Raw genomic sequence first — 71,850 nt, 5'->3', positions numbered from 1 at the left:
GCCACCCCTGGGGACGTTTGGTGTCTCAAACCGTGATGCGCCGCCTCCTTCAAACTGCTCTCGCCTTAACTTCCTCACTAGGGTGTTTTTGTGGCATTATTGTTCCCATCTCAATTTAGTCTTCACTTGCTAGTCTTCCTTTTTTAAAAGCAGGATGTAAAATCACATAAAGACTCTTTGCGGCTTGCATTCATTATCCTTCATTTTTAAAATTGTGGCAGCTCCCACTGTCTCCTCTGTAAGCATCTGTCAGTGGCACCATTGGAAAATCCCTTTTCCCCCGCCTTTGTAACTGAGCTGTGTGTATCCATTCTGGGTGGAAACTTCTTTATGTTTAGCTCCTCAGGAGTGATTGCTTTCTTTTTCCCATGGACATTAAGGCAAAGTCCTTCTATCATTCTTAAACTTGATTTATTTATTTTTTCCTTCTGCTTCTTGGGCTTATCTGCTTCACTGTATTTCATCTCCTCTCTGCTTGGCAATTTTTTTAGGAAGAGTAATGAACATCAGAGACAATTGTGTGGCTCTATAGACAGAGCAATTTAACTTTTTAAAATAAAATAAACAAACCAAAACCCAAACCCAACAACAACAAGAGCCCTTTGGGGGGGCTGTGGTATGTCCTTGCCACAAAACTCCAATCTTGTCCCGCACCTTCCAGTGCTTCCCCTACAGATCCATGGCTGACAAATTTCAGTGGAATTGAATGGGCCTTGATTGTATGGATTTATACCATTTATTACTCCCTTTGGCTCCAAAGGTTTCCCCAGGCAGGATAACCTGTGAGCAGCTCTTCCTCCACCAAGCACCCTGACTGTGGAACAATAATCACTGAAGTACAAAACTTTCACTGCAAGCTCCGTGATCAATGATACGAGTGGAGAGGTGAAGAAAACCTAAACAAAACCACTTCAAAAAAGAAGAGAATGACCAAAGAAGCTACCTTTTTGTACATAATTTATAGCTAATTTTCTTTTGTGTGTGAGTCTGAAGGTTTTTGGACTGCTCTGAGTGGTGGTGCCCAGTGCTGGGCAGTGCCCAGGAGCATTCCCAGCAGCAGTGTGCCTGCTGGCCGATGTGGCGGTGAGTCATCCTACAAAGACTTGAAATGAAAACCAAAAATCACCCAGGAGTCAGGCTGTGGGAGGAGGACCTCAGGCAGAGGGAGAAGAACCCTCACCCTGGTCCTACAGAGGTATGGGGGGTGCTCAGGTCTTCCATTTATAAAATGATAGAATATTTTGGGTGGGAAGAGATCTTTAAAGGTCATCTAGTACAACCCCCTGCCGTGAGCAGGAACATCTTCAACCAGCCCAGGTTCCTCCAAGCCCCCTCCAACCTGGCCATGAACCCCTCCAGGGATGGGGCAGCCACAGCTTCTCGGGGCAACCTGGGCCAGGCTCTCACCACCCTCACAGCAAACAAGTTCTTCCCCACATCTCAGCTCCATCTCCCCTCTTTCAGTGTCAAACCCTTCTCCCTCCTCCTATGGCTGCCCTGCCTGATCCAGAGTCCCTCCCCATCTCTCCTGGAGCCCCTTGAGGGACTGGAAGGGGCTCCAAGGTCTCCCTGGAGCCTTCTCTTCTCCAGGTTGAACCCCCCCAACTCTCTCAGCCTACCCTCCCAGCAGAGGGGCTCCAGCCCTCCCCACATCTCCGTGGCCTCCTCTGGCCCCGCTCCAACAGCTCCATGTCCTTCTGCTGTTGGTGGCTCCAGAGCTGGAGGGTCTCCCCAGAGTGGAGCAGAGGGGCAGAATCCCCCCCTGGCCCTGCTGGCCACACTGCTGGGATGCAGCCCAGGGTGGGGGGGCTTCTCTGGGCATTTCAGCTGAGGATGAGGAGTTTGGCTGGAGGGGAGCTGGTGCCCCCAGACCTCTTGCTCACAATTGCCCTACTGCCCCAGCCCTTCTCCCCTATGTCCAGCCCCGACCCCCCTCTCTCCAGCTGTCCCCCACAGCCTGGGGGTGCTGCCCATCGTGTGCTGGGGGCTGCAAGGAGAGCAGAGGATGGAGCAAAGGGAAATGCTGCTGTTTTCCACCCCCACTAGTGGCTGTGCCGGGGGGGGGGCTGCACCCACGGGGAGCCCCCAGCACCGTCCCCTCCCCGGGCAGCGACCGCTCGGCTCCCGCTTAAACGGCTTTTCATCCCCGCTTTCATCTCCCGGGTTATTTTCCCGAGGCCCGGTGTTAAGTTTCCCGATTTTGAAGCTGGGAGAACAAAGGCAGATTCCCTTTCCCTCCCAGTTTCTCGCTGGCAGCAGCGGGGTCGCTCCTCGCACCAGAAGGTTTTTGCTGCGGCTCTGTTTCACGCCCGAGGCTTAAATGTTCTGGGCCGGCTGCTGTGATGTGTGGTCTCACTAATGTTTCTAATGTAATATTTATAATAACCTGTGCAGCAAAGAGAGCCCACGGACCCCAGCAGCTGCTGTTTCCCTTTCGTTTTTCCCGTCTGCTTGCTTCTGGCAGGGCCGAAAATGGGGAGAAGCGGGAGATGTGCCAGGGATGCTCCGTCTGGCTGTTCACAACACGGGCTCGCTCTCTGTGCTGATCTGTTCGCTGCAGCCTCCCTAATAGTCTTTTTATGGAATTATTATGCATTGGCAAATAACCTAACCTGATGAATGCTGGTATTTAGAAGGGCAGAAATTCAAGCTAAATCTGTTTCAGGAACCAAATCTGTCTCCACACAATGTCAGGTCTGCCCCGATAATGCGGTTTTGTATGTTATTTAGGTGATGCTCAGCCCTCTGGAGCGCGGCGTGCCCTCCGGCAGCGCTGCTCGGATCAGTGCTGTCTCTCTCTAGGTACAGCAACACCATTTGTCAGGCACGCACGGACAAAATCGGGCTTCCTCTGCTCAATATGCAGTTTGCACTGGTAGTTAATGACTGAAAATAAAACTTGTACCGCTGACCTCATGGACCCAACTCTGTCTCTGCACCGCAGCCAGGATTCAGTCGTGTAGCTGCAATTTCAAGAGAGCTGCCATTGAAACAGCAACAATAAAATGGATGAACGACGATGCTAAAAAGAAAATGTATCAAATGTGATCTGCATTCTAAATATTTCACGCAATTAAACAAGAAAGGCTTTTCGGGGACCTCAGCTCCTTTCAGTCCGCAATTCTAGGGGATGTTCTCCGTGCCCAGGGATGGGAAGAGGAGGAATTTAGTTTTGCACATCAAATTTGGTTATGAGACCTGTTCTTCTGAGTCAGGAGGAAAGTGAAGTGCAGTTTGTGTCACCTGGACACCTCAGGTACCTGCAGTGGGCAATGCTCGGCTGCATCTGCATCTCTTCCACTGTCCCTTAGGTTTTCATGGAGGTCTCTTGCTCACAGCCACCAGCTTCCCCAAGTGCCAGCCACCACCTCGGTCCCTTTGTGCTGCAGCAGCTCAAATCCATCCCTTTTCATCCCCTTTCAACTTTGAATGGCCGAGGTGTGTGCACTAGCCGGGTGGCTGGTGCTTTTCCCTGGTCCTGCAGATGTGGCTTCAAAAACTGAGCTTCCTTCCTTCCCACAAGGTGGGTCTCAGGGCTCTTGGGTGCTCCAGTCCTGGCTGAGCACAGGCTGAGGTGCCAGCATGGTGCTCCAGAGGTGAGGTGGGGTGAGCCTGGAGGTGACCTTAGGGACTGGGAAAGCTGCAGCAGGTGGCTGGGGCTGGGAGAGGAGCAGACCTGGGAGCCCCCATGGCCAACTGCTGCTCAATTTGCAGTTCTCAACCCCCTCACCCCAATTCCGGCAGAACAAGCGAACCCATAAGTGAAAAGCAAAATGGGAGCTTGAGCCTAAGATGTGTGTCAGGGTAATCAGAACACTCATGTGTCTGGCTGTCACGCTTCTGGGAAAAAACCCTGTTTCTTGCAAAAACCTGTGCTACAAGTGATGGTGAGAAAGGAACTTTTAAAGCTTGTATTTGTATTAAGTAATGGCTCCATTTTATGATTCCTTTATTGTTTCCCTTTCAGCCAAAATGGGCTTTTATAGGGGAAACCCCTTGTTTGATAGTCTTAGAGAGCGTTAAAATAGTTTCCTTCTTCGAGGGCAGAAGAAAAGCTGGTTGATATGCTGATTACTAAATCTGATCCTATCTCCTCGAGGACTGAACAAGACAAATATATTCATGGAAGGGAAAGAAAAAAGGAGAGCAAGGTTAAAGGCGGCTTCCATTAGTCCCTGTGTGAATCAGAGCCATGGCACACTCCAGCTCCATCCCTGTTCCTGAGGAGGCCACCAGACAGGATGCTGAGGGAGAACATCCATGGCTGCCCCTGACTTTGCAGGGAGGGAGTCAGAAATGGTTATTTAATGGATAAATAATACCTTGTTTTACCCTTGCTGACACATCTGAAATCAGGCCCCAGCATCACTGAGAATTTAGCATCTAAATCCGAGTGGAGCCATTGGCATCCAGTCAGATTTTCTGCTTGAGAGGAACGGGTTTAACAGATGTTTATGCAAATCAGTGGAAATCAGAATTAAAAAGTGATTAAGTGACTTCGGAGCAGAGCTGGTTTTGAAGGTGTTTACTGTGACCCTCGGGGCTGGGTTATGGTGTGGGGAGAGCTCCCTGTCCCGAATTGGCGATACTCCTGGGGCCTGGGGGCTGCTGGTGGAGGGGCTGTGGGTCCCTGCCCCACAGCTGGGGACAGGGCGGGTGTGGGGCGGCTGCTCCCACCGCCCTTTCCTGGCAGCATCCCTGGCACGGCCCCTGAAATCCCTGCCGCTGCACTCAGCGTCTCGGAGCAGATGGATAGCTCATCCACAGGAGTATAATTAAAAATCAAGGGTTAGCAGCAAATTTCTAAACTTCAGATGGTCTCGTCCTTTGAATAATGTTACAAAAAAAAAAACAACCCCAAAACCCCTACAAGACAAAAAAAAAAAAAAAACCAACCCCCAAACCCCTACAATGTACACTTGATATGGTATTTTCCTCCTAGAAAGAGCCACTTAGAAATATTTAAACAGTGGCTTGTTAAAGCAGCTATAAATAATACATTAGTGTTGCAGAAATGTCTGTTAAAGTTACTTTATTTACTGGTGGTTTACTTTCTTCCTGAGACAGGGATATTTTTTTTCTTAACTCTTTAATTCCCGAAATGCTGTTGTTTGGACTATAACGTGTCAGGTATATAATGTAAGCTATAACGTAGATCAAGCTGTAACTCAGCAAAAGTGTGTCCTGAGGCTTCTTGGATAGTACACGCAATGCTTTTTCCCTTAATTATCTTGTCAAGATAATTCCCTTTAATTACCTCGCCATAATAAATTCAATAGGTGAATTAATACAGGATAGTCACTGTGCAACACTGGTAATTTCAGCAGTTTTGGATTTTCTGTCAGAGTTTTTTGCTGACAAATCAGAATCCCTTTGCCTCCTCAAAGAGCTGCTCAGTGTTAATAGTGCCCTATTTTTTCCAATGTCCCATATTTCTCCCCGACAAAGGAAGAAGGCAGGGAAGAGGGAAGCTTGTGATGAGTGTCATAGCTGTGATTTGGCTCTGTCAGGGCTGTGGGAAAGAAAACTTCGTGGTGGTTAAATGCACCAGAGAAGTTCTGCAAATTTTTGTTGCAATACTTTGCTATTGCTATTTGTTATAAAGGTTTTTTTGGAGGTGTTTTCAGGGGATTAAAAAACCACATCAGGATAGTTCTCTTCTGTATAAAGATTTAAAAGATTTAACATACACAGAGAGCAACTCAAGTTTAACAAAACAGAGCGCTCTGACAGCCCTTGTTTGTTGTGCTGGTGGCACAGCAGGAGCTTTAATTTGGTCTTTTCTTCCCAGTGGGGTTTGGAGTGAGAGAGAGGGAGAGACTGAAGCTGGAGGGGGGGTGGAAATGCCTTTTCCCCCCTTCCCCCACCCTGCTGGTGGGGCCGGGCTGGATGGGGCAGCCAACGCTGGGGTCCAGCCACAGGAAGCTCCCGCAGAGCTGGGGCTTAAATCCCCTTCTCCTTCAGATTAGGCAGAGCCAAAGCATCTTGCAGTGATCCTAATTCTCTGGGACAGGGGAAAAAAGACCTGTCTCTCTCTGATCTCGTTAGCTGAAAAGCGAATCTCAGCCTCGTTAGCTGGTGCTGCAGTGCAGTGTGTGCTCGCCCATCAATCAGGAGGCTGCAGCCCAGCAGAGCTGGGGAAGCCTTTAAATACAGCCAGTCTGCAGAAGGCCCCAACACGGCCTGAATCAATAATTTTAGTCTTTTTTTTTGTGCTTTTTTTTTAATAAACTGGCTGATTTAGGCACTGTCTCTCACACAAATTGTTGGTGCAAGCTATCATGGTCCTCCCTAATAGCCCGAGGGGTATTTATGGTGGCCGTTTGAAGCACTGATGGAGGAGCTATCGGTTCTTCACGCGCTGCCTGTGGCCTTTTTGCTGCATCCTTTGCCTTATCGTGCTCTGTAAGTCTCCCCAGCTACACAGCTGCCTTGGTGATACCGTTCTCCAAAGCTGATAAAGCTTAGAGGGTAATGAAGTGCCCTGGTGTCTGCCAGAAGGGAAAAGAGGCCTAAAACCCTTGCAGAACATCTCACTGCTTAAACAGATTTACTTCATTCCAGTAAGTAAAGCCCTGCTCTTCTCTAAGACCGATTTTTGTTTCACTCCTGAGCTGTGGTCAGCTCTCTCCTGAGCTGCTCTGTCCTGCTGGAGGGTTCAGAGAGTAATTACCCCCCTTTGCCTTTGCTTTTACCAAAATGTGGGGTTTTGGTGCTTTGTTCCTGCAGCAAACTCTTGCTCTGAATTCCAGACGGGGCATTAAAAATTCATGGCTCGTGGCATTCTGTTGTAAAGCTGATAGTTATAATGACATTTATTCTGAGACAGCCCAGCTCTCTGGACGTGCAGGCAAAGAAAAAACTGGGAAAAACTAAATGGCTGGTGAAACATCAGTTTGAACCACGTGAAGAAAAAGTAAGGCTTGTTTACGACAAACAGCTAGATAAAGTTTTGCATTGTTTTTACGTGATTAGCCTGTGAAAGAACTCTGTTTTATTTTGGTTTCTAGTTGAAGATGCCCCTGCTGTTTTAGGGGGTTGGAGTAGGTGGCCTTTAAAGGTCCCTTCCACCCAAACTGTTCTGTGATTCTGTGTTTGTTGCTGCAAGATTTCCACCTCCTAAAACTGGTGTGACATCTCAAGCTGTGCCTTTTGCTCTGCCTTTGCTTGCTGTCTTATTAACTTATTTTTGCTAAACTGTTATGCTTCCACATGCCAGCATTTCAGAGGGGACTTTATTGTCCGAGGGGTTTGGAGCAGAGATGTGAGGATGGGTGAGGGGCTGGAAAGCACCTTGCAGGGAAGGGTTTCCCAGGGCTCATTTGAACCAGTTATCGTGGGAAAGAGGGTGACTGAGTGAGAATCACTCGGGCAACGACTCTACAGAACCTTCTGTATTGGATTTGAAGTAGGAACACATCTGTACCTTCAGACTTTCTTCCTATCTTTCTCTGGCACCAGATTTTGTGGCACTCACCCTTTGGAGCACCCCAGGCGTGTTCCCCTCAGTTCTTGAAACGATTGATAGTCTGTGACTAGAGAGCAGTAAAGAAGAAACCTGGTCGTGCTTCTCTCAGAGGCAGCAGGTTGGGCCGTGCAGAGCTGAAGCTCTGAAGAGCTTTGCAGGCTGTGGTAGGGAGATAAACGGTGGGGACGTCAGGGATGGCTGTGCTCCCCCAGGCAGCCTCTGTGCCTGGAGCTTCCCTGCCTGCTGGCCCCTCCTCGCCTGCGACCGGTGTTAATGGGCACCAGTTACTCCAGTCTGAGGTATTTCTACTTTGGTGAAATGTTGGGAGAGAAAAAATAAAAATATGAAGTGTCTGTATTCTAGTTCAGCCCCCAAAGTGCAGACACGTTCTCTTTCTGGCTCGTCTCAAGTCAGGGTATCACAGACGCATTTATCCTCTTCTAGATGAGAATGTTACAGAAATATTGTCAACATGTGTGTGTGGTTTCACAGCTCTCTTAGACGATGTGAATGCACACAGCAACCCGATGAAACAGCAAAAAGCTGAGGAGGAATCTCAAGCAGCTTTCCTTAATTTCTGAGTCCTGTGAGGGTGTAGCAGAATTTGCTTCTTAGTTTGGTATTGATCGCAGCTGGGAATTCCTGAGGGGCCCTGTCCTTCCCTCCTAGGGCTCATGTCACCAGCTCTAGCAACAGCATTGCTTGGCATTAATTATTTGTGTTACAGAATTACAGTCATGCAACCATTTTTCAGTTTTTATTGTAGTTTGTGCAGGTTGAAAGGGAGAAGCAAGGGAGGAGGAGGATGTTTTCTGCACCCCTGGGTGACGGGGAGGGGACACCCAGGGACGCAGTGGGTCTGTCAGGCTTGGGTCCTGCAGCATCTCTGCAAACCAGGCAGTTTATGTTTAAGGTGAAGTACTCGGGTGTGCCAAGGCACATTATTTCATTAGGACACTTGTGTGTGGACGTGCACTATTCCTTGTGTGTGCACATATTCCCCGGGAGCCCATCCACCTGCCGGCAGGGACAGCCACAGGGACACTTAGAGTGTTGGGCATCTTCTGTCCCTGGGGGCAGTCAAACCAAACCGTGTTTCTCCATCCCCGCACCCCGGGTAATCTTGCTGCAGAGGGTGTGCTCGGGCCTGTATGTGTTTACAGTGTGTCCTGTGTTGCTTGACTCCAATCGCTTCTGCAATCTTGAAAAATAAGCTGTTATTATCGAGCCACCAATCTGGTGGTTTGGGGGTCTTTTTCTTTCCATTTTCATGACTTTGGAAAGTTGTTATATGCTTTTTGCACCCATACGTGAAATGCATATAATACTTACCTGTCTAACAACATTGTGAGGCTTTTATTTCTATAAAGAGGTCATTTGAATACCTCAGGATCAAGATACAACTCAGTCCTAAATGCAGTGTTGTATTTCCTCCTTTGGGTAGTTCTGCAGCCCTGTTATTTCTTCCAGTAAAGTGAGGGTGAGACGGGTGCAGCAGAAAGCAGTGGTCTGTGCCCTGTCCTTCTCCTGTCTCTGAACGCAGACCTCGGAGCCATCAGGAGAAAGATCAATTCCTGTCTTCATCTATTTCCACCTCTATCAATTAGAGGATAATCAAGACTACGCCTCTAAAATCAGTACTCTTATCAATGGATGAAGGACAGACGTGAACCCAAAAAGCATGAACAATAGTAATGCAAAGGTGAGGTTTTTCCTAGTTATTCCAGAGATTCTTGGAGCAGGAGAGAAATAAATCACAGCAGAAAGCACATAGGTGAGGGTTAAATGATGATGCTTTTACTGAAAGTATATGCTATGTTTCACTCCAAGTTTTCACCTACTCTGAAGGTCAAAACAATCTGAAGAGTTCATTTTTTGCAAACCAGATAAAGAAAATAGAATTTATGCTTAGAATATAGCAAAGGTAATAAAATTCTTGACATCTAGATCCTGATCCATCATCTGTTCTTGCTAATGGAAATTCTTTAATTCTTTGCATTAGCCCCACTGACCGTGGGATTCAGGCATATAAAGCTCCTGTTATTCACACCCTCCCATCCTCCCGAGAAGTAACGCTGGAAAAGCATGTTTGTGGTTTGGTTTTATATTTATTTTTTTATTTTAAGTAAACCCAAAACCTCATCTGCAGTGGTTTCTAGGCAACAAAGTGCAGGGAAAACCCAACTGAAATTACTTGGTGGTTTCCTTGCGTGTGCCTTTTAATAACCACAGAATGTTAAACACTGGGGCTGGTTTCCCCTGCCAGCGGCCAGGGTGGTCGGCGTAAGTCGGTGTCAATTCCTCTTTGCAATCTGCAGCTCCTCAGAGTGTTTGATTAACATTTTACCGACTCCTCTGGCCCTTCACAGAGAGAAGGGCTGGAATACGGCTAATTTAGCCTCCTGCGTTCAGCAATAGATCAAGAAAACATTCAGTGAGTTATTGTCCTGGGAATAGGGTTGGGAGTTATTTACAGAGAGGCACGGCTGAGGCAGGGAGAGCTGCTCAAGAGCTGTGTGCTTAACGCAGGGAGCACTCTGAGGGACCAGCCTCTGGGTGACGGCTGCTCACAGAGTAAGCGTCCTCACCCTGTTGTTGTTGCTTGTAGTCTTTATTCGAGAGAAGGCCCTTCTAGGAGGGCCTGGATTGGTGCACAGCTTTGTCATCTCTGGAGAGACAAACCCAAAGATTTTTATTCTGTTTAAATCAGTGGTAGCTTTCTAAGAGGTGCAGAGGTCCGGCTACCGCAACACCCTGGCTCAGGAGGGGTTGGTAATGGGGAGAAGGAGAGGAGTGCAGTGTGTGTCTGCCATCCTTCCCCCAGCCCTCCTGGTTTTCCTGGTTACACACATGGATTTTACTGTCTTTTTTCACTGCAATGAAAGTTGAATTTTCAGGTTTTCATTTTCAGGGCTTTGATGACTTCCAACAAAATGATCTTGCCCGAAATGACCAAATTGGGAGAAAGTTATTAGTGAAAAGGTGTCATGAGTAGATGTTGTCTCCGCTACTTTCCCCTGTGTAATATTGAATTTCATAGAATCGTAGAATCATAGAATGGTTTGGGTTGGAAGGGACCTCAAAGATCATCGAGTTCCAGCCCCCCTGCCATGGGCAGGGACACCTCCCACTAGAGCAGGTTGCTCAAGGCCCCATCCAGCCTGGCCGTGAACACTTCCAGGGATGGGGCAGCCACAACTTCCCTGGGCAACCTGTTCCAGTGTCTCACCACCCTCAGAGTAAAAAATTTCTTCCTGAGAATTTAGTCAACATGTGGCGGAGCCCTCTCTGCACAGCATCTCTGGTGGGAAAACTGCCATGAGGCAGCACCTGCACCTCCTGCTTGTCTTGGAGGATCCATCACCCTCCGGATGCTCCCCCGGTGTCCGGTGGTGACGTGGGTCATGCAGGATTGAACGCTCTGACCTGCATCTCCTTGTGCTGCTGGTGGGACCTGCTGTTTCTGCCTGAAGCTGAGGACCAGGGAAGAGGAGAATCAGCATGTGGGGGGTGTCGTGCACCCACTGCTCCTGGCTACCATGTCTGCCTCCTCCCTCGGGCTAGAACCCGTTTTAACTGTGAACAATAATATAAAAGAGGGATTTGACAGTGATGGATTTTCTTGGGAGGGTAGCGATGGGAAGGCATTCATCACACGGGCAAGGGGCTCCTTTCCTGCCGTCGCTGCGGTTCACAGGGTACCTGGCTGCAGGGAAGGGAGCTGCCTAAAGAGCCAGGCTCCTGTCTGCTGAAGAGATTTGGTTGGGGCAGTTTCCTGCTGAAACATTTTACTGCTTTAAAGGTTTCTTTGAACAGGACTTCCGTGTGGTGCTCAGACCTGCAGCATCACCCCTGACTCTCTCCTGAGCTCTTCCCCCCCCAGCGCTGCTTCCCAAACCTACTGATCCCCACCTCTGCTGCTCCCCCTCCTCAGCCCCCGTTTGCTGTCAGAAGCACTGGTGTCAGGTGTGTACCTCATCTCACGGGCTTTTTCCTGCTTTTCCCTTTGCGGCAATCCCTAGGTTGTTAGGAATTGGGATGGTGTGTGTGAGGATGCTCTGTTTGAAAAGCAGTTGTGTCAAGTGTCAGAACCTCTCGTGGGGAGAAGTCATCATTTCCACCAGCCTGTCAAGCTGCTACCCACCATACTTAATAATATTATTGCATATTTTAATAGAATGTACCTAAAGTTTGTGATAATACATGGGAAATATTTCCTGAGCGTGGAATTGTGGTACTGAACAAAGTGAATTTGTTTTCTTGGGCTTTTGTTTGGTTTGTTTTAACATAAATGTTTTTCAGTGGTCGTAACAAGGTGAGGAGAAATACCAATACTTCCCGTGGGTCTTTCTTCTACACCTTGCTAATTTCATGACAGCTTTTTTTCTCTAAATTGTTCCTTCCCCAAAAGTACCAGTAGAGAATTTGTTCCTTCTTTTTTCCTTATGGAGGACTTAGTTACTAATTGCTCTAGTTCTGTTGCTCAGCTGTTTGATGATGTGGGACTTCATTGCCCATTAAAACACCAGCAGTGGTGTGTTTTCCTGGGTTTCTCAAGTATGTGATGTTCCACCGAGGGGCCGCGGCTGCCTGTTTCTTCAGGTTGTATCAACCCAGAGAAAAAGAGTCAGAAAAATAACCTCTCATTTTCTCTTCAGCTTCAGCCCTAGCAGATAGAATTGGGCAGGAATACAGTGATCTTCCCAGGGGCACCCTAGCAGATAGAATTGGGCAGGAATACAGCCGAACTGCCATTTTGGGCCACTTAGAGGCCATTTGACTTGTAATAATATGCATAGTTTTTGAATTGCAACCTCTTCTTCAAAGGTACTGGAGGAAATGGAGATGGGGTGTTGTCCACTGGTTTCTCACCCCAGCCTAGGGCTGTAAGGAAACCCCTGCCAACCTGCGGCACCCTGCAAGGGAGGAACACAAACCCTCATTTGCAAGGTTTAAAATGCTGACCTGATGGCATCCAAACCATTTACAGTAACGCCAGAAACTCTTCCCTGTTCATCCCACCCTGCAGCGTGAAGAGGGAAATATTTCCAGGAGATTCAAAATGGGCTGAAAAGAGACAGTGGGAAGAAGTGGCCAAAAATGGAACATGTTACAAAATGGGCCACGTTGACTCCAGGTTCAGTTGTGTGAATCTAACAGAAAACAATGTTTGGTTTTTGAATTTTAAAAAATATTTTTTGTTAAAAAAAAAATTAAGGATTTTTTAAACAAACCAAAAAATTCAGTTAATTAACTGATTTGGAGCAGAGCACCCAGCACCAGTAGAGCAGGGAATCACGTGAGACTTTCCAGAGGGTCACAGAAGCAGAAAAGCCCATTGTGGTGAGCTCCAGCATCAGCAGCTCCCCAAAAGCCGGGCGTCAGCCCATACCCTTGGCAATGGCTAAAGTGCTGGGGGATTGCTAGTTAGCAAATTCTAATAGGTGCACAATTAAGCTGGGGAAAATGTTTGACAAGCCAAGTAAAAGACGGGGAAAGGTGCAGAAAGAGGCATCTGCAGGTTTCCCTCGGGGACGGTGGGAGACGAGCGGCCGCGCAGCCGCTTTGAAGATAATATGGAAATGAGAATTGATGTCAAGCAAAACTTCTGCTTATCCCCGAGACGCCTAAAATGTGATTCCACCAAGCTACAACTATCTCTGGAGTTAATAATATTCTGGGGCACACTCATGGGAATTCAGGGGTTTTATTTTGCAGAAGTTAATTGCAGAAGTTAGTTTCAAAATTCCGACTGGAGTTATTTAGAAACAGAGGAAAGCGTACTAGGCATTCAGTAACGACAGGCTTTCTCAAAATTCAACAAATAAGCTGACATGGAATCTTGGTTTTTCACCAGAATTAAAAAATATTTACAAACTGCAAATCTCTGAACCTTGCTAAACTCCAGGTGTGTGCACAGGGAGCTACCTCAGGCACTGACAGAGCAATTGGCTGTTCCTTTAATTTCACTTTTTTTTTTTCCTGGTATTTAACAGCAGTAATTTATAGCTGCAAGCTACTGAAAAGTAAAGAAAGTTTGTAAACAAAAGAAAGCTCCTAGTTAAATGTAATCTGCTAGTTAAAAAAAAAAAAAAAAAAAAAAAAAAAGGAAAATTAGCCTGAATTTCATTGTAATTGTTCTTCAGATGTGACACTTAAACACTGAATTCTTACTTCATGTGCCTTGGATGGAGCTGCAAACAGCCTTCAGAGGATCAAGTCTCCTGAAAGGAGGGGGTAGCCGGGGGGGGTTGGTCTCTTCTCCCAAGGAACAGGAGACAGGACAAGAGGAAACAGCCTCAAGTTGTGCCAGGGGAGGTTCAGATTGGAGATTAGGAACAATTTTTACACTGAAAGGGTTATTAAGCTTTGGAATGGGCTGCCCAGGGAAGGGGTTGAGGCACCATCCCTGGAGGGATTTAAAAGACAGGTTGACGTAGAGCTTAGTGACATGGTTTAATGATGGTTTTTTATCAGAGTTAGGTTGATGGTTGGACTAGATGATCTAGATGAGACTATGATTCTATGAATAAACAGCAAGAAATATTCAAACTTGATTTTATGATTAAATGCAGGAAACTAAAGGCTTGATTTTCTTGTCTTGGGAGTGGGTTTGCTCAACTTGTACAGACATGGTAATGCAAAGTGCTTGGTTTGGGAAGGGGGTGAGAGGATGATGAAAGCTGGAAAGACAGGCTGCCCAGGGCAGTGGTGGAGTTGCCATCCCTGGAAGTATTTAAAAGCCAGGCAGGTGTGGTTCTGGGGGACATGGGTTAGTGGTGGCTTTGGCAGTGTTGGGTTGATGGTTGGACTCGATGCAACATCATGATTCTATGATTCTACGACGTCTGGTCAGACGGGACCTCCGCAGCAAGAGGAAGGTGGTCCTGACCCTGGGCAGAGAGGTGGCCACCTGGGTGTCCTGCTCTGGCCGTGGTGTGGGGAGGTGGGCACGACAAGCACACCCGCAGGGCATTTTCCAGCACCCCGTCACTTGCAGCACAGGGCTTTGTCTTGTTTTCCAATGGGTGTCTTTTCCATGAACTCACACTGTTTCCCCAGCACCCCGTCACTTGCAGCACAGGGCTTCGTCTTCCAATGAATGTCTTTTCCATGAACTCACACTGTTTCTCCTTTCCAACAATCATTTTTCATAGAAAAGGTACTTTCAGTAATATGGCTACACCTTCCCAAACTTTGCCTTTCATTTATCTTTAAATCATGGTGCCAAACACCACCACCACTACAAGGTCTTTATGCAACAGCATACTGCTACATATGATGGAATTTATGGGAACAATTTCTCATTCTTGCCTTTCATTTATCTTTAAATCATGGTGCCAACACCACCACCACTACAAGGCCTTTATGCAACAGCACACTGCTACAAATGATAGAATTTATGGGAACAATTTCTCATTCTTATTGAAAGCAATCATAAAAGAATATATTTTTCTTTTGTTTTATTTGGTCACAAGGTGAGCATTGGGTAAAAGTCTCTTCCTGCAAGCCCAATGCGTACTTTTTATTCCTAGGAATCTAGCCAGATGTTTAAAAGTGGTGGAAGGAATATTACTTAATTATCATGAGATCCCCATTACATTGCAGTAGTGAAATGAGTTTTACTTATTTACCACTGTTCCGGTTCTGTTGTCTTCTGCAAATCTGATCAGCACTGGTTTCATGTTTTCTTCCAAGCCGATGATTAAAGCTCTGGGCAGCCTGGAGCTACCCATCACTCCCGCAGAGCTGGGATTGCTCAGTGGGCTTCCATCCCGAGACCAATCACTGCCATAGCATTTAATTGTTTAAAGACCGTTGTATTGATTTTGTATTTTTCTACTTTCTTAGTTAAGAAACTGCACGACATTGACCTAAATCCCAAGTATATTATGTCGGTATTGTTTCATCTGTCACCAAAAGATAGATGATCTCGGTCCTCCTTCGATCAAGAAAGTTGTTAGCTTATTTCTACTGTAATTAGTTACCACAAACTAGTGTTAACTGTCATTCATTGTAATATTCTAAATAATTATTTAGCTGCATTTTTTAGCCTTTCCATTACTTGAATCACTTTCCCTTAGATCAACAAGAAACTACATTGTCTAGATCATTTTTTCATCCTTTTCAAATAGTGATAGATGGCCGGTTTCCTTTCAGTCTTTACATTTCCCTGCTATTCCAATTTCTTCATTTCCTACCAGTTTGCAGGCTGGAACTGCAGAGCAGTCTGAGAAGCTTCTCTTTCACAGGGGCTTCAGCAGGAAAACTTTCTACAAATGTCTGTGTTTCTGGGCAAGCCGTGGGGCTCCCAGGGGAGGCGGGGGTAGCTCCTCTAATCGGACTGAGCAAAGACACAGGAGTGGGAGAGATTAGGCTTGTTTCTAAACCACCTTTTCAAGTTTTGTTTGGTTTGGGTTTTTTTGCTGAGTTTCACTTTGTCTTCCTGAGCCATCTGCATTTTGTACAGCAGGAATAAGGTTCTTGCTTCTTCGTCAAATTTTCCTGACATCGGTCTCCCGGCGCGCTCGCAGCCAGGGAGCGCAGAATGGGAAAGTGACAGTTATGAAGAGGAGCTGGTGGCACCCACGTTGGATTGAATCGTATCGTTAGTGACAGCACAGGCTCCTCCTGAACCCAGGGGAGACCCAGGAGCTTCAGAGAAGCTCTCTCCTCCGCTGGCTGACAAGATGCTCGTGGCACAGCCCAGCGTGCGGGGATCCAGCTTGGAGAGTGTGTGCGCGTCACCGGAGACACCACCACTGCTGGTTTGCCCCTGCAACCTGCTCTAGCCTAGTTAAATATATATAATTCCTCTTCAGGGTTTATAGAAGACACTGATTTCTTCATCTTGAGTTTCTTCTCCCTCTCCGTGATCCAAAAGCAAAGAGTGAAACAAATGGCACCAAATAATGAAATAATAGCAGTTGGTTCTCAGCCAACCGTGCTGGGATGGAGGGAGGGCTGTCAGGAGCCTCCTGTTTCCAGGGCACAAAATAACCCTGTGACTTTTTCTAGGCACGATATTTAGATTATTTCCCCCCCCCCCCAACCTTTCTTTCCTGTTTTCAGTATGCTGCTGCAGTGTCACAGCAGGTAGGACGTTGGATGGGTTTCCCTGCTCCTGCAGAGCAGCATCAGGCCCTGGTGGGCATCCCTAAATGGGAGAGGAGGGGCTGCAGCTCGCAGGGCTGCTCCAGAATCGCCCATACAGGGACTATCCTCACCTGAAGAAGCGTTTGTAACTTCTGTTGAGTGGGAGTTCAAAACCCCCAAGCATTTTGTACGGTCTAATAATCTGGGCTGGCTCTTATCTAAGTGCTTTGTGCCCTGAGATAGCAGGGGAGGAGGTGCTCTCTGCACTCCTGCAGTAATTAGCCAGACCAAGACATCAATAATCCTTTTTTTTCACTCCAACACTCCTCAGTGACATTTGATGAGAAGATGAACATCGCAAACCAGTTAAGAATAACAGATAGCATCTGGGGTTTTGCTGGCTGCTGTGGAGAATGAAATTAATTTTAAGTCCAGGCTTGGAAGTTACAGGGTTTCCCAGATCAGGGTGTTCAAACAAGTACTCCTTTATTTTTTTTCCTTTTCCTTTTTTTTTTTTTTTTTTTTTTTCCCAGAGATGGGCTGGCAACTGGCTGTAGTGTCTCTAGACTAATTTAGCTAATTAACAGGGATTATGGAAATGCAGCTACCATCTCAGGCAGGTCATGGAAAACTGTGGTGACAATGAGCTGATGTCTTGCCTTACAACCCCTTTCTCCTGAGAATGCATCAGGTATTTATTAGCAAAATAACTCTCTGCAATGGAGACAGGACTCAGGTGCATCTCTTGATTTTAAACGATTAAATATTTGGTCTGTGCTATAGGAAGTAGAGGTTCTCAAATCTGGTAATTTGGAAAAAAAAAAAAGTGTTGATACTAAAAAAATAAGTTTCTAATCCTATTAATTCAAAGTGCTTCTCAACCTGACAGCAATTTTCATTCATTACCAATCTTTTTTAAAATCTTAAAATTCTTAGTTTTTAGTTTAAACCGCAGTTTAAAGTTTTGAATGCAATTCTGAAAGTGAGAGCCTGGCAAGAGGAGGTGTCAGATGCAGGTAAGCACTTGTGAGACTTGCCATCACCTGTGTATCCAACAGCCTGGACCTTATGGCAGGGTATCATTAGACTGGGACAAAAAAATATACTTTTAAAATTAACAGAAATGAAATGAATTAAGCAGGCCAAAGTATCCTCTTTAATGCTGCCTATAAAAGAAAACGAATGAAATGTTTGTAATTGCAGTGATGTTAGATCCCTGTGTAATTTTTTAATGTTGTCTTGTGCAGAAGAAATCCACGCCAGTAATGATGCCAGTAGCCCCACAGTGCACTAGATGGGCTTCAGTGTCCTATTTTCCACTAGAAAGGATGACCTTAGAATTCAACGTGCCAGACAACGAGATTGCCTGTTGGAAAAGAGAGGTAAGGATGTGGTTTCTATTGCAGAGCAGAAAGTAGATGATTTTGGGGAGATTTTCCAGTGGAGAGCTGCAACCTGGGTGCCTGTGGAGCCGGTGGGGGAACCTGACCTCACCTCTCTGTCTCCATCTGTGTGTGTTGTGTTAACCAGCCCTCGGGGCTCCCATGTTCATATTTGCTCCATTTTAATTTTTAATGTTCTTTTTTAACACAATGTTTTGGATATTCTTTATTTCCACACCTGTGTATGTGTCAAAAGACTGTCCCTCTTGTTTATTTTAACTGTGGTGTTATTAGTGAGTATTTGGGTTTAGTCTTGCATGTTTTAATTTAAGTATATTTAATATAGATATCACTAAGAGATGTTGAATGTGAGGGCAATGTGACTAAACAGCTGCAGTTCTGTCTCTAGGATTATTCTTTTTATATCTCTCTCTTCACTTTTCTTTTCCTACTCTATTCTCACATTAATATTTACTGAAAATACACCAGTAGCATGCTTCAGCTCTGGAAAAGGAGTAATAATAATGTCTCATTAGTCAAATACCTTTTACTCTTTCTTTGCCTACAAACAGCTCCTTACCCGTATTCCCAGAATGGTACTAAACAGGGCTAATATAAATAATATAAAATGATGCACAAAGTGCTGAAACTGAAGGTTTTTTGGGGGAAATAAGAGAGATGGGGATTAGTCTGTTGTTATTTTGGCAGATTATTAAAGACAGAAGAGGACACTAATTTGACTTTTCACCCAAAATACAAGGTTTTGAGGAAAAGCAGGCACCAGGTCAGTGCGATTACAGCTGTTGTTGGTAGACTATCTCCTGGTGGGATCCACCAGCAGATGGGATTCCTTGTGTTTCCATCACTTCATTACCTCCTTGATGCGGGACGAGAAAGCATGCCCACAAATGGTTCTTCTAGGGCCACAGGGACAGGTGACTGCCGTGTGGTACCAGCATGTCTCACGGACCTTCAGAAGGGCAAAGCCACCTAACTTGGTGTAGCCCCAAGCAAACACATTAAGATCCACTTAATTAGCTCTGGCTGCCAAAGGCTAGAAAAGGACCCATGAAAAGTTCCTGTTTGACATCTCTGGTAGCTTATTAAGCTGTGAGAATGTGCAGCTGAGCCCCTCTGGCTGATATTAGTCTGATCCACACAAGCAAATGAACAAACAAAAAACAGCATAAAACAAACCAACCCTCGGCTGAAAACAGCTGAGGATTCTGCTGTTTCCTTGGCCAGCCTGCTCTAGCGCTCCGCTGTCTCCTTGAAACCACCCAGCCCTTCACTCCTCAGCAGCAAACTCACGCTCCTTGGCTGGTCAAAGCCTCAGGAGGTCAACTGCTCGGGCTGGAGATGTCATGTCCCACCCAGGTCACATACTCCGTTCTCCTCTGTGTATGCGGTGGCTGTTGGTCCTCAAAGCTGAGGAGCAGCTCCTTCCACAGCAAAGACCAGAGAGATCCTGGAAGTGCTTCTGGGCTCAGGAGCTGGTCAGCAGGGAAGGGAATGGGAAGCTCTCCTTCTCAGCAGCCGCCACTCCCTTAGGAGACATGGAGGCAACACTACTAAATTTAAGGAAAGAATCTTTTTCTGTTATTTTCCATCACTTGCGTGTTCAGAGCTCACTAGATAAGTAGCTGGAGGGAAAATGAGGGAAGGATCTTGCATTCTACAAGTTCCTGACTGAAACAGCGTAACAGGTATGTTAAATAAATACTAAATGGCAATAATTACTAAGCTATGACTGAGTATATCAAACATAAAATACTAATCTATACAAAAGTACTTCAATGTTCTTTCTCTGCCTAATTGATTCATTTAATAAATCCATTAGAAAGAACTTGAAAGGGCACTTGAATTATAGAAGTAAGGAAAGTGCCAAAGGGAGGGAGGAGGGTGGGGAGACATCCTGCAGGTGGAGATCTGAAACGCGGTGTAGACAGAGAGACCAGCTGGTTATTCAGGGTGAAACTTTTACATAATGAACTAATGGAAGTTAAGCAAAAGGAAGAGCAAAGGACCAGTTCTGCCCTTCAGCTGTCTCAGGCTTAAAATCTAAATATCCTGACAAACCTCCTTGTATTAGAAACTAAAACCCCAGATAAACAGCTGGAGGGTTGTCTGTCAAGGTACCAGCCCCAGGCATGTCAGAATTTCTGAAACAGCTCTTGTGCTCCTGGAGCTTCTTACAACGGTGCAGGATGTAAACTGAAGGAATAGGCATGAACGACATCATCTGCTCTCTCAGCAAGGAAGAACCCTTCTGAGATGGGGTCACTGCTGGATAGCCCATCTCCTTGGAGGGAATGAAGTTCTGATGGGCGGGTTCTCCATCCAGGCTCTCAGAGGGACCTCCTCACCGCTGCTACACAGGCCTGTTGACTTTCAGAGTCAAATTAGGCAAAAGCAGGGGTGAAATTAAATCAGTTTAACACCCACTTTAAAAAAATAATAATTGGTCCCATTCTGTGAGGAGGGACCTTGGTGTTTTGGGGCAGCAGCAGAGGACACATCTTGTGACTAGAACATCTCCATTGCTGCATGTTGCAGGTGACAGAAAGCAGTGAGGAGACACCAAGTGACACAAAGGGGGATGCAGGCGGACAAGGGGAGCTCAGCCAGGGCAGGGGCAAAGTCCTATTTGGGGAGGAGTGACCAGTGCCACCAGCATCCCCTGGGCAGGAGCACGGCTCCTCTTTCCCTCCTGGGGTGGTGGAAAGGAGAATGGCAAACACTTGCAGCAGGAAGATCTTAGTTTTGAGCTGTTAGGTTCTTAGATTGAGGGGATTTTACTTTTAAAAATTTGTGTTGGTTATTTTATCCATGTTGGTGAGTGAACATGAGGCTTCTCCCGTGCCCGCCAGCAGCACAGTGCACGGGAGAGCAGAAACTGGCTCTGCAGGGGAAGGCTAATAAATCATCCAAAGGAGGTGTCTCTGGAAGTGTTCATTGCTGCTTTCTCCTGGAGGTGAGGCTCCCACATGAAAGATGTCTGTACGCTGTTGTTTGTGGTCAGGAAGCATTTTTATATGATAATTATCAGGCTAAAATTGCAGCAGCTCCATATACACTCGGGCTAAAGTGCTTCGGTAGAAACCTGTGGGAACAAATTCATGCAACGGGAGAGGACATTTATTTTTAAAATGGAATGTGAAGAGGCACTAATTTCACTCACTAACAAATAGAAAGTAAGATTTGAGTTAAGATTTTTTTTTTTTTTTTTAATAAAAACAACAACTGCGAAAGAGCATTTTGATCTATAGGGAGAGCAGAGCTGCAGACACTACCTCCACCGAAGCTAATGGGGGGAGAGGTGCCCGCTTAATTCCAGCGGCGACGCTGAGTTACGGCAGCAATGTTCCCTGCCTCCCCACTAAAGGGAGTTCTGGGAGGATGAGGAAGTGCTCTGCTTAGCACTAGTTTTTAAAAGACTTTCAAAACGACAATAAATCCAGAGGCCTTGATGAAGTGTGGGTGATGGATGGAGCCGCTCGATGGACTGTGAGCGTGAAGCGCCGCACCCCGCAGAGGGGATCCCGACCCTTCTGAGCATTTCAGAAGGGATTTAAATAATGCAGTGTCCAGTGCAGCCTACTTTGGGCTTTTTTCTTGTCTGTTCTTTACTACATTGATGAAGTTTTAGAGTACCTCTTGAAAGGTTTTATTTTACATTATACTGAGAACTGCTTGGTTCCCCAGGTATCTTGTTCTATTTTGCTATTTTAGTTTTTACAACTATTTTTGCTTCCTGAGGCAGACATACCTAAGGAATTATGTTCACTTCCTCTCCATTGAAGACCATCAGACTTTGGGAATTCTTTGGTTTAGAGTTTTGAATTAAAAGGGTATGTGGTGATTTTTACAAGCTTAAGCTTTTCTTCCTTTCCTTTCCAATTCCTTCTCTGTTACTTTTCACAGGGGCATTAAATCACCTGGGTAAGGCATGAATTTGACCCTCTAGCAGTGATGTCCTGGGTGAAGCTGTGTTCTTCTTCCCTGGGATCTGGCAACAGCTTTGCTTTTGAGGTTTTCCCACTCTTCAGGAGCGTTCAGCGTGGGGGAGGACACCTTGTGTGTGGCTTCATGTCTCAGGAGGCAACTGGAGGCTGCGTGAGTAAATCCATTCTCCTTCCCTGCACAGGCCGTGCTGCAGAGATGGACATTACATGTTTTTCCATAATTTTCAGTTCAGGGTAAATAGCAATATTCTGTTTATTGTCAGTGGAGAAGAGGAGGAGTGCTGGCGGGGCACGCCTGGCAAGGGCATTAAAGGGTTTGAAGGGTTTCTCCACCACGAGGGTGGTTCCTCTGCTGTTCCCCACCCCCAAAATGCTGAAGGCACCTAAATTACAGAGCAAGCCTCCCCCTGCACCCGCACCCTTCCCTGGTTTGCAGGGGTGCTGCTCGTGTGCTCCCCTCCAACAGGTCATAGGATTTAATGTACCCGGCCCGTCCGTGAATTAAAACATACCAGCAATGTGTTAAAGACAGAAAGAAGAAACGCTGGGGAGAGGGTGCTAGATGTTTCTTTAATTGCTGGAGCAGCCCAAAGCCAGAATCCTGGCAGTTTCTGAATCCCAGTCCCTGCTGTCCTGCGTTGCAGGGACGTTCTGGCCAGCTCAGCACCAGCAGCCTCCTCCTCTGCAGCCACGTTCAGACCCAGATTAGAGCCTTATTTGCCATTGCAAAGTGCAACCACTTGATTAAAGGAGCCACAGTGCAAAACTCTGCCTTATTACGGGTATGGAAAAGCACTGACCTTGTGGAAGACAAAGTGTTTGAGAGAAGGCAAGGGTAATTACAGGGAGCCAATTGAGACTAGTAGCAATTACAGTGCTAACTTCAAGATTACAAGATATTAGCTTTCCATATTAAAGTGCATCTAGGTCATTCAAAATGCTTTATTCTGGACATTTTATGATACTGTTTAGCTCCTGTGGTATAACTCACTAGACAGAGATCTGCACACAAGAGTTGCCCACAGGGGGAAGGAGTTGGGGGTCACAGGTGCCCAGCAGCCCCTTCGCTGGGGGGCCGGGGCTGATGTCCCCCCGCAGGGGATGGGATGGTGGGAGCTGGTAGCACCAGGGCTATCTCAAGTAAAATAAAATGAAAAAGTATGTGAGTATGTAGGCATAACGTTTCTATGAGGCATAAGGATTTTTAGGCAAATTTCCTAAATTAAAATAATTCTTCCTCCCCTCCCCCTGCAGCATTTCATGTATGAAACATGCAGCATTTCAAGCTCCAGAATGGAGCCTGACTTTATCTGGAAATGCAGTATTTTAAAAAATTATCAAAAAAATTATTTATAAAATCCTCAACCCTGAATTACAGAACAGGAGGAAAAGACATAACAACTCTTGATATTTAATTTTTTTGCTGTATGTGTTTGATCACACACGTTCCCTTCGCTTCCCTCCAGCTCACATCTACTGCTTTCTCCTCTCATCGCACAGCGTGTGTCTTTAAAATACACCTGTGAGTATGACAGGCTTGTCAGTAATTAGCTTGACATTAAGTGCTAATGTGTTCATGTCACCGGGATCATTTCCACTTGCATCAGCCAGGCAGAGACCCCGGTGATGGGGTTTCAGGGCTGTTTGCAAGGGAAGTGCAGGGAAGCATTTCCTGCAGTGAGGGAAGTGCTTCCCCTGGGGACCGCCCCCAAGGGGGGTTTCCCCTTCCCACCAGGAAGGACAGAGTTTCCTCACACTGGAGAGGGAGGAAAAGTTCTCCCTGTGCTTGGAAAGGGGCTCTGGGCTGAGATGCTCCTGGAGAAGTTTGCCTCCTGGTGCAGTTTGGCTTCCTTGCTCGGGGAAGGACCGAGCCCTCGCGTGGGTTTGCTCCGGGGGCGTCGTGCTGCCCACCTGCCAGCTCCCACCCTGGCAGAGCGCAGATTTTCTGTGTGCCTTGAGTGTTCCCAGCGTGTCATTCCCTTTGACTGCCCTGTTTTCATGTTGTCCTTTGAGATGCAGCATCTCGGCTCCTCCAAGGCAGGGAATGAGCTATAATTACAGCTCTTGGCTTCAGATTAATTCAGTGCTTGCCCCATTCCTCTTGACCGCTGCTGCTTTTTCTATGTTTTGACATACTCTTTAAAATCCGTTGCAAAGCAAAAGGGGAAGGTCACAATCCCTGGCTGGGGGATCCACTGCTCTGGGCACTGACAGTTCTCTGGCTGGGGTGCAAAATATGAAATCTCAAGAAAGTGGGTAGCAATGATAGCTTCTTACACATCAGGTTCCTTCTCTATCTCATCTGGTAGCCAGAGGCAAGCTGTGATGTGAGGGTGGGTGTTGGATGCAATGCCCCAGCGTTTCCCCTGTCCAGCTCTGGAGAGGGACGTGTACCAGTCCGTGAGCTGTGGCTGGTTTCTTGTTTATTAGAGTGTTTTCCCTTCCTGTGAAGCCTTAAAGACTGGTGTCAGGGAGGCACAGAGTATGAGGCTGCGTTAGTGCTCCTGGTATTGACAGAAACAGCCCCTGTTGTCTCTGAAGTGATTTCTCACACAACCTTCTGGCCTCACTCTCCTCCCTGAAGGGGGGAGATGCCCAGAGTGAGGCCTTTGGCTTCCTCCACATGGCATTTACTTCCATACAATGTCTGGGCATCTTCTGCCCAGCCCCCTGGGGCACATGCAGGTAGGACTGAGGCTTCTGCGAGGATGTTCCAGCTTCTTTGGGACATCAGTGGGATTCTTCATTTTGGGGGGGCAGGAGGTGCTTTGTCTTACTCAGTATCAGCTGCCTGTAAGAAGCGTTGCTGGAGATGATGCTGGAGCGTCAAGGGAGGAGATTCAACCCCTCTGCTCTGGGGACACCCTCCCCCAGTGCTGCCTCCAACTCTGGAGCCACCAACAGCAGAAGGACATGGAGCTGTTGGAGCGGGGCCAGAGGAGGCCATGGAGATGTGGGGAGGGCTGGAGCCCCTCTGCTGGGAGGGGGGGCTGAGAGAATTGGGGGGTTCAGCCTGGAGAAGAGAAGGCTCCAGGGAGATCTTAGAGCAGCTTTCCAGTATCTGAAGGGGCCTACAAGAAAGCTGGAGAGGGACTTTTTACAAGGGCATGTAGTGATAGAAGAAGGGGTGATAGCTTCAAACTGGAAGAGCAGAGATTTAGATTAGATATTAGGAAATTTTTCACTCCGAGGGTGGTGAGAGCCTGGCCCAGGTTGGCCAGAGAAGCTGTGGCTGCCCCATCCCTGGAGGGGTTCAAGGTCAGGTTGGAGGGGGCTTGGAGCAACCTGGTCTGGTTGGAGGTGTCCCTGCCCAGGGCAGGGGGTGGCACTGGACGATCTTTAAGATCCTTTCCAACTCTATGATGACCTTTTGTCTGTGCCCATTTTCTACAAGATTTATTCCAAACATTGCAGGGTTTAAAGCAAGGGAGGAGTGAGTTTTTTCCTTGGATGTCTATCCACAGTGCAGACAGGGCTGTCCTCCCCGCTGTGCAGAGCCCTCTGGCCCCCACAGCTGGTGCGCTCAGGGACCTGAGGCTGGCAACCAGGTCGTGACATCTCAGTTTCTCAGGGCAAAAGTGCTATAACCGTGTGTGCTCTTCATTGACACTTCCCCTCTGAGGCGGCATTCTCCAGTGAGGAAGCACTAGTAGGAAACACAGAGCTTAATCCTAGTTCTACAGTGACTTACTGCATGACCTTTTGAGCAACCACTTAACTTATCTGAGCCTTCATTTCCCTGTGGAGATAATTGTGTATCAGAAGGCTTTACAGATTAAATGGCTCATTGGCTTGAAAATCACCTTTCTGCCTGAATATCGTTTGTCCACTGGTTTTTCCAAGTGGCAGCAGGGATACCCCCTGCTCCCTCGGGTGGTGGGTGACCCCAAGCTGTTCCTCCATCTGCCTGCTCGGTGCAGGACCAGGTGAGCTGAGATGCCCACTGGGATTTGGGCGTTGCAGGCAGATGCTGCTGGGCCAGCTCCATGCAAACCTTGCGTGAGGACCTGGGACATCAGTCGCCTCGTGTCTGAGAGCAGTAAAGCCTTGGGGCAAGCAGAGAAATAAGGCTTAGCAGCTCAGGGATGGAGTAAGTCATGGTGGATTATGAGCCTTGGGCTGGAGCCACTTTGTGCTGCAGCGCTGGGCTACTGGCACTGGGCTACTGATGGGCTACTGTCAACATTGGATTTGGGATATCTGCTGGGCTTGCACCCCCACAGACCTTCCCAGTTTCCTAGGTAATTCCTGTTCATAACTCCCTTTAATAAGGTCATTGTTTTAAAACAGTCAAAGAATTAAAATGGTAGGAAAAAAAAAAAAGAGGGTTAAAAACCAAAGAAACAACATAAAAAAGGGAAATAAATTTATGATAACTTCTGAATGATAAACTCGCAATGTCTAAATTCCTGCTGTTACACATTGTATGTAAAAACTGTAAAGCAAAATAGCACTTGACTCAGATTCAGGTCCTGAAGTGTTTACACGGTTTTTAACCTTTCCTTGTGCAAGAAAATAGTATCATGGCTGCAGATATCACAGAAGTTTGTAGAACTGAAGACGACCAGTGACCTCTGTAATGTACAGTCTTTTTGAAAGCCTTAACTTCAATGTAAAATCCTCCGACGTATTGAGTAAGAAGTTATGAAAGCAGAAGTTAAATGGATTAAGAGCAATGAAAGGGAACAACTGTGTGTTAGAAATCACTGCTGTGTGGAAATGTTTGCGCTGGGGCTCTGCAGGGCCTCTCCAGCATTTGATTCAATCATTTTGAAGGATATTACTGTTGATTAAAATGAATAGAAAATTTACCAAAGCTGTGGTAGGTAACACTGAGCTAATGCTGACTAGGAGTCAGTGAAATGGAGCCATGTGGATCATGGATGTGCCTATCCAAAAATAATACAGGTGTCCTTGCGCCCATCCAAGGCCCTCTGTTGGAGCAGAAGGTGGACAGGATGGGTGACAGTGTCTCAGTTTGGGGGACAGGGGACAAACTGTGTGTTTGATGCCATGGGAAACATGGCCAGTGTTTGGAAATGATGGGTAAAGGGGCAGCAGCTGCCCTCCCTCTACTCTCTTGGTGTGTGAGGCAGGTGAGACCAACCCCACGAGGGTTTGATGTCCAGCTGCTCAGGAGGCAAGGAGAAGGTGCAGCGCAAAAGCCACAAAATGCTTTGGGGTTGGAAGAACAGGCCTTAAATGAACACATTAAGGATCTCGGTCTGGTAATTTATTAAGAAGAAGACTGAGATGGCTTGAGTATATATCCCAGAGGGACTTTTGTAGGGAGAAGGTCTTGATGATCTTGTCTTTAGGAGTGTGCTTCTCTCTGGCAGGGAAAAGCAGAGAGGAACCAGTGGTTTAGTGAGGAAGCTGATACATTCAATCTGCAAATAAGACCTGCTTTAACAGCAAGTGTGGATGAACTGTCCCTGCCAAAGGAACAGCTGGATCCTTCCTCTCCAGATGCCGTCAGGTTCAGAATGAGCGTGACATCCGTCGAGAGCTACGCTGCAGGGAGAGGTTAATGGTCTTGGTGAAATGCAGCTGAGTGAACGCTGACCTGTCTGTACCCGCACAGACTAACGAGTTACAGGTGCCCCTTACCTTACAGTCTATGCCTTTATGATCTAATTGACGTGTGTTTCTGATCCAGTGTAAGAATTGACCTAAGAGAGATGATCCAGGAGCCCTGCGGTGCTGGAGAAGCGGTGATGTGACCTCGGGGAAGGTGTGAGACCTCAGCTGCGGAGTCACCCTCCAGAGGTAATCACAGCCCCTTGCACTCCGTTCAGCTTGAAAAAATGACCGTGGTGTTTCAGTAAAGAAGACTTTATCTCGCAGCTCGTTAGGCAGAGAATTAGCAGACTGTCCATCTCTGATTTGGAACAGTTCAAAGGGGATCTTTCTTTCTGTAACTGTGACAATTTCTGCAACTATTTCCAAATCTCGTTGTGTGCATGTATGTGTCTGGCTTCAAAGGTCATTGCTGGTCCTGGGCATGGGGCGATGGCAGCCAGTGACATCTGTGGTGAAGAAAGCCAAAGGCTTCTTCCCGTGGTCCAAGCAGCTTGGGGTCACCCTCCATCCCTGGCCTCCCCCTCCGACCTGCTCATGGCTTCAGGGTGAGGTGAAGGTGCTGCCTGGCCACTGGTGCAGACGTTATTCTGGGGTTTAGTGCTTAAAAAACAAATGTTGTATCCAAAAAAAGCTTGTTTGTTTGGCTTGCTTAGTCCTGGGTTAACTGGCAGAGGGATGTTAGCACACAGTCACTAATCACACCAACTAACACCCACGTTCACACTGCAACGTGCATTAATAAATCACACTTTCTAATTGTTAGGAGGAGGCTGGTCTGCCTCCGCTGAACTCTTTCCCTTGCTACATTTGTTTCTGTAATTAAATATGTTTTTTCCTCTTGTATTATGGCTAATTTAAAGGCACAAATATTCAAATGTATGAAAATACGTTCTATTAAAGTTTCAAAGTGTCAAACTCATTCACGTCAAAAGTAAATAAAAACCTTGATATAAAGCCACGAACGTGGAAATGTTGCATTTTGGTGATGCAGAGTAAGCTGAAACTCATGATCTTCCTCCATGCCACACGCTGAAAAGCAAAGCACAACTTGTACCTAATATTGACCGTGAATTCATAAAATCAGAGAGGTTTCAAACCCTTTCTGAAAACCTTTTCTGTTATAAAAGCATCAGCAAAGACCGTGGACACCACCAGCCGTTCAGGTGGCTGTTCTCACCAAACCCTGCCCTTTCTCCTTGGGCTCGGTCCTCAGCCCCCCCCCTGCTCCCCTCTGCTTGCAGTGACATGTCCTGTGGCACCTGCTAAAAGAGATATTCCCTCTCTCCTTGCCTGGCTGGAGTGCCTTTAAATGTTTAATTTTTTACTGCCAGCCCATTATGCTGTATGTGCTAATGTCAGGAATAGGGACACTTCTCACCTTGTTCCCCATACATATGTCTAAATAATTTTATGTCTCTAACTACAGCAGGCCAGGTAAAGCTTCTAAATTAGCTGCCTCAAGAAGGAGACCTAACTATGATCTCTACATGAAGACCAAAGAGGACAGTGATGTCTATGAAGCTGGGACTGATGGGCTTCCGCTGACCAACCTTTCCCAACATCTGGCTCTGATTTCAGCATGATGGCATCGGGAGCCTCGTCACACCGTGTCCATCGTGGTCCCCTAACACAGTACACGAGACTCGAGGAAAACCATGGGTGAGTTCCTTATTGCCATTTTTTTTTTTTATTGAGCAGAAACTGTGATGCAGAAAGAGTAGAGCAGCACAGACTCAGTGGTGGTTGTTAAGGATGGTCCAAGCACACCATGGCACCCAAGAGACTGTCAGGCTGTGCAATGAGCTTGTTTGGCTTCGGTGACAAGAGGACACACCAGCAGAGCTGCCACATCTCTTCCAGTACAAATCTCTGCCTAAAGTGCCTGTCTGAGCCTGGATAAACATGGCAATGGGGCATCAGCTCTCTGGCTGAGCATCCTTGCCCTGCTGCGGGCATAGTGCTCCTGCCTGCGGACTGGGGACAAAGCACCCTTGGCCGAGCTGTGAATGGTATTAACACCAATAAAAAGCCCCATGAGTGGCATTAACCCCAGTAAAAACCCCTCTTGTGTGCCTGATTGCAGGCTGTTCACTGAGTTTGCTGTGAAGGGGGGGCACTGGCAGGGTGGTTGAGGCTTTGGAGAATGAGCCTCCCCCCCCGGGTACCACTTGTGACCCAGCTCACGTTGGGGCACTTTTCTTTCCTTCGGCACAGCTTCATCTCTGTCATTGAGCTGCTCGTCTGAGGCGTCTGGTTTTCTCTTTCAATTAAGCACCCTGTTAAAAGATAGGTGCTTTTCCTTGTCACGTGTATTCCGACTGTAATAGGATTAGTGATATATCTTGTGTGGCTGCTCATCTTAACGGTGTTACCCGGGTCAGTTTATCACATACTTGTCTCGTTACTCATTACAGTTACATCTGTGACAGCCATTTCATTCTCCTCTTGCATTTCTCTAATCCTGGAGATTAAACAGCCTGAGGCCCCGCTCCTTTGCTTGCATCAGCTCTGGGGGAATCTGTATGGCTACGGAGATCCAGGGGAGGGGGACGGGACTGAAAGCCCGGGCACACACTGAGGTACGCTCTGGGGGAATCTGTATGGCTACGGAGATCCAGGGGAGGGGGACGGGACTGAAAGCCCCGGCACACACTGAGGTACAATGGGATGGATGGTGAGGAAGCGGCAGGTTTGACAGAAACAGCTCCTTTCCTCCTGCATTTCCTGAGCACTGTAGCCCATCGCAGGAAGGTGTATGAAGAGCCATTCAGGCTGAATAAATAAATGTAAGTCAGCACTGCCTTTGAGTAGCTGTGGCCAGCTCGGGTGCACTCAGTGTCCAAGTAGGTGTTGGGTTTGTTTTCTTATTACTATTTCTCCATGTAAGGCATTCATAGCAAATTAAAACCATACCCACCTGAAAGCATGAGTTGGGATGAGCATTCCTGGTGCTCCAGCTGGTGCTGCTGTTTTGGATGGTGATAGGGATGGGGCAGGGGGTGTCACAGAGTTCCAAGTGTCAGGCAGTGGGAGCTTTGCATGCTCTTTGCTGAGGACAGGGCTTCAGGTCGGTGCTGGTGGTTCCTGATGGCATGGGAGATTCCAGGAGGCATCACTCCTGGAACTCTCAGTCCAGAGTGCAACTGTCTTGTGAAGTTAATTTGGGTTGTAAATCCAGAACAAGGACTACAGAAGTGGTGGTGGTGAGATTGGATATTTTGCAAGATCAGCTGCTAATGTCCTCTGAGAGGAGGCCATGAGAAGAAACCTCCATGAACTATCTGGGAAGATGATTGAACCATGGATTAAGCGTCCTCAGTTAATGTGAGGACAGAGCAGTGTTGACTTTCTAAAGAGGTCGATGAACATGCCATCTTGTTCCCTGTAACATTTTCTAGATGTTCCTTCACTTCTTACTTGTGCCTTTGCAGAGCAGCAGGATGAGGGGATGGCCAAAGAGATTCTGTAACTTACACTGAGCAAACCGGACTTGGACTACCCTGGATGAGGACATTTTCAGGCTAATTTCTAGTTCAAGTTGACATGTTTGAAAGTAACAGGTTTTGCATTTTGCCCCTTGCTTTCACTCTTCATTACAAAGCTGAGGAGCCTAATCTCAGAGGCTGGGGTACTCAATGAACTCAAGTAAGGTAAGACACACAGTTGTCTGTACCACAGGAGAAGGAAGTAAATGTGACTGTGTCATCTCTCTGTGGCCATGACACACCTTTCTACGTCTGCTCAGCACCTGGAAAGTGGCTTTTCTAGGGCATTTGTTTGCAAATCGTTTCCCTGCAGCAGAATTACTGTTCAGGAGAGAAATCATCTTGGCTGGAGTTGTTGAGTTGCTCATTCTTTAAAAGAAGAAAAGTTTCCACACGATTGCAGTGAGGAGCTGCCAAACTTAGGTCTTGATACAAAACACTATGCTCAGAGGAGCAGAAATAATTGTTTTGCATTTTCTTTACAGGAATTAAACAGGAGGCCAGATTTGCTTTGTTTGGAATGCCACTGTTTGTCCCAGCTGGCTGTGATGCTGCTGGGTTGGAGCAATGGGGCTTTTCAGCACCTCCCATGCGTATTAATTGTGTGAGGGGGAGCGGGTACGGCCTCGGAGTCACAATAGAAAAGTCCATTTTTCAAACCTGTTATTCTTTTTCCTGTTCAACTTGCAGAGTATTTATGTTGTTCTTCGTAAGACTTTTGTTTGTTTTAGCAACTTAGGCTACATATCACCGGGACCTACCTTCAGAGCAGAGTTTTCCTCCCTGGGAGATGAACAGTGCAGGATAACTCATAACTCCTGTGAAAATAGCCTCTGCAGCAAAGCAGCGAGAAATCCCAAAGAATGGGAAGAAAGGGTACAGGTCTGGCTGCAAGGCAGACCAAAATAAATGGTAAAATTTGTGCAAGTGAGGGAGCAGGAAAGAAAGGAGTGGTGTTAGGCAGTAGCACTGAGAGCTGGAGCCTGGAAAAACCCTCTGGAAAATAGCCCTGCAGAACCTGGGGGCTGAGAGTCCGTTTGGAAAACAGGGGTTCTTCGCTACAGCTGAGATGATTTGACACAGGGTTTGTACTGATGCACCAAACTATGTAGAGTTTGAAAGACTGGAGCTATTATTTGTAATTTTTGAAATGGAACTGTGGGTGTGCGTTGTGTGCAGAAGAGACCTGTGTCGATTCAGGATTCACTGACCAAACGCTCACGGAGTTGATGATGCTGAATATTGCTCACCTCCAGGGAGTTCAGCCATTGCCTTGGGCACTGACCTCGGCGGGGGGGACAGCAGCCAAACAGTTTACATCTCCTGAGAGTGAGATTATTTTTTTAATTTTCCTCCAGAGGGAAGGGGAAGGAAAGTGGAAAGAGAAAAAGAATGGAAGGGAAAAGGGAAGGGGAAAAGCAAGGGGAAGGAAAAGAGAAAAGGATTGGAAGGGGAATGAAAGGGAGTGAGAAAGGGGAAAGGAAAGGTCCTTGATAACTGATCTAGTTCTAATAATTGGTGCTGTATTAATGGGAAACTGCAAGACTCCAGATACAGTAAGGAAGGATGAGGGATGTGGGTGGGGCTGACAATCTGGGGATAATGTTTTGGAAAGACTCATATTGACTTGGAGGTTTTCAGCATCTTCCCCAGCTCCGGACACCCAAGGATTCTGTGAATCTAAGGTGTAGGTGCCCAAATACACATTTTGGGTTTGCAGCCTGGGAGGTGTGATGGCAGGATAGGGCTTTGCAGGTGTCCTACACAACTGTGGTTAAGAGAGATAATATTTGGTGTATAAATAAATATTGAATGATATCACGGAGGTAACTATTTTCTCTGAGTACCACATCAATAGTTGTAATTTGCTGCTGCAGCTGTGGTGATATAAAGCTATAAAAGAGGCGAGGTTTGTACAGAAAAGGTGGTATCTTATTAGTCTGGAATCTGTTACAAAGATGTGAAAAAACAGTTCGGCTATCCAAAAGCTGTTCTGATTTTTCCAGCTACATCATTTGGCCTAACAAAACGAGCTGCCTCTCCCTGCAGCGTTTCTTCCCACCATCCTCCCAGCTGCAGCAGCACACGGTGTGGAGATGGGCACGAGGGCTTGCGTCGGCTGGGCTGGCAGAAGGCACTGCTCCTCCCTAAAAGCACTGTGGTTACACGGGACAGGGTTCATAGGAACGACAGCCCCTGGAGTTATCTTCAAAGGAGAGACTCACAAAGCTTGACCTACCTAGTCTATCTGAGGGATATTTAATATGTACCTTGTTCACAGCCCACCAGTAACCGCGTGGAGAACAGCTGATCAGTGCAGGAAAACCCTTAGTCCATACAAAAATGCAGAATGAGAGGGAACCTGTGTCAAGGTTAAACCCCAAATGGAGAACCGACCCCAGCAGAGAGCCCTGCGGTTGGGCTGGGGATGACAGTGAGGGGTCCTGCTTGGCCACAGGGTCTGCCTTATCCCCTGCTCTCCTGGGAAATGCCAGGGAAAGGGATGAAGGGGAAAAGTGATGGGGGAAGCTTTTAGGGCAGTGATTATGCCAATGTGCTTTTACCTGGGTCAGCTCAATCCCATTTTTCCCATTGGCAAAAAGTATGAAGTGTTTTGCAATAATCTAATGTTGACACATTTAAGCCAGTAAATGAACAGTGTTTTTTGTTAGCTTGAGGAGCTACCAGTCCTGATGTGCTCCGGACCTGTGCTAGCCTCGGTGGGTTCCCCAAAGGTCTCAGCCAAGATGTGGAGCGCTCTCACTGCAGCTGCACCACACTAATCTCCTGACACAAGGGCCTCTTGGGCCATTGATGTGGCCAAAGATGAGCAGACCCGAGCCCATCCCCAGTGTGCTTTGTGCAGGGGGCTCTGAAGGAACTCAGTTGCAGTTGTGCACTATAAGAAAAGAATAGAATTTCTTTTGAGCAAGTTTTATATTTCTATGTCTGTATTTGGTTGGAAAGTTTCTTCCCTCTCCTTTTGGAAGTTTTTAGCGGAGATGTCGCTCAACTCATGGCAGTTCTATAAGTGTCCCCGTAGTCGTGGTCACCCTCAGGATATGGGACAGGCTGAGGGAGCTGGGATTGCTCAGCCTGGAGAAGAGAAGGCTCCGGGGAGACCTTATAGTGGCCTTTCAATACCTGAAGGGTGCCTATAGAAGAGCTGGGGAGGGACTCTTTGCCAGGAAGGGTAATGATAGGACAAGGGGAAACGGTTTTAAATTGGAAGAAAAAAGATTCAGATTAGATATCAGAAAGAAATTTTTTACTATGAGGGTGGTGAGACACTGGAACAGGTTGCCCAGGGAAGTTGTGGCTGCCCCATCCCTGGAGGGGTTCAAGGCCAGGCTGGATGTGGCCTTGAGCAACCTGCTCTAGTGGGAGGTGTCCCTGCCCAGGGCAGGGGGGTTGGAACTAGATGATCCTTGAGGTCCCTTCCAACCCAAACCATTCTATGATTCTATGATATAGCTGTACCTCTGGCCAAAAGGCCCTTTCAACACGCTCCTGCACCGTGGTGTTTCCATCCGTGAGTTGTGCGGGTGGTGAGCCATGTCAGTGATGGGCTGTGCTGGTGGTGAGCCATGCTGGTGGGGAGTTGTGCCACCATGGCCTGCCTTGCCGTGCCAGGGCTCTGCTGCCACGATGCTTCACTGACCTTTTATCAATGGTGTAACAGCAGCCAATGCCAAAAAAATGTCTCTCCTGTCTTGGACCATTTCATGGCCATAGAGTTACAACCTTTGCTCTGCCGGGGGGTGCTCCTCATCTAGCCAAAAAGGCACAGAAAACACCAGTGCTGCTAAAATGCAGCTAATTGGAGGTTGTTAACATTTTCTTTGTCTTTTTGCCGAGAAGGAGGAGCGCAAGGTCCGAATCCCTCTGCCGTCCAGAGAAAGGCAATTTTTCGTGATGACAACTGGCACAGGACGGGCTGCACTGGCAGATTGAGGCTCAGAGCCCTGGGAAGGCAGGTGGGAGCCCTGCCAGCTGGGCAGGCACACCGCTCGGGGAGGCTGCCTTCAGCCTCTTGCGGCGGAGCGGGAGGAACCTTATTATTAGCAGTTTGTGGCGTGTGCTTAGTATTCATTGCAAATGTTGATATTTTTAACAACGAAGTGCTGACAGCAAACGGCAGCTTCCAGGCTAGAAATTTTAAAATTTAAAAACAAAACCAGCAGCGATGAGAAACTTGCCTGGCGATTGTAGTGTTTGGCTTTCCACAGCTCTGATTTTGGCATGATGGCACCCGTGTCTCTCCGCAGCACAATGTCCTGCCGCTCGGGGTTATCTCCTCTCCCCGCGGTGCCGTACCCGCTGCCCTGGAGCCAGTCGGTGCTATCAGAGCCACACAGCCAGTGGGAGCCTGTGTCCCGAATCCGGAGAAAGGGCTTTGAATAACTGGCCATGCTTCACTGCATCCAAACTGGGGTTAAGCAGGGATTATTTAATGGCACTAGAAAACACTTCTGCTCAGCCGGCGAGTGAAAGAGGAGGCCAGTTCGTGCTGAGTGTTTAATGCTGCCGTGACGGCACAGATGGGAGCCAGATGGAATCGGCAATTTTCTCCTCAGACCTGCAAGGTGGATCTGAATATATACATGTCCTACACATGGAGACTATAAGGATGCCATTTGGTTTTTCAGGCAGAGATAACCACCCTGGTGTGCCTTCCTCCTGTGCCTGGCTCCGGAGGAGGGGTGTTACTGGTGTTACTGGTGTTACTCACCCGTGCCAGCACCCGCTGGGCTGGAGCTGCAGGGGCAATGCAGGGGAATTTCCAAGGGGTTTATATTCTGACATACAGTTTGGGTTGCTGCTTCCTGGGACCTTCCAAGGACCCTGGCAGCACAGAGGCTGGGGGTCTCATCTGTCGGGAGGTTTGGTATCCCAGCATCTCTTTGGTTGATTGAAGGAAACCAAATACATCTCCCTTTTTTTTTTTTCCCCCTACTATTTCACATGAGATTTCCGAGGGTGCAGGGGGACTAAAGCCGTCTGAGGCATTTCTAAGCCCTGAAATCCTATTCTAAATGTTTTCAGAACTCAAAAAATTATTTCTAGTCATCCAGAGGGTACATTTTATATGCTTTTTGTTATTCATGCATTATTTTATGAGATAGCAGTCAAACCAATGACTTGTCATAATATGACATTATTGCTGAAACATTCTCTTATTTTAATGTCATTTATAAAAATCAGCAACTACAACTGATCAGTGCTGATGAAAATACATAATCTTTTCTAGACCCAGATGTCTCTGCCGTATGGAACGCAGTGATGGAAGGGACGAGTGTTTTATTTGTTTGTTTGTTCAAAACTTCCTCTGCAGTCTTAGGATGGTCTTAGGAAGCCATGGCCAGGTAACAAGTTGTTGATTTTCTGCACCTACCATAAGGCTGGGGCATAGTCCACATTGTGCACCCTACGTAATTTTCCAGAAATTAAATTTAGTGCCCATTTTAGATATGGGTCAATGCAGATTTGCTGGGTGACCTGATGGTGGCGTGGGGCTGGATGGGCTGCCTGCTCCTTGCATTCATGGTAAGCGTGGGGTGTCCTGCACAGCCACGGGCTCTTGGTTCCATCACTTTTTTGAGGTGAATGACAGAAGGAATGAGATGAACACATGTTCATGGGTTTTGGGTCCAGAGGAGGCCATGAAGATGCTCCAAGGGCTGGAGCTTCTCTGCTGTGAGGACAGGCTGAGAGGGCTGGGGGGGTTCAGCCTGGAGAAGAGAAGGCTCCAGGGAGACCTTGGAGCCCCTTCCAGTCCCTCAAGGGGCTCCAGGAAAGCTGGGGAGGGACTCTTGAGGGGGAAGGGTTTGACACTGAAAGAGGGGAGATGGAGCTGAGATGTGGGGAAGAAGTTCTTTGGTGTGAGGGTGGTGAGAGCCTGGCCCAGGTTGCCCCGAGAAGCTGTGGCTGCCCCATCCCTGGAGGGGTTCAAGGCCAGGTTGGAGGGGGCTTGGAGCAACCTGGTCTGGTGGGAGGTGTCCCTGCCCAGGACAGGCGGGGGGCACTGGATGGGCTTTTAGGTCCCTTCCAACCCAAACCATTCTGTGATTCTATGATTCTTTTTGAGGTTGCACCATGCTGAGAATCTGAGCTGTTCAAAAGCTTCTAAATGAGAGATACCTAATTGATCCTGACAGTTCTGTTTCCTCTGTAAGCAATGCCCCCTTGACTCGTTGACTTGCTTTGATTTTGTGCAAATTTGTCACCTGTTTCTGTGATACATTTCCTCATTTGCAAAAAGAGGTCTTGCTACTACACTAATCTGCTTCCAGTCTTCTCAGTCTGCATCTTTTAGCCTTTTTTGTCGTTTCATTGCTTTTGGGCCGTAGGTGGAGTGCCAGGCACTGCTCTCCTTGGAGCAAGGTCAAAACATGACACCAGCTCCACTTCTTGTACTTGCTCCAAGAGAGCCCTTCTGGGGCTCATTCTTTTCCAGCTTGGGTTATGAAAAACAATGCACTTTTTGGCTTTAAAAAGCAAAACTAGGCAGTACTTATTTTCTTCTAGGACTCTAAGAAATGTGCATGTTCTGATTTAAAAATGCCCTTGTGTCACAATTTATGCCCCCATGAGCTCAGCTCTTTATGAGTTTTTCATGTTAGAATATTGCTGTTATTTATTAAATCCCTGATAAAGCTACACTTAATGCTCCCATAATAGAATATGCATCTTTAAATCTGCTGAATATGTGGTTTGTCACTGATGCAAAGTGTACTGATTAATTAAATAAGACTTAGAGATTCATAAAGCAATTGCTCTAAAATGAAATGTTATTTACATCTAAGTGTATTAACAATTATGGAAACTTAATTTTTCCTTTATGCAGTCTGTCTTGAAATTCCACTGATATTTTAGCAGTCTCATGACTTAATGATTTAAAATTAATTTTCAGTATTAAACACATTTGCAAAAAAAATCAGGAATATTTTTCAAAATAAATAAGGCTGACATTTTGCATAATGGCAATTTTGCAATTCTTGGGGGGGGGCGGAGAAGAGAACAAGGGAATTAAAATCATATGTGAATTTTTGTCCAGTTTTTAACATAAATATTCATCTGTCATAACTGTAGTATACGAGTCTTAAAACGTTCTTGTATGGGGATGAATTTTTGGTAACAAAAAGATCGCCTATCTTGCTTTTGTGGGTACTGTCTTCTGGGTTGTCTCCAGTTCTGCTGCCCCTTGCTTATTATCTATCAAGTGTTTACTGGGCAGTTAATCAGCCGGCACCAGACAAATTCAGTCCTTTATCAAGCGCTTTATCAAGGGCTCATCAATCGGCTGAGAGACTGCTGGGTTAGTCCAACGAGACCTTAAAGCCACAGCTGTATTAATTCAGCTATAAAAGACAAAACCTCATTCACTCGCTTCCTCTTGTTTGCCTCTTTTTCATGTAAATGGGAAAATGACTGATGCATCAGATATCTGAGTCTCTCCTTCACCAAGGTCTTTGTCCGTATGTTTCCTTTTTATGTAATCAGAGTTTTAATAGGTAAAGGGGTGAAGGTCTGGGAAAAGTTCGGGATTTCTAAGACCTAATGGGAGCTGATAGGTGGTGTCACTTAGAAAAATATTAACCCAAGATCTGGTCTCTAGCAGGAGTTTTCCTCGCTCCTTTGGTTCCACTTTTGTTGTTGAACGGTTCCCAACATCATCTCCTTCTGCTGAATCTCTTACCCAATTATCACTTACAGCTTACAGAAGTTCATTAGCAGCCTAGTTCCCAGGGCCCAGCGTACAAACATCAGTGAGAGCCCGAAGGAGCTGTTCTCATTAAGCCTTTAGTATAAAGGTACAACTACATTCCAGCCATACATAACTTTTTTTCATTAAATTATTTGTTTATTAAATTAATCAATATGGCACAGTTCTGCTTGCTTCTAACCTGTCCCTTGTCCTTCAGACCTTCTGGTTTTACCACTCTCCATGTGGGGACCTGGGGATGTCTTATTTTGGTTTTGTCTTTCCTTTTTCCCCAAAGCCCTTAATCCTTCTTTGCTGGACCTCATGAGACACCTTATACTGGTTCTCCATGGGAGTGAGCAACAAGACTTGAGTGTTCTTGAATTTCACTTGTCTGTTTTCTTCATTAGAGAGAATAATTTTCCATAGGGAAGGTGAAAATTTAGGGTGGTTCAAACTGATTGTGTCTTGGTTTAATGTTTTCAAAAGTATTTGGAAAGCTTTTTAATTTCTCGGTAACATGAAGCACTTGAGCTTTTAACCCCTTTACTTTAAGTACATTGACCTTTCTAAGAAGGACTTGTCTGAATCCATGGGTCATGTTCTCTTGGTCCCATTCAAGGAGCAGGTTGTGCCAAAGGCACACACTGTGGATGCTCTCCTCTGTAGCATGATGAACCCCTCCTGCTGCTTGAGGTGTCAGGGAGCAGGCAGGATCCATCAGGACGTGCTGGAGCTGGAGAGGTGGAGGGTTTGCACGTGGAAGGTGCTGAGCACCTCCATGATCTGCTGAACTCCCCGAGCTCCCTCCTCCTCACCCGCCTCTCCCACATCCCAGCCCTTGTGAATCTCTTCTCTCCCGTGTGGAACATGGTGCTGCAAATGTGTACTGAGTAAATCTGTCATAAGGATTTTTATTATGCAATTCTGATGTGCAAGAATTGTATCTAAGCTGTTTAGAGTCATTGATTGCTATTGAGCTAATGAGCCAAGTGCTAATCAATTCTCTAGGAACTGCCATGAAAAGCTATTACACCTCCCACAGTGCCTGCATTGACTGCTTATTGGCAGAGTGATTGTGTTATCTGCCTCGAATTTCACCAGACAGACTATAATAATCTGGAAAAATAATTTACCGTCAATGATACTATAAGGCATGTCTGAGAATGATGAAAGAGGACGATGCCAATAAACTGCTGCATGGAGCCTTCTTTAATTGTAGATGTGTATTTACACACTGCGCATCCCGTTGCCTCCGCCCGAGGCTTTCCAGGGCGCGCCCACGGGGTGGATGTCTCTGCCTAATTGTCTTTCTAGCATGGGAAATGCAGCAGATCTTCTCTAAGGCTTCGGAAGAGCATTTGGTACCCTGTCCCAAGGGAAACTGGTACGTAACCTGGGGGACGTGTGACTCGGTGCCTGAGGAGACAGAGGGACTGAAGGGCAGAATGGCATGAGGCTGGTCCTGGGGTGGAACCACTGGGGGAGGCTGGGGCTTGGCTTTCCAGCAGTGACCAGCACCAAACCATAACAGGGAAATTGAGGGGTTTCACCAGGGTGAGGGAAGGGAGTGTGCAAAAGGTAGGGATTAAAAAAAAGAAATTAATAGTGAATGTAGAGGACTATGCAATTTAGGAGTTATGATATATTATGGGTGAGAGTAGATTAGTTGGGTACAAGCAGAAGAGAAAACAAGAAATCTCAGTTGAACCAGGACTCTCATCCCTGAATACATTGTGTGCGGCATTTCCAGGCTGACAGGTTGTAAGTAACACAAACCAATAATAAAAAACCAGCTCTCTGGGCTCCTGGGTTTAGGAAAAAGTAATTCCAATCCAAGCTGGCTTTGGGAGGTGCTCCCAAGATGATTTGGCACAGACTGTGAGAGAGCAAAGAGTCTTCTCAAGTCTGCTGGAGCAATGGCCTGTGTATAGAGCCACCAGGAATGGTAGACAGGGATATAAAAGGATAACATTTGAAAAGAGGATTATAAAGTGGTAAAAAATAAGCATAGGCTGAAAATTAAAAGACAGAGAAGCAATTCTGCTTTTTTATCAGTATCCCAAGAGAAGCCGGTGTGGTTTTCTCTCCTCCTTCCTCCAGAGCTGCCTCCTGCCAGGGAGTTTTTTGAGGCTGGATTTACCTCTAGCCCTGCTGAAGACCAGTGCCCTGCAGTGTGTCTGTGTCCATCCTCTTCCTCCTCCTTGCTTTTCCTTGCTCTCCCATCCCATGGGATGAGGTGTGATGGCACAGAGCTCCCTAGGGTCACACACTGCTCCCTGCCTTGCTCTTTGGGACAGCATCACCCTTGATCATCTCTCTCCCTCTAGTGCAGAGCTTTTCACATCACTTACAATATTTACAAGATTCTCACTATGTTTAACAAGCTATATACGATAAGTTACATGATTTATACACACTTAACTCCATGTAATGACCTTATTCCAGCTTTCCACGTGGGCCACACGTGGCGTGGCTCACACAGAGGACATGCAGACGTGTTTCCTGGGTGCTGCCATCAGCCCACGCTCCTCAGTCTTCTCCTGCGCCCTGAAAGCATCTGTCAGACTCCCCCACTGTGGCACAGCGGCCGTCGGCAGCTGAAGTCTCTGCTGGTAAACTGCTACATCAAACCCAGCTGCAACTGTAATATCATCCCTCTTCTACCATTTTCTCTTTATTAGCCAGGATCATTAAAACCAAAACAAATTGGTAGTACGTTTTCATTGATAAATATATTTAAGTTCGTCTTAGCATCCAAAACACTGATTAAGCTTGATAGAGTTTTGTACCTCAGAGCTTAATTTTACTAAACATTGATATAACAACATTGAAATATAATGTCATTTCTTTGCTAAGACAACCAAGTGTTCCCACCCACAGTTAATTGCATTGTGGTGGTGTCTGGTTTTGTTCTTTTTTTTTTTTTTAACAGAAGTGGTAAAAATACGCAGGCTTGACTGACATGACCTTGTGCTTTTCATGTCACCAGCTGATAATCCTAGGACAGTTGCAGGCATTTTCCCATGTCTTGTCAACAGCCAGAGGGACAAGGATTCCTGGCTGGAGAGCACAGGCCTGGGTTTCCTGCTGGTAGGGAGGCAGGAGCCTCATTGAGATGCAGTGATTTTCCCGGGCTGTGGTGCCTGAGCGATGCTGCTGCAGCTCCTCGGCTGTTCGTGCTTTGAGAGCACCTGCCTTGGGAGGCACCACCTTGTTCAGCTATCTGCCAACCCAAGGATTAATTAGTGCTGCAGATATACTATTCAATTAGTGAATTATAATTATAATTTAAAAGAATGGTAGAAGAATGGCACCATAAACTGGAGTGGGATTATGGGTAGATCTCTGCTGAGCCTGGTGCCCAAGGTGCAGGGCTGAGAAAAAACCCACCTTCCTTCAGCCAGTGCAGGAGGTCCCCAGGCTGCAGGACCCGGCTCAGCCCCAGGTTCCTGGTACCGAGGTAGTCTGAGAGGAGAGAGAGTCCCAAATGATGAATTTTGGCTCCTTCTGCCTCAAAGCGGAGCTGTAGAAAAAATCCATATCATGGTACTTCCCTGCAGCAGGTGTTTCTGTGACACCACGTACTGATCTTACAGAAACTATTCCTGCTTTTCACAGAGAATTTTCCAATTGGAATAAAACAAATTCCAAAGGCAACTACTGAATGACAACAGACAGAGCCAGTGAAGTGGCTTTGTAGCTGTGAATGCTGCAAAAATTCCAGCATATTCTTATGGAAGCTCTTGGCTGAAGCCATTGCCCACCCAGTGCTGCAGGATAAAAGTTAAAAAATAATTTAAAAATGCATTGGGAACTTTGCTATTTGTGAGTAGATGGGCTGTGGTTTGTTTGTCATACATTCCCTCAGAGGCTGAACAAACTTGGTGATGGCTGGTTGTGAAGAGACACACTCCTGGGCACGGATGTGGCACGGGCTGGATCCCAGCCTCCAAGCGCTCCTGGTTACAGGTGAGCAGGGACCAAGGGCTTTTTTTTCTGCAAAAGGCCAAGGAGAAGTACAGAAGGGGCAGGTCTGCCCTGGGGCAGGTCTCCTGGGGGGCAGTGCTCCTGGGAATGGGTACCCTCCACAGTGTCCAGCCCGGCGTCTGGAGAAGAACCAACCGTGGGCCTGCAGAAATGGAATCAAAACAGTGGGAGGGTTTTGTCACCCTGCAGACGTGCTTTTGCTGGCTGTGTTAGGGAGTGGATGCTGGGCATTCCGGTATTTTATCCGGAGATTTCTTCTAAAGAAGAGGAAAAGGTAAATTTGCTGTTTTCCCTTGTTTTTGCTTTGCAGTGGTTAATCACACCAGCTCCTTGGGCTGCGTGCTGGCTTTCTTGGAATTCGTCTGGATTCAGCTCCTGCCCATAGCTGCTTGTTCTGCCTGCCTTGCTTAGATTAGAGAGACCTTTAATACCTGTTGTTTTCTCCCTGTGAAGGTACTTATACACTGTAATCAAGGCTTCTTCTAATCGTCTTTCTGATGAACTGAACAGATTAAACTCTTTAAATCTCTCCAGGTAAAGAAATTTCTCTAATAGTCAAATTATTTTTGTAGCTCTTTTCTGCCCTCTCTAATTTGTCGAAGGCTTTTTAATGCTGAGTGAGCAGGACGGTGGGGTTTTGCTGTGCTGTGCTGTGCTGCACACCCCAGTGTGATCTCACCGGTGCTCTCCCATTTTTGCTCACCCAGGTCCCACACCGGTGACCCCACAAAGCATGGAGAGCAGGACTTGCAGCTCCCTGCGGAGCAGCTGGGCTGTTTCATTCCAAAGCAGGATCCAAAGCACCTAAAGCTTGTTAGAGATGTTCATTTGACCTGACATCACATTCCAATGTGGAGTTTCCATATGCAAAGTTCTCTACCGAGAGGTATTTCAAACTCATTGCATGCTAGGACATCAAACCATGATGCTACATGAATCCATCCCCTGTGGTTTTTACCATTGATAATGTCTGTATTATCCATGGGCATCATCAGCAACGAATCCATGTTTCATTCACTGATTAAAACTCGTGACGATGCTGCAGGGCTAGACCTGACCCTCACAGTTTCCTGGCAAATAGGTTCCTCTGCCCGGCTTTACTTCCCTTTTCATCTCATTATGTTGAGCCTTGTTATTGCCCAACCTTCTGGTGTTAAATTGAGCTTTGCTGGATGCACCAGCCAGCCTCTAACCCAGCCCATTAGCTCCCTTGCCTGGGAGAAGTGGTTTGGCTAATTTACACAGCCTCCGTCCCACAATGTGCTGCAAAACTGATTTTTATTTTATTTTTTTCCCCATTGTTATGCCAATCGTGTATCAAGTGGTTCAGCTTCAGTGTCTTCTGCAATCTCCCTGCAGGACCAGGAAGGTCTCCGAGAAGACCCCTTGGAAATGTCTTTTCTGCATTTCTTTTCCAGGATTGGAGACATTTGTTAATTTGCTTTTCTTTACACTTCCTTCAGGCAATATTTTAGGAGAAGTTTCCAGTAGTACGGGGTGCAAATCAGATGAGCCAAGTCTGTAGAGTGTTTTGAAGTGTTTTGCTTCGCACAAGCCATTTGGTGATATTGGCAGTAGTGAAATGTGGACCAAGCACATCAGCATAATTCAGGCGATGCCTGTTACTTGCTGGATGATGGTGTGTTTATAGCGCAGCTTTTCACTTGGTCCTGATTGAAGCTGGCATCCCCTGGAACGCAGGTGCAGCTCCCGGGCAGGGGGAGAGAGGAAATAATTTGCAGAAAGTTAAAGGGAAAAAGCTTCCATCTCATTCAGATTTCAGACACCTTTTGGTTTTTTATTTTTCTTTTTTTTTTTTTTCCCCAGGATGGAGAGGAATGATGAAGGCAGAATTTGGCTGGTTTCTAAGTAAACACAACAAGCTTTTGCATGTAAGCAGCTGGGACTTTCTGTTGGCTGAGGGGAGCAAGAGGATCTTGGGTCTGTGTACTTGGAGGCTGGAGGAACACAGGGGCAGGTTCCTGGGGTGGTGGGGGGAGGCTGCCTCCCTCCCCGGAGCCCGGTGGGGATGGTGGTCCCAGGCGTGATGGAGGGGAGCTGCTGGGTGTCCCCAAGCCCTGTGTGGTTACTGTCCTGGTTTGAGTGACACAGGGCTAATTTATCTCCTAATGCTGGGGAAACTGCACTTTTAGAGGACTCCAATGTCTGAATTGTTGAAAATATTTACTCTATAGACAGCTCTGGGGGGCGGGTTCAAGGTCAGGTGCAGGGATGAGGAGGGGTGAGGCCCGGGCACTTGACCCAAGCTGCCAACAGGGTTAGTTCATACCATCAACGGCACATTCAATATAAATTAGAGAGTTTGCTGAGGGGTCCTCTCTCTCCTTCTCTCTCCCTCGATGGCTGGGATCCAGAGAATTCCCTGCCCCGGTGCCGGAGCCCTGAGCCCTCGCAGGGTCCCACACGGGCTGTCCCTGTGGGGAGCGCACGGCTTTGCTGGGGGAATGGGCTGGGGATACTACCTGTGTATTTTATTTTTGTATTGGGAATAATATTGGTTCTTTAGTGTTATTAATGTTAATTGTCTCGTCTTATCTACTAAATCTGTTTCTAGTTAAACCCTCGGGTTTCCTTGTTTTTCCCCGATTCCCCTTCCCGGGTGGGAAGGGGTCATTGTGTGATGGAGTAATTGTCTAAACCACAATAAGTTGTTGTGGGTTCCTCAGATCACAGCAGGTAGGCATGCAGGGCTCATGCCGGATCCTGCCCCAGTGTGATCTCACCGGTGCTCTCCCATTTTTGCTCACCCAGGTCCCACACCGGTGACCCCACAAAGCATGGAGAGCAGGACTTGCAGCTCCCTGCGGAGCAGCTGGGCTGTTTCATTCCAAAGCAGGATCCAAAGCACCTAAAGCTTGTTAGAGATGTTCATTTGACCTGACATCACATTCCAATGTGGAGTTTCCATATGCAAAGTTCTCTACCGAGAGGTATTTCAAACTCATTGCATGCTAGGACATCAAACCATGATGCTACATGAATCCATCCCCTGTGGTTTTTACCATTGATAATGTCTGTATTATCCATGGGCATCATCAGCAACGAATCCATGTTTCATTCACTGATTAAAACTCGTGACGATGCTGCAGGGCTAGACCTGACCCTCACAGTTTCCTGGCAAATAGGTTCCTCTGCCCGGCTTTACTTCCCTTTTCATCTCATTATGTTGAGCCTTGTTATTGCCCAACCTTCTGGTGTTAAATTGAGCTTTGCTGGATGCACCAGCCAGCCTCTAACCCAGCCCATTAGCTCCCTTGCCTGGGAGAAGTGGTTTGGCTAATTTACACAGCCTCCGTCCCACAATGTGCTGCAAAACTGATTTTTATTTTATTTTTTTCCCCATTGTTATGCCAATCGTGTATCAAGTGGTTCAGCTTCAGTGTCTTCTGCAATCTCCCTGCAGGACCAGGAAGGTCTCCGAGAAGACCCCTTGGAAATGTCTTTTCTGCATTTCTTTTCCAGGATTGGAGACATTTGTTAATTTGCTTTTCTTTACACTTCCTTCAGGCAATATTTTAGGAGAAGTTTCCAGTAGTACGGGGTGCAAATCAGATGAGCCAAGTCTGTAGAGTGTTTTGAAGTGTTTTGCTTCGCACAAGCCATTTGGTGATATTGGCAGTAGTGAAATGTGGACCAAGCACATCAGCATAATTCAGGCGATGCCTGTTACTTGCTGGATGATGGTGTGTTTATAGCGCAGCTTTTCACTTGGTCCTGATTGAAGCTGGCATCCCCTGGAACGCAGGTGCAGCTCCCGGGCAGGGGGAGAGAGGAAATAATTTGCAGAAAGTTAAAGGGAAAAAGCTTCCATCTCATTCAGATTTCAGACACCTTTTGGTTTTTTATTTTTCTTTTTTTTTTTTTTCCCCAGGATGGAGAGGAATGATGAAGGCAGAATTTGGCTGGTTTCTAAGTAAACACAACAAGCTTTTGCATGTAAGCAGCTGGGACTTTCTGTTGGCTGAGGGGAGCAAGAGGATCTTGGGTCTGTGTACTTGGAGGCTGGAGGAACACAGGGGCAGGTTCCTGGGGTGGTGGGGGGAGGCTGCCTCCCTCCCCGGAGCCCGGTGGGGATGGTGGTCCCAGGCGTGATGGAGGGGAGCTGCTGGGTGTCCCCAAGCCCTGTGTGGTTACTGTCCTGGTTTGAGTGACACAGGGCTAATTTATCTCCTAATGCTGGGGAAACTGCACTTTTAGAGGACTCCAATGTCTGAATTGTTGAAAATATTTACTCTATAGACAGCTCTGGGGGGCGGGTTCAAGGTCAGGTGCAGGGATGAGGAGGGGCGAGACCTGGGCACTTGACCCAAGCTGCCAACAGGGTTAGTTCATACCATCAACGGCACATTCAATATAAATTAGAGAGTTTGCTGAGGGGTCCTCTCTCTCCTTCTCTCTCCCTCGATGGCTGGGATCCAGAGAATTCCCTGCCCCGGTGCCGGAGCCCTGAGCCCTCGCAGGGTCCCACACGGGCTGTCCCTGTGGGGAGCGCACGGCTTTGCTGGGGGAATGGGCTGGGGATACTACCTGTGTATTTTATTTTTGTATTGGGAATAATATTGGTTCTTTAGTGTTATTAATGTTAATTGTCTCGTCTTATCTACTAAATCTGTTTCTAGTTAAACCCTCGGGTTTCCTTGTTTTTCCCCGATTCCCCTTCCCGGGTGGGAAGGGGTCATTGTGTGATGGAGTAATTGTCTAAACCACAATAAGTTGTTGTGGGTTCCTCAGATCACAGCAGGTAGGCATGCAGGGCTCATGCCGGATCCTGGGGATGCCCAATGCCCATGGGAGGTCCGGGTTTGGGGGTGCCCTCCCAGCAGCTCCTGGCACCCGATTGCTGTCTTCTGCAGGTCAGGTCATCACCTGACTTCCATCTCCTCTGTCACTTTAATGTTGTTTCCCACATGGTGAAACAGCCAGTTGTGTTAATAGGGTATTAATGAGAACAGCAACAAAACTCCCTTGTTACTTGGAGCTATGTAAATAGTGATTATTTTCTTGTTAACGATTTTGTTCTACAAAGATAGTGCTGCACCATTGTATTTTCTCCTTCGAGTATCACTTTCCAGCAAGAGCTGACTCACATGAGTGCACTTCAGTTAACTTCTTTTTTTTTCCTTTTTGCCATAGGAAATTCTGAAAAAAACTGGACAACGGGGTTCAGGAGAAGGGAAAGTTCTAGTCCTGTGTTTAGGTAGCATTGCCAATGTTGGCAAAATGGGCACCTCAACTTAGATGGCCACCTTGGGTTTTCATCTTTCTCCCTCTTTCTCTCATGGTAATGATACATGAATCAGTTTAACAAAATACAAATAAAATTACTAAAGAAAATAAGTTTGTTTTCAAATTATGAGACATCCTCTTTTTTTTAGAAGTGCTGAAATGTTTATTTTCTTTATTAACAAAACTGCAGACAATGGTAACATTTTTTAAGCCCTAAGAAATGAGAAGACAAGAAAATGGGAGGAAGAATAGGCACATTTTTCATGATAAATGAGGAGGTATTTAGAAATCAAGGAACTGAACCATGACTGATGAGTTTAGGTTAAGTTCTCGTCTCTACCAAGGGCTTGTTGTGCAGCTCAGATAATTAAACTTCTGTGTTTCATTTTGTCCGTCCACAACTTTTTCGTTCTGAGTTTGTATTTGTTGAATGTGACCTGCTGTTAAAGGCTGGGTCACCTTCCTCAGCATCACCTTTGTGCTCTGTCTTGTGCTGGAGGTAGCAAAGCACATCTGAAGCAGGTTGGAAAAATCTGCTGTGGAATTTATCTAACCCCAACCAGGTGACCGGCAGAAAACTCGGGGCTCCTCCAGCAAAAGCCAGCTTTTATTTTAGTGTATCCTAATAAACATGCAACAGTATCAGTCCCGAGAGTCTGCTGCAGATCCTGTTTGCCTTTCACGAATAAAAAAAATAATTATCATCAAAGTAACCTTACTTTCCAACAGTGTTTTACTTCTAGGGCTTGATTCTCCAGTACCCTGTGGTTCATTTCTTTGTGATCATAGACAACCTGCTGCTACAAAAAAAAGTTTATTTTCTCATTATTATTGAAAGTAGAACTTATTTTTGACAGGGATCACTGTTCTTTAGAGGAGGGGGAGAAGAAAAGTTAAAATATGAGAGAAACTCTTCCATCCAGTGGTTATGATGAGAAGTTTGGGGTGGGAAGAGGCTGGCTTTGCAGGTGTGGCTGCCAGCTCACCCAGGGCTGGTGAGCATAGAGTGGGAATTGTAGCAAGAAGCTCTGTGGCCCCCGCTCTGCAGGAGGCTGGAGCAGCTGGTTGGGGGGGTCCCTCCTGACCCTGCAATCTGTGCAGCCACGGGAGCTCCACAAATAGGCAAAGTTCACCTACCTCAAGTTTCAGCAGTTTTTACATTTGCTTGGAATTATGCATGGTACTGGTACTGAATCATATTTGGGCAAAAGAAGAAATACGGCTTAATATTCCTATTTTATCCTGATGAGTTCTTTTTTTCTATAAATAGTAACCATACAGAGTATATCACATTCTCTCGTGTCAGAATTTATCATGGATGTGCTTTGGCTGGGCAATTGCTGTGTGAAAAATTAAGGGGTTTGCCTCATTCTGTCAACACGTTTTGGTTTCACTGTTGAATAAAAATAGATTTTTAAGTAATAGTCTCATAAACTAAAAGAATCCAGAATGGAGCATGTTTTCATTTCAGAGGCGGATTCAGCGTCGTTTGATGAAACTGGAATAGATCACTTGGTAACTCTAATTACTAAGGACCATTATTACAAATGCAACCAAACCCACTAACAAACGTTGTGGTAATGCTAATTTATATCAGCCAACCGTGACAGATCAGTCAGCTTTCCCGTGCAAACCTGTTGAAGGGAAGAGGGTAAAGCAGAGTTATTTCCCATTCGGGGAAGGCAGTGGCTGTTCCTAAGGGCTCTGCAAATCCAGAGACTGAAACCAGAAAATTGAATTTGTCTAGAAAACGGTCTGCAGTTCACAGAGTGCTTTTTCCTTTCTTTTTCTTTTTTGGGGTGGGAGGCTAGATTTCGTTTAACATTTTCCAATTAAAGCAGGTTCTTTTTTTTTTGATGTGGTTGTTTTTTTGGTTTTCTTGGAGGGCATTTCTCCTTGCAGAACTCCTCGATGGGATCGTTGGCGTGCCCAGATGATTTGGTCCAAACCAGCCATGTGAACTCATCCTTTCCAAATGAATGCACAGCATCTCTTCCTTCGGAACATTGAAGTGCTATGTGCTCAGGCAGCAGACACCTTGTGAGTGCCAGGCTTAAGGTCTGAGTGCCTGGAAAATTCAATAATATTTGACTCTTGAACTCCCAGGAGACCCTTTGTGACTCCTTCGGACACAAGAGGCTTCCATACTTTGTTAAGGAAAGAAACTGACCCCTAAGGAGGGGTTACGGGGCACGGATGTTGCCGTTGCACTGATCTAATCTATGTATTTGTTAGTTTTCCAGGGCGCGTGGTTGATTTCTGGCAGCGGGGAGGCCAGTTTATCTGGAGAGCCGAGGTGCTCGGCGGGGTGCTGATGGAGCCGGCGCAGGAGAAGATGAGCAATCACGGGCAGACAAACCTGGATTAGTCAGATGCGCCTGCGACGAGACGTGATCAATGCCATTAGCATCACCTGGCAGAGCCCAGGGAGAAAGAGCTATTTCTGGCAGGCACCTTGATTTGTAGAGAATGGAGATGATTTATGATTAGGAAAGGCTGCTGGTGGACTGGCCCGGTGCTGGAGAACTTAATCATTTGGTATGAGGATACCGTGATGTGTTTGACATTCCCAACTTGTGTTGTAAAGATTTTGTGTCGGGCAGCATTTATGGAGGAGGGAAATGAGTCTTATTCTCATTTCACTTTATTTGTACCCCACAGGGAGAGGTCTTAAAACACCTTTGGCGGTTGAAAGCAAGTGAGGCTCTGGGGTCCCCTCGGCACTGGCTGGCGGGGCAGAGTGTGTTCAGGTGGCAATTTATGGATCCCCGCAGAGCAAAGGGGAAAGACACCTTGACACTGTGCTTCTGGACGTAGGGACTGTTCTTGTGGCAGTAGATTATGCTCTGCTTCAGGCTGTGGAGTTTGGTGCTTCCTGAGCATCCTGCTCACCACCTCCTGGGTGTGAGGGGTGGGAAGAGCAGACTCCATGGTGCTTTCCAAGGTGGGACATGCCCTGCAAGGAAGCAATAGCCAGAGCTGGCCAGGGTGGTAAAACCTTCACGTCACACAGCCAGCCCAAAATGCCTCCCACAAGCTTGGGGAAATTTGCAGCTGCCACTGACCCTGTCCCTTGGTGAAATGGGGTATAATGGGGCCCCTGTATTTTCTAAGATCTCAAAGTGGCACAGTTGGGAGGGGGAAGTGACGGTGTGTGACCTGCCTTCCTGGGCTGTGGTTTCTCCAGCATGGCAGTCATCATGGCTGTGATTTACCTGCAGTAAAAGTTCTTTGCTTCACTGGAAAACACTGACAGAAAAAATTCAGAATTGTTTCCTTCCATAAAAACTGGTTTTCTGAACAGATTCCCTACCCAGTGCAATATGAAAATGGACCTGGAGATACTTTGTATTTAACGTGGCACAAGCTTTCACTACAATGAAAGTTCTTCACCCAGAACTACAACTTTTCTATCTGATTTGCAGAGTATCAGTATTGATGGAAGGCAATGTAAATTAATTAATTAAATCAATGCACACCCCCCAACAGGAAAAGCCTGGGATGCTCTGTACCCTGTGTGTTTTATTTTACAGAAGCAAGTGTTTCAAACAGCTGAGTCCTTGCTCCAACCCCATGCTTGAGCACATGGTGAAGCTTGTCTTTCTGCAGATAAGAACTTCAGAACAGGCTGAACGTCAGGAGGCGTCCACCCGAACCGCCGAATGACTCATCCGAAGATTGTTATTTAAACATTTCAACTGAAACAAGAAATCTGTCCGTCCAAAATTAGAAGCAACAGTTAAGTGCTAGCCTGTCCCAGCTGGCAGCCAAGCCAGGCAATGTTCGGTACAAGGTAAAGCTGGTGAAGATTTCTGAACTAAGTTGTAAAATTCGTTGGGCGAGTGCTAACAACCTTTGTGGGTCACCTCTGATTGCCAAAGCTGGAGCTGTACCCACAGAGCATGCCCCGAGAGGGGAGACAATGGTTTAATTGGAGTAAGGACAAGTTTATGAGAGTGATGTAAATCCCTTACAGAGAGCACGAGGAGCTGGAATTGACCAAAGAGATAGCAGAGAATGCACGGACTTGAAAAATGAGTGAAAATGATTGTATGTGTTTTTCTGGCACTGGGAGTCAATGGGGAAGGCTGGATTTGCCCCATTCCCACCCGTACACTTGTGGTCCCATCTCCCAGCTCCCTCAGCTGGGTGACCAACAGGTCTTCAGGGCAGCGGGGACCGATGGTGGCCCCTGCACTCCAGTCCCAGTTACACAGGTGATCCCACCCGGTGGTACTCAGCTCCCCAAGCTTATGGTGACTTATCTCAGTTAAGAAAAATCGCCCGCAGGCCTGTTGGAAAAGCATTATGAAAGGGCACGGACAGCTGGTTCAGGTCTGATATTTAGCAAAAGAAAGGCTGCTGCAGAAACTGAAGGCAGAAAGTAATTTGGGTGATAATGACCATAAAACAATACGAAACGATGGACTTTGTTATTCTAAAGAAAGAAAGGAAGGAAGGAAGAAGAGCGACGGAATAATGACAACCGGAGTTCAAAAAAGCAGACTTCAATGGAGCGAGGGAAGCAGCAGCGAGGGCCTCCCGGGAGGACATTCAGAGGCAGGAGGAACTGCAGCAGAACGGGCTGTTACCGAGAGAAGCTGCTTTAAAGGCACGACAGCAGCCTCCTGGTGCACAGGGAAGGCAGGCATTCCCGGGGCTGCTCCGCGGCCTCTGAGGACGCAGAGAAATAAAAAGAATCCTCCAGAAAACCAGAAATAAGGACAGATGACTAAGGATGAATACAAAGGAGTAAACTTCTGCCTGTAAGGATAAAAATCAGAAAGCAGAGAAGGCACAAAACGGGCGAAGAACATAAAAGGGAAAAAGGCAGGCGTCTAGAAATGCATCAGAAATAAGGGGAAGACAAAGGCGTGCGTAGCCCCGGCACCGAGCAGCGCAGGGAAGCGGATGAAGGCTCAGCTATTCAATGCCTTATTGTTTCAGCCTTCAGAAAAAGGTTAATTGTGACCAGACACTTACTGCAATTAATTTTAACAGGGGGATAACAGGGAAAGAAAAGATTAAAGGATACTTAGATAAATTAGATGTTTTCAAGCTGTGGGAGACTGACAAAATCCACCCTAGAATACTGGCTGAATTGCCCCAGAAACCCCCTGAATGGGTGGGGATTCTCTGTGGGTTGGTGAGGAATCCACGGAAAGGGCTGGAGGGTGGCAAACAGAGCACCTCTCCCCCACACGCAGGCGGAAAATTACAGAGCTGGAAGCCTAAATTAAGTACCTGAGAAGGTACTAGGGTAAATGATTAAATCATCAGCGTGTGGGTATGTAGAGGATATTAAGATAATAAGAAAGAGCCAACAGGGATCCCTCAAGTCAGAGGATTTTCTCCTGATCTCAGCCTCTAGACATTTGTAGAGCAATAGCTAATCACTATGTGTGCTGGTACCTTTGTATACATACATTGTACCACTGAAAATGTGCTTATATTCATATCATATATGAAAGAAATATTTTAAAATTAAAAATAGAATGCTACAAATATTTTCAATTTAAATTTTACATTTAGAATTAATGAAATTAGTTTAGGAAACCCTGTACTTCAGATAATGGGAACACCTTGGCTTGGGTCTATTTTGGCTTCTGGGATTCCTTCTAAAAATGTCCTTCAAGGCACAGATATTGTGGCACTACAGCCACAACATCTTTTATGATGTTGTATTTATTTGGAGCAGTTCTCACAGAGTTTTATAAGCTCTGAATCAATCCGTGCTGGAAACAGGTGAATATTGCTGTGCTTTGGTTGTGCTGCTTTCCCATAGAACCTAAATATCAAAACCTTGAGACATATCTTCAATACCTGTAGCCAACAACTACATTGGGGAAGAATATGCTTATACTGTATTTTTTTATCCCCTTTTGCAGAATCGCTTTAATAGAAAAGCAAGCAAGACATCTGAATTAATTTTATATGTTCTCTGAACTGCTCAAGCCTTTGAAATAACTCAGCTTGAGGTTTAAGTCAATATGAATGGAGACATTTAAAAAATCTGTGTGCTCTCCCGTCAATAAAAGATGGCAAAAGGCTAAAGAGATGAAAACAGACGGTGAAGTCAGAGATGTAACTAGTACTGAGCAACCTCCACAGGCTACAAGCCATTAGTATCTGTAATCGACAGATTTGATATGAATTTATAGCGGTGTTGATAACTAAACACCTTATATATACCTTATGTCAAAGTTTAACTTCTAATGAATGTGGATAACAAAAATGGCCAAGACCTGTGCTGCCACAGCCCTACTACTTGATGTGTCTGATGTGCGTGTAGCAGTTCCCAAGTGCCGTGTGTTTGGCTGCGTCCCTGGGTGGCTTTGAGGTTCTCAATGTTAGGAGAGATAAAGTCCCTCGTTAGATGATATGGCGTGTGGTACAGTAAATTGATGGGTGTCTGAGGAAATTCTAACAGACTGAGCAGCCTGGGAACGTTCTCCTTTCACCAGCTGGTAGGACAGAACCAGAGGTTGTTCCCAGGCTGGTGGCAGATACCCCAGTGCTGTGGCGTTACGGGGGGCTCCTGAGCAGCTCGCACTTAGGGTTATAGCTCAAAAACAAGAGCCTTAACGGAACCCAGGAACAACAGGTGTGGCTCCTGATGATTTGTTTTGACTTTTTAGCAGATTTTTCAGGCTCGGTGGATAACAAAAATGGCCAAGACCTGTGCTACAGCCCTACCACTTGATGTGTCTGATGTGCGTGATTTTTCAGGCTCATAAGGAAAATGTAGCTTTGTTCCCCTCACCTCTCCTCTTATCAAAAACACTTGCCAGATGGGGACCTGGACTGGGGAAGGCTGGAACTTTAAATGTCCCCAGCTTCAGAGAGTGCCTGATAACAGACTGAGCAGCCTGGGAACGTTCTCCTTTCACCAGCTGGTAGGACAGAACCAGAGGTTGTTCCCAGGCTGGTGGCAGATACCCCAGTGCTGTGGCGTTACGGGGGGCTCCTGAGCAGCTCGCACTTAGGGTTATAGCTCAAAAACAAGAGCCTTAACGGAACCCAGGAACAACAGGTGTGGCTCCTGATGATTTGTTTTGACTTTTTAGCAGATTTTTCAGGCTCGTAAGGAAAATGTAGCTTTGTTCCCCTCACCTCTCCTCTTATCAAAAAGACTTACCAGATGGGGGCCTGGACTGGGGAAGGGTGGAACTTTAAATGTCCCCTTCAGAGGTGGGGGTAGATGTCAGAGAGATGTCAGCTTCAGAGAGTGCCTGGTATGTGGACGTGCATGTCACTTAGCTCATTTGCCGTCTGCCTGCTGTCACCTGGGTTTCACTGTGTGAAAAACAAGTTTGGGTCCAATCATGTTTGGAAGAAAACACTTATTCATGGTATAGAGGTTATTAGTCATTCATCAGAGCATTAAGTCTTGTATATCTCAGTGAGTATGTACTGTCCTGCAATGCTTTCATCTTCCATGTCCTCCTTTGTCCCTTGGATGCCCATTCTCAAAGAAACTTGATCATCAGTGCATCTTGTCTTAAATAGAACTTTGGCATGAGGGGGATGCACGGAAAACACAGCACTATGTAGTTATGAGAAAGGCACCTGTGTTCCCTTCAGTGGGCACTAGGTAGTGGATCACTCTAATAGTGCTGTTTGCAAATATCAAATAATAATGGAAAGTATGACAATAATGAAGTAAGTAATCAGATGAACTGTTGAGTACAGGTGCCTACATTTACAACTCTTTCATCAAAGAGAAAATTAAGCGCTCTCAGAATATTATGGCAAATTGCTTGCTGTTATATGACTACTAATCAGGTGGAGTACATAAATGCATCAGGAAAAATCTTCTTGAGCAATTATGGCAGTATGATGATTAAGGCACAGAGCACATCATGGGACAGTGAATGGGTTCCTTTTCCCTGCTTACAGATGTAAATGCTTTTTGCAAAAACAAACAACAGAAACCCAGAATACCCCCATCTCTGCTGAAGTTTGGCTGATGGTACAGGGTGTGGGAGAACATGGCTCCTGCATGCAGGCGGTGGTGTCTCACAGCCCTCTCAGTGCCCCAGGGCCAGGTCTCCTCCTCAGGGGCTGGGGTTCATGCAGAGCATCAGGAAAACGGTCAATTAGCAGGTAGGACAGGGGTAAATGTGGCATGGTCTCACCTCACTGCCACCCTCCAGTGGAACACCACTCCTGGTGCTCAGGTGGAGCCCAGAAGAGTCTGCGCCCCCAGCCCAAGCCCTGGGAAGCAGATCGGTGGGGCTGTGCTCCAACACCTCTTCCACACGCTCTGCCTCTCCAGCCACTCCAGGGCACAGAGAGGGAACCTGTTTGGCTGCTTCTGGTGCCCCAACAGCTCCCTGGGGGATCCCCAGTGGACATGGGCCATGAGCATACCCATGCCTAGAGGTGGGTTTATCCACCTCAACAGCTTCCTAGAGAAAATAGCATGGATATCGCATCATCTCCTGCCCTTCCCAGCCCTCATGGCTTTCAGAGACGTGCTCTTTCTCCTACCTGCCCTTTTCCAGCATCTCAGGCAGCTGGTCAAGCCCTGCATTTTCTTCTTGTTTTCTCCTTGTCTTCTAGAGCTTCTCTGAGATGTGCCAAGGCCACCTCCTCAGTCAATACAAGAGGTCTCTTGAGCCAGGCTCCTGTCTCCCAGCCTCGACTTGCCATTTACTGGAACTGCTGCGGACAAGCCTTGTGCTGTGCTTGGCTCTTCTGGGTCTTTCACCCTAGTCCTTCACATGGTGAGGATCTGAGAGCGAGCTTTGACCTGGAAAGCAAGCTGAAGATCACTGTCCGGTGCTCTGAGGTGAGGGCTCAGGCTGGGGACCGATGTGACTGTCCTTTGCATCCTCACCTCCGAAGTGAAGCCAGGATGCCCTGGCAGGATGGAGCCAGCTGTTGCCCACCCTCCTCCCCCCCAAAAAAACCCCTGTGCTCTAAGCTACCGATAAAATGCGATAAAACCAGTCTCTTGGCAGGGCCTCTTCTGCAAGATGGTCCCATGGGTCCCTTCTCTACACGCTGAGCAGTAAGAACAATAATTTAAAGTTACAGGATGCAATTGTAGATCTTGACTACAACACTGAGCACAGGCTTGTGCCAAATCAGAGGAGGGTTTTGGGGGAGCGCTGTGCTGGGCCAGGCTCCTGCAGGTGGTGGAGCTGGTGTGAGGTCTCTGCGAAGGTGCTTTCAGCGCGGCAGGGTCCCCGTGTGCAGTTTGTGGTAGCATTTCCCAAACCCAGCCTACTAATTGCAGGGGTGCGAAGTAGGAAATAGCCAACTGCTGTGTCAATGCCTTGTGTCACTTTTGAATCTCTGATCAGCAGCCAAAACCTGCTGTTTGCTATTTAGAGACTAAAATAGCATATTCCTCCGAGGCATGGAGAGCATCCTTTCATTTAAGCGGCACACATGCACCCTTTCAGTTTATCATGGCACCAGTGTCACCAAGTAAGCGTCCTTCCATGTTTTGCCTTAGTGACTGAACTTTCTGTTGCCCCAGCCCTTTCTTCATGCTGTGCTTTAGCAAGGACCCTTGTGTTGTGAGAGCCCGTGAGCTCTCCGGCAGCCTCAGTGACTTACCATTAGCATGGCCAGTCATACTACAAATGAACCAAGTTTTGGGTATCTCAGGATAGAAAATAATATAATCCCATTATAAAAAAAAAATGGTATCTTCATCCATTCCTCTCTGCTACCTTCCAGTTCTCTGTTACTGGGCTTTGCAAATCCTTTGCATTCCCTTTCGTTTAATTTCTAGCGAGTCAGGGGTTGTAAAGCTATTCCTGTGCTGACACTTGAATAGCAGATGTGCTAGTACCTGTATGTATCCACTTAATCCATGCATAAAAAAGCAAACTGCTGCCTTTTTTTTTTTTTTTTTTAATTATTGGGTGCTAATCCTCAACAATATAGGTACCATCACCTCAGCTGTTGGTTCACACACGTGGCTGAGGGTGGAAAAGAGCTGGAGCCCAGCCATAAAGCTGTTGAGATGGTCACAGCTTTTGGGTTGTGTCTTGCAGGGGGTGGAGAGGAGGCATCTGGCTGGTTGCCTGGAACAGGGGTGATAGGAGTCTGGAAAAGTGTTTTTCATTTTGGGTTGAGCATGTCCTGGGTATCTGGATGGGAATCAACTGTGCAGGCTAACCTTCCCAAAAACAGGGATGCATTGATAGGGCAGAGCTGTGCCTGGAGATTTGCTTTCCAAAGGGTATGGGGAGCATCCCCTCTGTGGTGAGGAAGGGGGCTGCTCAGACCCCCCCTCAGAGCCAACATTGCCTTAACCATGTCTCTGCTTGCTCCTGCACAGCAGCCACAGGGTGAGAGATGTGCTGGTGTGGAGACACACTGTCCTCAGTGCTCTGGGGCTGCTACGGGAACCCCGAACCTCCCCGTTGCCTTTCCCCACTATTTAGGTCCTCAGCACAAAGCTTTCCAAAACATTGGCAAGCAACCCCTTCCCTCCCCCTGCCCCTGCCCGTACAAGGACCTTGATGAGAATGCTCCTTGGGAATTGGCTTTGCCCTTTCTCCCCTGACCAGGATGAATCCCAGTAAAAGACACAAAGATTGCTGAAGGTGCTCACAGGCTTCCTCCTCCAGTGCTCCCAGTAAGCAGGCACCGAGGCTTGGCTCTCCAGCACACCTGCTCCCTGAAACGGGGGCAGAGGAGCCCTGACCAGCCCCACGCTGCAGCCTGCACCCATTTATGGGGCTACTGGAAATACCTGGGCGGTGTGAAAAGCAAGGCTTCAGAAAGCTTTGGAAGTTTCTCTAAACAGATTTAGGAAAAAAAAGTAAATCTGATTATATAATGTTTGTTGGACCACAAGGGGTTTCTATAATCTTCAGGGGTTTGAGCCTCACAAGGAAGGTGGTAACTGCTGTAATCTCTACATCTTGTATTTCTTAGGAATGAGAAGTTATGAGTGCGTATGAAGCCAGGAGACCTCCCTGGGGCTCTTCTGCACTGCAGGAACAGAAGGTTCTTCTGGCTGGAGCGGAGTGGTTGGGGATCCCAGTTATCCCACACCTCCCGACTGGAGCTGGCACGTCACAGGAGGATGCAGATGGAATTTTTGGCGATTCCTGGAAGCCTTTAAGAGTCCCCTGCTCAGGTGAGATCGTGGGAGGGCACAGTGGCAGGCATCTGGTGGGGATGCACAAGGCTGTGCACCCAGTCACCTCTCCCATGGAGGCTTCTCCTGCCAGCTTTGCTCTGGGCACCTTCAGAAAACCAGCAGGAGAAACAGAAAACTTGCCCTCAGGAGAGGAATTTGTAACCTGCTCACATCCTTGCAAAATTATAACCCACAAACACCAGCAAACCCACTGGCTCTGCAGATTAATCTGTTTGCTTCTTGCACTAAAGCCACTAAATCAAAAGAGACAGCTAGGGAAATCTGCCTGTGATTATTCACTAGCACAACACGTGTAACTCTCACTGATTTCCATCACTAATATTCACGCTGTTGTGCTTCCCCTGCACCCAGTGCCCCCTGCCCCTTCCCCACTGAGAAAGGGGCGGTTGCACTGCAGAAATAGTCTCTCTGGTGTTTGAGATGTGTGGGGGGAACTGAAAATTTATTGTTATTATAAAATAAGCACAGCATTGTATCCAGCACGTAACCAAAGAGTCCCTGTGTACAACAATATGGTGGTATTATGCAAAAATGGTCTGTAAAGCCAAAGACACAGCCTTGGGGCAGCGTGGTGCACAGCTGCTGGTGTTACAGCTCTCATACACACTTTTGGAAAGCGTCCTTTCTGGGACAATATTGACGAGCTATAAACTGGCCTCACAATGGGAGATTAAACAAACCCACACGAGTTTACCCAGTGAAAAAACTGACTTCCTCACTACCTAAGTACTTGCAGGGGAGAAGATGGGGAGGGACTCTCGATCAGGGACAAGGGGTAATGGCTTCAAACTGGAAGAGGGGAGATTTAGATTAGATATTAGGAAGAAATTTTTCACTGTGAGGGTGGTGAGAGCCTGGCCCAGGTTGCCCAGAGAAGCTGTGGCTGCCCCATCCCTGGAGGGGTTCAAGGCCAGGTTGGAGGGGGCTTGGAGCAACCTGGTCTGGTGGGAGGTGGAACTGGATGGTTTTAAAGGTCCCTCCCACCCAAACTATTCTATGATTCTATGATTAATGTGTTGCATTCCCCAGCAATCGCTCCAAGATATGTAGGTGTGGGTACATACAGAGGTGCAGCATGAGCATAAACACATACCCTGGATGCGCTGCCATCCACGTTAAACCATCTCTCTGCCAACTCTCCACACCACAGGTCAGCTCAGGGTGGCCCAGGGGACACTGGTGGGAATGATGTCACAGCTGGGGAAGCTCCTGGACATCCCTGGGCAGCTCCAGCCATGGGCCACACTGCTCACCCCCTTCCCCAGGAGATGGGCACAGCTGGAGCGTTGGACATCAGCGCCCTTGCTAAAAAAATATCTATTTAAAAATACAGTCTTTACTTTAACAGAACTATTTGTGCATAACAACATTTCAAATAGCCATTTGTTTTTGCTCTTGGTAAAATCTGAATGCAAAAACTTAATCATCTTGTGTTTATTTATTTGTTTACTTGTTTATTTATTTACTCAGTTTCCTTCTTGCTTCCCTCCAGCTCTTTGGTTTTCTGTGGAAAAGCAGAGATAAGTTAATCTGAACAGCACATGGTAATACTTGAAAAATTCCTTCCCGTCAAATTATAGGGAACAAAATTTACTTTTCATCTATGTTCCATATTTTTGTGTCGGCTCTAATCACAGTCTCCGTCAGGCAGCATATGCCATGGAGGATTTGTTGTCCTAAATCACTTGGCTGCGTTTCCCCCAGAGATGACCAAACAGCAGAACCTGACAAGCTCTAGGACTTGGGGAACCGATGCTGATCAAAGGCACAATAAACAATTCCTGGGAAAAAAAAATCAGTGGGAGGGGCTTTTCCACTGCAAGGTTCTCTCTAAGTATAAAAATCTCATTGGAATATTTATACCCGGTTTTATTTTTAATTTTAAAGATTTTTTTTCTCTCCTTAAACTGTTACTGACATCTGTTTCGTCATAACACTGCATTGTATTTTAACGACAATTTGCATTTTAATTCAGTGTCTTTTCTAGTGGCGGTGGCGGCCGTGCATGCTCCTGCTTCTACACCAGAGGGCAATAAAGTGAAGGTAAAATTTGGTTTTCCTCTATTAAATGAGTGGTTCATAGGACAAAAGTAACTAACATTATTATTTATGACTTGATAATTGAATATATTATTTACCTGCCAAATCTTTTATACATTTGAGAAGTGGAATTCTTTGTATGTTGTCAATACATTGAACCAAGATTTTTCTTGCACACAATTGTATTTTATAAAGCTACAGTTTTACAGACCTTAAGTTTTTCCCATGACAGATATATATGTTTTTATTTTTGAACAATAGATAACTTTATAGTATTATCTGTCATGTGTTCAAATATTTATAACCACCATGGAAAGAAATAAAGTGATTATTTCTCTCAGGAAATTAGGATTCCGGCTGCAAACCTGAAATGTTTTGGATTTTGCAGATAAATAGAACACTCTCTCCTGTTGCACGGGCTGCCCCTGGAAATGCTGTGCGGCAGATGGGTCTTATTTTAAAGCTGAAAGCACTTGACTTCCCAGACCTTCAGTGCAGGTGGGAGAGAGGGAGGAATTATCTTAAATGTTCTGGCACAGACTTTAGAGGAAGAGTCCCACCACCTATTCCCGGCGATGGAGAAGGAACCACAGAGTAGTAAGGAAGGAGTGTCTGGGGGCTCAAGAAAAGGGTAAGCTAAAAATAATGGCAAGGAAAAGGAGATTCCGGGCTGTGCTGTGCCTCGGTGGGGAGATGCAGCTCCTGGCAGGGAGGAAGTTAACGAGGTCTGTGCTAAATATGGCTGGAGAGCAAGTCGGCTTGAATCATCAGGGAACGCACAGATGGTTTTAAAAACGCTGATGATCAAAATATCAAGGAAGGAATTTGTGATTGCAGGAGCCCGATTGGCGCTGATAGCCTGGCAGGGATGCGCCGGTGAATCGGCATGACCAGCGGCGTGCTCCGGGGCTGCCACTGCTGCCTGGGATGCCCCACACCTGGGATGCCCCACACCTGGGGTGCTCCACACCTGGGGTGCTCCTGCTGTCAGCCCAAGCCTGGTGTCCCCTCTCCTGCCGCTCCCCAAGGCCCACTGCTCCCAGAAGCAGGAGAAGGCAGGGATGAAGGGCTGAGAAGGGCAGACGAGCAGCGTGCAGGCTGTTTGCTTCTGACACAGACCTTCATTTGTGTGTTCTGTAACCCCACTGAGATCCTGGCAAGAGCTACACAGACTTTAGTCCATGGTAGGATGGGTCTGTAGTGTTTGTTCTGCCTCTTTGGTGGTCATGGAGGAATCATCCCAAATGCTAGATCATCAGCACCCATGAGCCCTCGAGACTCATGTTTGCCTCTGTAACCACTTCTCAGAGCCAACCCTTACACCTGGGTTGTGTTTCTGCTTCGGAGTTGCCCAGAACTCAGCAAAATAAGGCTTTATTTTCTGCCTGGTGTTTCAGGATGATCATAGAAGAGAATCATACAATCATTTATGTTAGAAAAAGGCTTTAAGAACATCGAGTCCAATCATTAACCTAAGAAGTCCACTACTAAACCGTGTCCCTCAGCACCACGTCTACATCTTTGTAGTTCTCCTGAGTTGCCTGCACTTTCTTCCAAAGGTCATAAACTCTCTTTTTTCCCCTGAGTTCCAGTCAAAGCTTTCTGTTCAGTCAGGCCAGTCTTCTTCCTCGCTGGCTGCTCTTTTGGCACATGGGGATATCTTGCTCCTTGAATATCATTAATATCATCACTATAATCAAAATTAGTGCTTTGATCTCAGAAAAGTGTTTTAATGGGAAAACACCAGAGTGGGTGTGAACTATGGAAGTTTTGACTGGGGGATACCTGGCAAAGGTCGTTCTTAAATTAAAGCACAACCCCACTCCATTTGGGCTAGACGAGTGGCTTGTTCACACTGTAGAAGTTGTTCCTCAGGTGGATCCTTCTGCAGCCCAGGCCGATGTCCCTGCTGCCCATGACTGTCAGACCATCTTGTTCTCTTGCATGAAAATGCCAAAGCCAATATAGAGCAGCGACACGCTGGAGGCACAGTAAGACAGACCGAGGTTGATCTTTGTGACAAAAACATGCTCTGGTCCTCTGTTGTTGCTGCCTTATCCTGACACAGGGGAAGCAGCATGACTCAGGTCTGCCTTTGGCAGCTGTAACCCTAGGACACTGTCCAGATTACTTTTTTCTGCTCTTGCTTGTATTTATTTGTAGGAAGCTGATGCACCGGGGAGCCTGGGCTGCTGGTTGTGCTCCCTGGGACCCACCTCCACCATATCATCCCTTCTGGTGAGGTTCTGCTGGGCTTGAACAAAAGTGTCATTTTACTCTGTGAGTCTAAACAACTCCTTTGGATCACTTATACCTTAAAGTCGTGAAGTTTTACAGCTTTTGCCTTGCTCAGCCCACCTTCATTCTAGCCAAAATGAGCTCTGAATGCAGGCAGTGCCTGCTAGAAAATGGTCCCTGAGCAGAGCTACCCTTCATGTCCTCTCCACCACGGAGAGATACCCCTGCCCACCATGCCACCAGAGTGGAGGTTGCCCAAGGCTGGGTAGACCCAGCAGACACCTGACAACCTGCTGGCCTTGCTCAGCCACCACCCTAAGCCATTGAGGTGGTAACTGGGCCAGACTGGGCTGGATGAAAGCAGAGCTTCTCTGAAGTGTTTTTATCTCTCCTTTGTGCCATTTTAAATGTTGTGTGAAGGTGATGCAAAGAAGGTACCACACAGAAAACTCATGTACTGCAGAAGGCAGGCAGTGACTGCCCTTTGCAGGCTCTCACCCTGTAACAAGGAGGAGGAGGAGGCATCCAGAGGAGCAGAGAGCTGCCCAGCTGCCTCCACTAAGCTGCACCTTTCCCCCCCGACTTGCCGTGCTTATCCCCATGGTGATAACAGGTCTGGTAACTTGTCACCAGCTGTGGCTGACAAGTATTCTGTATTGGGAAGCTGTTAATTCATCATCTCACCCGTGGTCCAGTTTGCAGATCTGCATCAGCCAGAAGAAACTTTGTCAGGAAAGATGGAGCTACAAAATGTGTAAGCTCTTAGAGAGCACAAGTGGGTTGTAAAAGTTTGCCTTCTTCACAGGAGTATGACTATTTGGAGGCGATGGAAAGCCAGGCGCCACCAGTACCATGTGCACATGATGCCCAAATGTCTCCACAGCTTAAGGTGGTGCTCTTGGAGGGAGAGGAGAGATGGAGCAAACATGGAAACTGGCATCAGAGAGCTCTCAAGCCTCACCTGCAACTCTTCCCCAGCAAATCCTGGCTGCCAGGCCCCTCCTGATAAGGAGTAATAGGTGTCTGCTCCAGCTTATTAAACCCAGACCTGACCAGTTGGCCCCTTGTCCTGCCCAGAAGCTGCTTTGCTCAGTATGACCCTGTGTTTCCTCAGGGCATGTTCCTGCACTGCTCAGTACCAACCCCTTCAACCCTGGTAAGTTCTCAACAGTGAAGATAGCCAAAATCAATGACAACCTCTGCCTGGAGATGCTCAGGTTATATTTTCTATTTATCTCTATTTTCTATTCTGAAAGAAATTATAAGTCAATGTTCAGAATGTGCTTTCTGCTTTAAATGAAAGATTATCTGCGATGAATATAATTTGAAATTTTGAATCAACTCAGAAGTTAAGTAATATTGACAGTTCTCTAGCTGATAAACTCATATTACCCTTTGTTTTATATACTCATATATATATTTGAGCTAAGTATATACTCTCTTTAATGCAAGCTGAGACCTTGGGGATCGTTTCTGAGCCGCTGATGATCTTTTCTTGTTTGCGGTGCTCTGCAGCAGAGGGATGGCTGGACCAGGAGCACCACGCACCCGCGCTGCTTAATAGCACTTTAAATGACTTTGTCTTTTTTTGTTAAAGGTTACTCAGATAATACAGTTGAGGAGGAAGGCAAAGGCCAGTGCTTCAAACTCCCCGCATTGCGAAGCCACGGCGAAACCCATGCTCCTGCATCGCACGGCGCAGCGTTGGCAGCCGTGGGCATGGGATTTATGCCTGCAGCAAGGGAACTGGAAATTGGGGGCATTTTCTGCTCGAAAGGACAAGAGGTCAGCAGAGGAAGAGGCTGCACACGTGATTTGTCGCTAATAAACAGCATCTTCCCCTCCGGCGATGCTTGAGATTAACAAGTTCAGTTAAGAAAAAGTCGTAGCTTGGGTCATTAAAAAATGAAGGCAGCAAAGCTGGGCAGAGCGAGAAATAATTGTCCTGGCATTTTAAAGATTACCTGAAAGCACCCAGGATATTATGACTGTCTGCTGACAAGAGGCTTGCTTTTTTTCTGCCTCCTCTGCCTTTTTGCATCCACAGGCTGGTTTGCTGCCTGTGTCCCTGCTGGCGACGATTCATCAGGTCCTTGAACATCAAAATGGCACTTTTTTATCATTAAATTAATTGCAGGCACAAGAAAGGAAGGTTGGATCCGAGGTGGCTAGTGTGGGGAGGAGGAGCCCAGGTTACTGTGGCATCTTCTCATTCCAAGTTTAGCACGCAAACCCTGAAAAAAATTTCATAGTGCTGAAATTTGGCAGCCTGCTTGTGACTGGGGAGGTATTTTTTGAGAGAGTAACTGAACAGCAGCCAAAGGAGGGTACAAGAAGATCTGAACAACGTTGCTCATGAATATTTTGCAACGTTGCCCTTTAAAAATTGGGTGGGACTCAGTTTTGCTCTTTTATATTTCTGCCACCCAAAGATAATCTGGAGGTCTGGGCTTCTGGCTTTTGTGCCTGTGGTATCAAGTGGAGCTGAACATAAAAATGAGCTCCTTGAGTAAATCAGGACTGGGTCAAGAATGTCCGTTCTGCAGAACTCTGAGTTCAGGATACCTGGAGCAGTGCTGGTGACCAAAATGCTGACCTCTGCTTCCCAGCACCCTTGGGTGCTCAACTGCCACGACCTGCGGCTGCTCTTACACAGACCTGCCGGATCCCTCATCGCACCGTGCTTCGCATTAGTGATTACCCCTGGGAAGGGGATGAGCCACAGTCATATGGAAATGCAAGTTGCTGTTCTCCCCATAGCAGCTCTTTCTATACTTTGAAAAAAAATATTTTGTAAAAATGGTTTATTTCATTTCTGTGCAAATTTTTGATACTCTGCAGTTATTTTGTGTCCTGAGTTGGGCAGAGAGGGTCAATAGCAATAACTTCAACACTGAGAAAGGCCACATTGATCCAATGCAGATGTCCCCTGTGTGCCACAAGAATCTGCCTTTTCAGGAACCTTCCATTAACTGAATATGCAAAATGTTAGTGGGGAGCTTGTGAAGTTGCAAAAAAACCCCTAAGCTGGATCTACAAGGCAGGTCCTGCCGTACTCAAAGAAAAATGATGGAGGGGTTGTAGGCTGGATGGTTCTTGTGTGTGAATGCCAATGGCAGAGGTGGCGTTTTGGGCTCTCAGGGTTTAGCACCATAATCCCACGCCACAGGCAGGAGACTAAAGCTCCTGCAGGGAGTTAGGATGCTTGTAAAGGTCTGGGATCCCTGGAAGATGAGCTTTTTGGCAGATCATTTTCTCATCATGATTACGGAATCACAGAATGTTGAGGATTGGAAGGGGCCTCTGGAGATCACCCAGTCCAACCCCCTGCCAGAGCAGGGTCACCCAGAGCAGGTCCCACAGGAACGTGTCCAGGTGGGTTTGAATGTCTCCAGAGAAGGAGACTCCACCACCTCTCTGGGCAGCCTCTTCCAGGGCTCTGCCACCCTCACAGGAAAGAAGTGCTTCCTCATGTTTAGATGGAATTTCCTATGTTCCAGTTTGTGCCCATTTCCTCTTGTCCTGTCACTGGGCACCACTGAAAAAAGACAGGCCCCAACCCCCTGACACCCACCCTTTAAGTATTTATAAGCATTGACCAAATTAACATCCTCCTGACACCCACCCTTTCAGTATTTATAAGTATTGACCAGATTCACCCTCAGTTTTCTCTTCTCCAGGCTAAAAACACCCAAGACCTTCAGTCTTTCCTCATAAGAGAGATGTCCCAATTGCTTCACGTCACCAGGAACAGGAGAAGCCTCCACATGACACCTGGGTCTTGGCTTCTTCCTCAGGGTCCTGTGGGAGGGCAGCGATGCGGCTCTTTCCTCATAAGAGAGATGTCCCAATTGCAGCAATGTGGTGCTGGCACGAAGGGTCCCCGCAGCCCAGCTCCTGTCCCACACTCACCGTTGAGCTGGAATTTTCCCAGTTCAAAGGCAAGCTTCTGGAATGAGCCACCAAATTCATTTCTGAAGCCACAGCAGCATGCCATGCATTGCTAGGAATTTTTAAACAAGTGTGCAGCTCTCCTTTTTGCTTCGTATCTGCTCGGCAATAAAATTAGAAATTCATTCTGAAGACAGAATTCTTCTGGCAGAAGCACTTCAAAGTCTACCTGGAGACAAATGGGGATGCATAGTTTAGGCAGTAAGAGGTTTTTCTGCACGTGGTTGCACACAGCCTGCTGAGAGTGCCCAAAGAGAGTCTCCCACTCAAGCTTCGCTTTGAGGTTTTACCTTGTTTCCCCAGAACTTTCCATAAACTCACGGAGGGACTTCACTGATAAGAAGATAAGGTCCTGTCCAGAGCCTTAGAAATGACCCAGAAGCACCAGTTTTTCAAAGTTTGCCTACCCTTTGCCTACCCCCGCCCCGTCTTGTCTGAGGCTGTCGTCATTATGGTCAATTTCTTTCCACAGCGAATACAAAGGAACCTGCAAATGCTGCCTTTGGGCTTTCCTGATGTTCTCTGCTGTGTTTCTTCTTCTCCCTTCCCTGTCCCATGTCCCGTTCAACAGGCCGGGATTTTCAGCAGAACTGCTTGGATCAACACTTCCTCCTGGATTATTCCTGATCTGTTCCTGATTTCATTTTCAAATGCCTTTTGCTGTCTTGTGTTAGAAAAGATGTTAAAGAACTTGTGGACTGTGTTTCTAGACAAGAATAATCTAATTTCTACAAGACGCTCATTTTAAATCTCCCATATTACATTTCTCATACTCTCAGTTTTAATATCAGCTTTTTATTTAAATGCTTGAATACTCCATGGCTAGAATCCATTAGAACAGGTGAAGATTTTCAACATGAGCTAATGGTTTAGCCACTAAGTATCTTGAAAGCTGAGAAATTTGGCTGTTCATTACTAGCTACTCACGGCATGGACGACACAGAGCGGTGCTATGATCTGTCTGACATCTCATGGGCTAACGATCCTGTTTTTTCTGCAGAAAACTAATCAGCAACAGGAACAATTTGGAAGTTCCTGGACTTGCAAGTGAACATGGGTATTTGTATCAAATATTGGTGTTTTTTTGGTATCTGTGAAGTTAAATAGCAAGAAGGCTTTGGAGTCATGGGGAGTATCCAGTTTTAGTTTGCTGGAATTAGTAGATGAAAGAAATAGTGGAAAATAACAGTTGGCCAGATTGTTCTCAGAATAACACAATAGAAATTAATAAAGCCATCACGAAAATCAATTTACCCTAATAAGCCATAACTATATAGACTTTTTATACATTATTTCTGGACTAGGGGAAATACATGTGATTAATGGATCAAATATCATAAGCCAGACCCGAAATGTCTGTTTGAAAATATGATCTGTTTAATGCAGCCGCACATTTCCATACTGTCTGCCGATTAATGGCAGTCACAGGGGAAGGAAAACTCTAGGGAACTGTCTTCTCTGTACAAATAACACCCCATATTTTAGAATTATGCATCTTGGAGGTCTCTCTGCTGCAGTCTCAGATGGCCACACTGAGGATGTGATTTCTAAGGCAGCACAGGTAAACCTTCTGCCAAATCTCTGCTCTGTAACACTAATATTTAGATCCTGGACAAGCTAACTAATAATATATCTGTTTTGGTGGTGTTCAGCTCTTCTGAGCTCCTGCAAGGAGGGAAAAAAAACCCAAAGAAGAGAAAAGAAGAGCAGGTTTAATGAGGGTTTTTTCTTTGCAAAGCCTGTGGCACCAGATCCAGACAAATGGAGAAGGAACGGGCTGTTTTGCACCAGGTAAGCACGGCGCTGCGGCACCGCTTCGTCCTACCAGAGCTGTAAAATAGGATTCAGCTGAAACCTGGGTGATGCCAAACTCTGTTCTGGCTTCCTGCACAAAGACAAATGTTGTGCTACCCTCAGCTGTGCCTGGAATGTAATTCTGCTGCCTTGCTGCTCCTTTATCATACCTCGGTACATTTGTGCTAATGAGCTGGTTTGGGTTTGGTTTGTTTTGGGTTTGTTTGTTTTTTTTTTTTTGCAAAAATCTCGAAAAATAAAAACAATCCAGAAAAAAAACACCCCAAAAGCTCAACTTGGATGACATCCATTCTGTGAAGCCACATTTATTCAGGCTTTGGAAAGATTTACGTTGTTTTGTGCTTTTTGCTTGGAAAAACAAAGCTGGATGTTTTGGTAAAGGGGGCTGTGCCCTGCGCGTGGGACGGGCTGCAGGAGGGGAAAGGCTGCTCCTGCAGCGCTTCAGTGTGGGGAAAATCAGGGAGGGCTGGGAGCTTTTGGAAAGGTTCTTTTCCCACGAGATCCACTTCAGTTTTCCTGTTTTATTTTCCTGCTTATTTCAAAGGACTCAGGGGCTCATCCTTTTTCCATCAGAGGCTGCCCCTGCCCCCTGGACCGGAGTAGAGCATCTCCTGCAGTGCTCGGGTGGGAGGACAGAAGGGTTCAGATGGTCACATCCTGCACATCACCTTGAAGCTCTGCAGATGCCAGGGGCAACCTCCAGGTAACTCAACCTCTGCTTTGGTGGAGTCCTACATCTTCCTCCTTTCCATTTCTGAGACCAGGGCTGTCTCGTGCATCAGCTCAGCAGAGTGGAAGCAGAAACGATCTGAGAAAAATAAAGAATATCTTGTAGGCAGAGCTTAGAGATAGAAAAAAAGAAACAAAACCCACCATGCAAGGCTTCCTGGAGCTATACAATCTCTTGAAAATAAATGAACAGATTGCCATGAATGAATAAACTGCTTAAGACACTAATTCACATTCAGGAGGCCGCAGAGCTGAGGGTACCGGTGAAGATGACAGAAATGTTTCCCTGTGATTGCTCCTGCATCGTGCAATTTCATTTCTGAAGGTAGCAAACAGAAGGTAGCCGTGCTCTGCAAACAAACTGCTCGGCGCAGATGGCACCCAGTGCTTCTGCTGGCAGTGAGATCCCAACCATGCTCCTGCCTGGGGAAATCGTCCATGTGCACACCAGCCCGGCCCACTGGCTCTGGGAAAGGAGAAAATATGGCAAACCCAGTCATAGAATCACAGAATGGTTTGGGTTGGAAGGGACCTTAAAGACCATCGAGTTCCAACCCCTCTGCCATGGGCAGGGACACCTCCCACCAGACCAGGTATATACTACTTGGAGAATCACCCCCTCATCCCGCTGGCCACGCTGCTGGGGGCACAGCCCAGGATGGAGAGGGGCTTTCTGGGCTGCCAGCAGACGTTGCTGGGTAGTGTGGATCTTGTCATCCACTAACACCCCCAAGTCCTCCTCAGGGGTGCTCTCCAGCCATTCTCCACCCAGCCTGGATTTGTGCATGGGATTGCCCCAAGCCAGGTGCAGGACCCTGCACTTGGCCTGGTTGAACTTCATGAGATTTGCACAAGCCCACCTCTCCAGCCTGTCCAGGTCCCTCTGGCATGGCATGCCTTCACATCCCTCTGGATGGCAGTCCATCCCAATCACAGGACAATTAAACCACAAGCCTGGAGGGGAACACTGTGGCCACAGTGCACGTAGGGGATGGTGATGGGAGAACACATCCCTGCCCTTTTACTTCTTTCCATGTGTTTCTGTGTGTCTGTGGCACCTCAGGTCCCTCTGTCCTGCAGAGCTGGTGGCTGCTGCACACCAGCGCTGGGCTTCTGGGCAGGGTTAAGGACCATCCCTTCCATGCTGGGTGGTAGTCTCCACAGCTGACACGATCACTGGTCCCTCTGGGCAGGGACTCCCCAAGCAAGGGAGAGTTGCATCACATCCTCCTGCATCCTGGTGTCCCCATCCTGAACCTCCCCTCCGGAGAACCATGTCTTGGTGTCATCCAGTGCATTCACCTCCCCCAGGGCCTGGGTAAAATATGTCACTGGATGCTGCATTTGTTTGGAGCTTATAATAGTTTGAAATCCCGTTTCTACTTGCCCAGGGCGGTTTGGAGGGGCTGGGGGTTGTTAAGATAAACCGTTGCTTTTAGCACTAGAATCAGCTGTTTGACAGCACTTACACATGGTGATTGGATGAATTCCTTGAGATGTTGAAATGAACTGAAGATGAAAACCTGTGTGAGAGAAACAACTTGTTAGGGAAATACTGGAGTAAAAGTGCATCTGGCTGCGTGAGTGGGGGATGTGCTGGTCAGACAGTACCCACCGGGCACACAGGTCCCTGCTGCTCGCAGCTTTCCTGCCTACAGAGTCTCACCCATCAGAGCAGCATCCGGGCACACAGAAAAGAAATGACTGCATTTTACCATTTAATAACAGTTTAAGCTAAATTTTGCTGTAACGTAGGCTCTTGCAATATCTAACACTTTGCTTGGGGACAATCAAGGGGAGGGGAGCTGCTCCTGGGGCCGCTCTGTAGTGATTGCTGATCACCCATCGATTAATAATAGCTGTGTTTAGGGGCTCGTTAACACCACAGCTGGCCCCGAGGGGGGTTTAGGGGGCTGCAGAGGAGGTGCCCACCTCCTTGTCTTTATAATGCTGACCCTCCAGTTCAGCCCTAAAACTAGTGTGAGGGGATGTCTTGGGATGCCCTGTGTTACAGGGAATTATGGA

Source organism: Calidris pugnax, unplaced genomic scaffold (assembly GCF_001431845.1).
Source record: "Calidris pugnax isolate Ruff unplaced genomic scaffold, ASM143184v1 scaffold10, whole genome shotgun sequence".
In the NCBI taxonomy this organism is placed as follows: domain Eukaryota; kingdom Metazoa; phylum Chordata; class Aves; order Charadriiformes; family Scolopacidae; genus Calidris; species Calidris pugnax.
This window is presented reverse-complemented; position numbering follows the sequence as displayed.